At 43.0% G+C, this 72,089-nt stretch overlaps 2 protein-coding genes across 4 annotated transcripts; one reads left to right on the top strand and one right to left on the bottom strand.

Annotated features, from left to right (window-relative positions):
* Positions 1–18,263: 18,263 nt before the first annotated feature.
* On the top strand, positions 18,264–29,339 carry PRSS54 (serine protease 54). The gene is made up of 6 exons (XM_045806900.2): positions 18,264–18,408; positions 18,557–18,648; positions 21,011–21,182; positions 24,419–24,677; positions 25,261–25,392; positions 28,803–29,339. The coding sequence occupies exons 2-6, from the start codon at positions 18,591–18,593 to the stop codon at positions 29,337–29,339; spliced, it is 1,158 nt and encodes a 385-aa protein (XP_045662856.2). The 5' UTR covers positions 18,264–18,408; positions 18,557–18,590.
* CFAP263 (cilia and flagella associated protein 263) lies at positions 26,812–55,587 on the bottom strand. Of its 3 annotated transcripts, XM_045806897.2 has the most exons (9): positions 55,391–55,587; positions 54,156–54,282; positions 53,038–53,199; positions 49,562–49,717; positions 48,496–48,576; positions 45,936–46,091; positions 40,942–41,049; positions 30,844–30,999; positions 26,812–29,874 (listed from the first exon to the last, which is right to left on the bottom strand). In XM_045806897.2, the coding sequence occupies exons 1-9, from the start codon at positions 55,489–55,491 to the stop codon at positions 29,794–29,796; spliced, it is 1,128 nt and encodes a 375-aa protein (XP_045662853.2). In that variant the 5' UTR covers positions 55,492–55,587; the 3' UTR covers positions 26,812–29,793. The 3 variants fall into 3 exon arrangements, with proteins under 3 accessions (XP_045662853.2, XP_045662854.2, XP_087726594.1); XM_045806898.2 differs by lacking the exon at positions 45,936–46,091; XM_087870468.1 differs by lacking the exons at positions 45,936–46,091; positions 48,496–48,576.
* Between the last annotated feature and the right edge of the window lie 16,502 nt (positions 55,588–72,089).

Raw genomic sequence — 72,089 nt, 5'->3', positions numbered from 1 at the left:
TAAGTAAACAAAGTGACTCTGTATTACAAAATGCAACTTAAGACTTCATTATCAAATAGATCACTGTAAGAACTATGACCAGCATGTATAATAGAGGAGTGCTGGAGAATTAATGACAATCAAAAGGATTAAAATTTCAGGGACCCCTGGGTGGCTCAGTCAGTTGAGCGCCTGTCTTCGGCTCGGGTCATGAAGGGTCCTGGGATCGAGCCCCGCATCAGGCTCCCTGCTCAGTGGGGAGTCTGCTTCTCCCGCTGTCTCCTCCCACACCCTCCCTCCTACTCATGCTTTCTCTCTCTCTCAAATAAATAAATAAAATCTTAAAAAAAAACAGATTAAAATTTCAGAAAGGTTTGACTTTGAATGTCTGTGAGATTGCCGTTGAACAGCTAAATAACACATGTCACCCAGTCACAGATTTCCATGGGGAAATATCACTGCTTTTCGGTGAGTTGCTCTTATTGTTGAAGAGACCTTATTAGGCAATAGTCACTCATCAGACATGTGATGACAATTCTTAGACATAAAAGATAACTCCGAGCTGTCGTGCAATGCAGTGGTCAAGTTTTCCTTGGTCAGAAGCAACAGAAACTGCGCCTGACTCTTATGCAGTAGAGAGCTTTGCAGGTGGCAAATGACCGGGAAGAGCCTGGTCTCGGGGAGGACAGGACAGAAAGGAAGAGCCGGTAGGGCCTGCTGTCTGCCTGGCTCAGCGGCTCCAGCAGTTTCGGTTTCTCTGTCCTTTGGCTCAAGACTCAAATTCCAGGGGCGGGAGGGTCTGCAGGGCCTGGCTAAGGTCATAGGTGCACCCCTGGGCCTGCGGGAATAGCAGGCCTGTGTGGTGTTAACAGTTCAAACTCGCAAATGAGGGGATAGTAAAGAGGTTCCATGAAGTATAAAAATAGTGGTGAAAAATAGAAGCATAAATACTGTAAGTCAGAAAAAGAGTGGCTAGGACTCAAATACGATTCACTCATTCTGGGATAAGTGATTCTGAGCGTATGATTGGTTCAAGTAAGCAGCCAAAACTCCAAGTGAATAAAACCAAACAACAGCAACAAAAAAATTCAAAAGTGAAATGGAAAGTACAACAACGACTACCTGAAAATTATATTTTCCTCTACTGGGAATCTATTCATCCAATTTCTAATGTGTGGCTTGTTGTGAGCTTTGAGCATCGTGGCAGACTAGGTGGTCTGAAGAGCCTTCTCGTTGCAAAACAGTCAGAGGACACACCCTTTGAGTTATCTTTGCTCTTAACAAACTACAGGAGAAGATTCCAAGAAAAGCGGGCTGCGGCCAGAGCTCTCAGGGCTGCCCCCCTTAGGGCAGGGGCTTCAGCAGCACGGCTGTTTAAATTCTGAGCTAGTGCAGAGAGTGGGAAGCCAAGCCACAGTCCCTGATAGCGGTGCCCTCTGGTGACTAGACACAGAAGCAAACTCTGGAAGAAAATGCGTCCAATTTAGACCCATAGGATGCTCATCGATTAAGAACAAGAAACTGACAAGGCTCATGAAGGCTCGTGAGAAGGCACGCCACTCTGGGCAGCACTTAGCGGACAAAGCAAAGCTCGGGTTTAGAGTTCCCTAACCCCTGAAATAGCAGATCTTGAAACTGTCAGATATCCAATACAGAGCAGATATGTAGGAAATGGCTGAAGAAATAAAGGATGCAGTGACAAAGACAAGGACCAATGAGGTACAATCAGAAACAGGGAAACTTTGGGGCGTCTGGGTGGCTCAGTCAGTTAAGTGTCCAACTCTTGATTTTGGCTCAGGTCATGATCTCAGGGTCGTGAGATTGAGCCCTATGTTGGACTCTGTGATGAGTATGGATCCTGCTTCAATTCCTCTCTCCCTCTCTCTGCCCCTCATTCCCTATGTGTCCCTTGTGTGCTTGCACTCTCTCAAAAAAAAAAAAAAACACAAAGAAAGAAAAAAAACAGGGAAACTTTAAAAAATGGATCTTCTAGAAATAAAAATATTCCTTTGTTGAATTAAAGAAAACACCTCCAGAGGATAATTGAACAGCAGATTAGACACAGGTGAAAATGGAATTAGTCAACTGGAAGGTACATGCACAGTAATCACCAAGAACGCAGCACAGGGTGACAAGGAGAAAGCAATATGAAAGCGAGGAGCTTGGGAAGATGGCAGAGAGGAAGGATCCTGAGCTCACATCTTCCTATGGACACATCAAGGCTGTAACTACATTTGGACCATCACACTCAGAAAACAACCTAAAGACTAGCAGAATGGCTTTAGCAGGGCGCAGCTAAAAATATGAAGAAAAACCAACACTGAGAAGGGTAGGAAGGGCAGAGACACAGTCAGGAACCAAACCACTTGTGCTGTGACCCACAGTGGGAGGGATATCACGAGTGCCCCTGGAGGAGTTGGGGTTCAGGCTCCACACTGGGCACCCACCACCCTGGGGATCTGCACCAGGAAGGTGAACCTCCACAATATCTGGCTCTGAAAATCAGTGGGGCTTAACTCTGGGAGAGCTAGAGGGCTGTAGGAAATTAGGACTCTGCTCTTAAAATGCCAGTGCACTCTATCACTGGGTCTGAGACCCAGCACGGCATTTTGAAAAGGGCCTCGCTTATACATGAAGGAAATTTATTGATTACTTTTAGGGCACATGCCTGAGAGGCAGATATCTGCAGGAACTTTCTCCAGGAACAGAAGTGTTAGCAAGCACCATTTTACTTGCTCTCCTTCAGCCTAGCTTGCCTGACACTGGCAGGAGCCAGTTCTGACACTCTCAATCTATCTACATACACTTCTTATCCCATCCCAGCATTCCCCTAGTGACTTACCCCACCCAACCCACTCACCTTGGTAGGCACCCCTCCAAAGTGGCTCCTGTTCAGCCACACTTAGCAGAAAGCCTCAGCTGGGACCAGCACCCCTCCAAAGCAAGTCTTGCCCTGGGGAAGGGGATGGCAGGCCTGCCCACCAGCATGCCTGCAACAATTGTGTCTAGGCCTGTCACCCAGCTGTATGAGGGGCCAGCCTTGCCCACCAGTGCACCTGCAGCATTTGCAGCCCATGCACAATAGGAGGACACACACAGCCCACACAAGGGATACTCCTGGAGCACCTGGTTCTGGTGACCAGAGGTGACTGTGCTACTGGGCCCCATAGGATGCCATCTACACTATGCTACTACTCTTAAGACCAGGAGATGTAGCTGACTTACCTAACACAGAAACAAACACAGAGAGTCAGACAAAATGAAGTGACAGAGGAATATGTTCCGAATGAAAGAACAAGACAAAAATCTCAGAAAAAGAATTAAATGAAATGGAGTTAAGCAATCCATCTGATAAAGAGTTCAAAATAATGGTCATAAAAATGCTCACCAGATTTGAGAGAAGAGTGGATGAATTCCGTAAGAACTTCAACATAGAGGGGCGCCTGCATGGCTCAGTCAGTTAAGTGTCTGCCTTTGGCTCAGGTCATGATCCCAGGGTGCTGGGATTGAGATCTGCATCAGGTTTCCTGTTAAGCAGTGAGTCTGCTTCTCCCTTTGCTCCTTCCCCAGCTTGTGTTCTCTCTCCCTCCCTCTCTCTCCCTCCCTCTCTTTCTTTCTCTCAAATAAGTAAATAAAATCTTAAAAAAAAAAAAAAGAACTTCAACAAAGAGAAAATATGGAAAGGAACCAATTCAGAGCTGAAGAATACAATAACTGAAATGAAAAATACACTAGAGGGAATCAACAACAGATTAGAGGATGCAGAACAAATCAGTGATCTGGAAGGCAGGATAGTGGAAATCATCCAAGCTGAACAGCAAAAAGAAAATAGAATTAAAAAAAAATGAGGATAGGTTAAGAGACCTCTGGAACAACATCAAGTGTACCAGCATTCACATTATAGGAATCCTAGGAGGAGAAGAGAGAAAGAAAGGGGCAGAAACCCTCCTTGAAGAAAAAACAGCTGAACATTTCCCTAACCTGGGGAAGAAAACACACCCAAGTCCAGAAAGCACAGAGAGGTCCAAACAAGATGTACCCAAGGTTGCCCATACTAAGACACATAATTAAAATGTCAAAAATTAAAGATAAAGAGAGAATCTTAAAAGCACCAAGAAAGAGGTGCCTAAGTGGTGCAGTTGTTTGGGTGTCCAGCTCTTGGTTTCAGCTCAGGTCATGATCTCAGGATCATGAGAGTGAGCCCAGCATTGGGCTCTGCACTCAGTGTGGAGTCTGCTTAAGACTCTCTCTGCCCTACCCTCCTCCCAGTTTCTCTCTCTCTCAAATAAATAAATAAATCTTAAAATAAAAAAGCAGCAAGAAAAAAAAAAAAAAAAGAAATGCAACTAGTTACATATAGTGGAAACCCCATAATGCTATCAGCTGATTTTTCAGCAGAAACTTTGCAGACCAGAAAGGAGTGGCATGATACGTTCAAGGTGCTGAGATGAAAAAACCTACAACCAAGAATACTCCACCCAAAAAGGATATCACTTTTAATTGAAGAAGAGGTAGAGTTTCCCAGACAAACATAAATTAAAGGAGTTTATCACCACTAAACTGGCCTTACAAGAAATGTTAAAGGGACTTCTTTAAGCAAAAAGAAAAGACCATAACTAGAAGTAAGAAAATTATGAAAAGAAAAAAAATTCACTGATAAAAGCAAATATATAGTAAAGATGGTAGATCAGTCACTTAGAAAGCTAGTACGAAGTCTAAAAGACAAAAGTAGCACAATCAATTATATCTACAATAATTGGCTAAGGTATACAAAAAAAAGATATAAAATATGATACCACGTACATAAAATATGGAGGGGGGAGTAAAAATGCAGTGTTCTTAGAAAGTGTTCAAACTTATGTGACCATAAACCTAAAGTATATACATATAATGTTATTTATGAACCTCACGATAACCACAAACCAAAAACCTATAATAAGTGCATAAAAAATGAAGAGAAAGGAATCCAAGCATAAAACTAAAGAAGATCATTAAATCACAAGGGAAGAGAGCAAGAGAAGAAGAAAGGAACATAGAAGAACAACAAAAACAACTAGAAAACAATTAATAAAATGGCAATAAGTACACACCTATCAATGATTATTTTAACTGTGAAAAGACTAAACGCTCCAATCAAAAGACATAGACTGAATGGATTAAAAAAAACCAAGATTCAGCTGTATTCTGCCTACAAGAGACTCACTTCAGACCTAGACTGAAAGTGCAGGGATGAAAAAATATATTCCATGCAAATGGAAGCAGAAAGAAAGCTGGGGTAATAATACTTACACCAGACAAAACAGACTTTAAAACAAAGGTTAACAAGAAACAAAGTAGGGCATTACATAACGATAAAGGAATCGATCCAATAAGAGGACATAATAATTATAAATATATGTGCAACCCAATATAGGAGCATCTAAATATATAAGGCAAATATGAAAAGATAGAAAGGGGAAATTGACAATAATATGATAATAGAAGGAGACTTTACCACACCACTTACATCGATAAATAGATCATCCAGACAGAAAATCAATGAAAAAATGGTAGCTTTGCATGATACATTAGACCAGAGATACTTAACATACACACAACATTTCATCCAAAAATGGCAGGATACATATTCTTTTCAAGTGCACATGGAATATTATCCAGGATAAATTACATGTTAGGTCACAAAACAAGTCTCAGTAAATTTAAGAAGACTGAAATCATATCAAGCATCTTTTCTGACCCCAAGAGTGTGAAACTAAAAACTGATTATAAGAAAAAAAAAACTGGAAAAAAACCACAAACACATGGAGGCTAAACAATGTGCTCCTTAACAGTGAATGGGTCAACAAAGAAATCAAAGAGGAAATAGAAAAATATCTGGGACAAATGAAATTGGAAACACATGGTTCAAAATCTTTGGGATGAAGCAAAAGCAGTTCTAAGAGGGAAGCTTAGAGCAATACAGGTCAACCTCAAGAAATAAGAAAAAACTCAAATAAGCAATCCAACCTTACACCTAAAGAAACTAGAAAAAGAAGAACGAACAAAACCCAAAGTTAATAGAAGGAAGGAAATAATAAAGATTATAGTGGAAATAGGTGAAATAAAAACTAAAAAAGCAATAGAAAAGATCAATGAAACTAAGAGCTGGTTCTTTGAAAAGATAAACAAAATTGATAAATCTTTAGCCAAACTCATCAAGAAAAAAAGTAAGACAACTCAAATAAACAAAGTCAGAAATGAAGCAGAAGTTATAACTGACATCACAGAAATACAAAAGCTTATAAAAGACTACTATGAAAAATTATACACCACCAAATTGGACAACTTAGAAGAAAAAGATACATTCCTAGAAACATAAAATCTTCTAAGACTGAACTAGAAAGAAATAGAAAATGTGAACATATCAATTACTAATAATGAAATTGACACAGTAATCAAAAACTCCCAACAAACAAAAGTCAAGAACCAGATGGCTTCACAGGTTAATTCTGCCAAACATTTAAAGAAGAATTAATACCTGGGGTGCCTGGGTGGCTCAGTTGGTTAGGCATCTGACTCTTGGTTTCAGCTCAGGTCATGATCTCAGGGTCATGAGATCAAGCCTGGCTCCATGCTCAGTGCAAAGTCTGCTTGAGATTCTCTTTCTCCCTCTCCCTCCTACACTGCCCCTCCCCTTGCTCATGCTCTCTCTTTCTCTCTAAAATAAATAAATAAATAAATAAATAAATAAATAAATAAATAAATAAATAAATAAAATCTTTTTTAAAAAAAGAAAACCCTAAAGATTCCACCAAAAAACTATTAGAACTAATAAATGAATTAAGTTGCAGGATGCAAAATTAATATAAAGAAGTCTGTTGCATTTCTATAAATGAATAACAAACTACCAGAAAGAAATGAACAAAATAATCCCATTTAAAATTACATCTAAAAGAATAAAATACCTAGGAATAAGTTTAACCAAGAAGGTGAAAGATTTATACCCTGAAAACTATAAGACCTTGATAAAGGAAATTGAAGATTATACAAATAAATGGAAAGATATAACATAATCATGGATTGGAAGGATTAATATTGTAAATGTCCACACTACACAAAGCAATCTACAGATTCAATGCAATCCTTATCAATATACGAGAACTAGAACAAATAATCCTAAAATTTGTATGGAACCACAAAAGACCCCCAAAAGCCAAAGCAATCTTGAGAAATAAGAACAAAGCTGGAGGAATCACAATCCCAGATTTCAAACTACACTACAGAGCAATAGTAACCGAAACAGTATGGTATTCACACAAAAACAGACACATAGATCGATGGAACAGAATACAGAGTCCAGAAATAAAGCCATGCTTATACGGTCAATCAATCTATGACAAAGGAAGCAAAAGTATACAACGAGAGAAAGACAGTCTCTTTAATATATGGTGTTGGGAAAACTGGAAAGCTACATGCAAAAGCTACATTCTTACACCATATACAGGAATAAACTCAAAATGGGTTAAAGACCTAAATGTAAGATCTGAAATCATAAAACTTCTAGAAGAAAAGATAGGCAGCAAACTCTTGGGCATTGGTCTTAGCAATATCTTTTTTGGCTCCATCTCATCTAACAAGTGCAACAGAAGCAAAAAATGAACAACTGGGACTACATCAAACTAAAAAGCTTTTGCACAGCAAAGGAGATCATCAACAAAATGAAAAGGTAAATGAACAGGAGATGTTTGCAAATTATGTATCTGAAAAGGGTTAATATCCAAAACACATGAAGAACTGATACAACTCAATACCAAAAAACCCCAAACAATCCAATTTAAAAATGGGCAATGGACCTGATGGGCATTTTTCAAAAGAAAACATACAAATGGTCAAAAGACACATGAAAACATGCTCAACTAATGTATTTTGGATATTATCGGATATATAATTATTGGATATATAATTTGCAAACATCTCCTATTCATTTGCCTTTTCATTTTGCTGTTTACCTGAAGAAACTGAAAACACTAATTTAAAGATATATGCACCCGTATGTTCACTGTAGCATCATTTACAATAGCCAAAATATGGAAGCAACCCAAGTATCCACTGGTAGATGAGTGAATAAAGAAGATATGGTATACATATTGGAATTAATTAATTAATTTATTTATTTATTTATTTATTTATTTATTATGGAATATTACTCAGCCATAAAAAAAGAATGAAATCTTGCCATTTGTGACAACATGAATGGACTTAAAGGGTATTATGCTAAGGGAAATAAGTCAGACAAGACAAATACCATATGATTTCACTTATATGTAGAATCTAAAAAACAAAACACATGAACAAATAAAAAACTAGAAACAGACTCAGATGAAATAGGTGAAGGGGATTAAGAGTACACTTAGAGTGATGAGCTCTAGGTAATGCATAGAATTGTTGAATCACTATGTTGTACACTGAAACTAATATAATATTGTATGCCAACTGTGATTTAACTTACTTAAATAAAGTCTATGTTCAGGTGAAGAAAAAAATGAAAGTGATAATAAAAGATATGAAGGATAGAATGAGAAAGTCTAACATGTCTATTTGGAATCCCAAAAATAAAGAATAGAGAGCCTGAAGAAGCAGCAATACTTGAGAAGATAATGTCTGAGATAGTTCCAGAAACTATAAGAAAATAAAAATACACAAAACCGGAGCATAACCTATCCTAAACAGAATAAATAAAAATAAATTCATATACTTCAATTCACTTTAATGAAACCATAGTACACCAGAAACAAGATGATCTTAAGGGCCAGAGAGAAAGAATCTCTTTTACAAAGAAACACAGTTAGATTGAGGGTAGAGTTTTTCAAAACAATGGAATCCAGGACACAGGGATAGAACACCTTCAGAGAACTGAGAGGAAATAACTCTCAACCTAGAACTTTTGTGTACCATCAAAACAATTTTTCAAGAAAAATGGTGCAAAAAAGAAGATGTTTACAGGTTAGCAAAAATTGAGGACATTTGCCGTCAAGAAATCTGTACTAAAGACACTTCTAAAGGGTGTTCTTTAGGGAAGAGATATAAACCATAGATATACGTTTTAAGATACAAGAAGGAACAGAGAGCAAACAGCAGAGTAAATACTATTTAAAACAAAACTTTGAATAAAATAATAACAATAGTATAATGTATGGGGTTAAAAAAAGAGTGAAAATACAGAACGAGAATTGCATGTAATAGCATGACAGGGAGATTGGAGCTAAAGCATTCCAAAGTTGTAGTATTATCATGGGGGAGTTAAGACAGTAATCGATGTTAGGGGTGATTAAGTTACGTGCTCATGGTGAAATGTCAATGGTCCCCTCTACAAGAATAAGCAGAGAGTGTACAAATTCCAAACCTGTAGCAAGAAAATTTGGAAGAAGCAAAACAAAACAAAAACAAAAAAGGCAAGAAACAATGGAAGAGGGGTACAGAAAAAGCAGAACAAATCATTTTTTAAAGGAAGATGATAAAACAATTCCAAATATATCAATAATCCCTAAAATAGTATATTTGTCAATTAAAAAGATTGTCAAGTTAGCTTCCTCTTTAAAAATCCAGCTGTATATTGTTTACAAGAGATATATCTGAAGTATAAGGATACAGAAAGTTTGAAAGTAAAAAAGTAAAAGCATGGTAAAAGAAATATCAACAAATAGGGACGCCTGGGTGGCGCAGTCGTTAGGTGGCTGCCTTCGGCTCAGGGCGTGATCCTGGCGTTCCGGGATCGAGTCCCACATCGGGCTCCTCCGCTGGGAGCCTGCTTCTTCCTCTCCCACGCCCCCTGCTTGTGTTCCCTCTTTCGCTGGCTGTCTCTCTGTCACATAAATAAATAAAATCTTTAAAAAAAAAAAAAAGAAATATCAACAAATAAAAAGCAGGCATAGTTATTTTCATATCAGATTAACTTTAAGCCAAAAGGTATTATTAAGGATAGAAATCAGGGACACCTTGGGTGGCTCAGTCAGTTAAGCGTCTGCCTTTGGCTCAGGCCACGATCCCAGCGTTCTAGGATCAAGCCCCATATGGGGCTCCCTGCTCAGCGGGGAGCCTGCTTCTCCCTCTGCCTGCTGCTCCCCCTGCTTGTGCTTGTTCTCTCTCTCTGACAAATAAATAAATAAAATCTTTAAAAATAAATAAATCTTTAAAAAAGGATAGAAATAATAAATATAGTTGATCCATATTATTCATGGATTCCATATTGCAAATTTGCCTACTCATTAAAATTTATTTTAACTCCAAAAATCAATACTTGTAGAGCTTTGCAGTCATCTGTAGACAGGCACAGAGTGGCAAAAAAATTTGAGTCACTCAATGCACACATTCCCAGCTGAGGCTGAACAAGGTGACACTCTGCGTTCTTGTGGCAGCACATCCTGCAAACAAGTGTCCTTTTTGCATCTATATAGTGCCACATTTTTGGCATTTTTGTGGATTTTTGGGTGATTTTGCAGTTTAAAATGCCCCCCAAGCATACCGCGGAAGTGCCGTCTAGTGACCGTCTGCAAAAGAAGGCTATGATGTGCTTTATGGAGAAAACACATGTGTTATATAAGCTTCATTCACACATGAGTTACAGTGCTGTTGGCCATGGGTTCAATGTTTACGAATCAACAACACATATTAAATGGGATGCCTTGAGACAGAAGCACACATAAAACAAGATTATGTATTGATTGACTAATGAAAATGTTATGACCAGAGACTCATAGGAACCTAACTCCACATTTTCTCTAGGAACAATTAACAATTTGTTAATTTGGTGTTTGCCACACTCACACTCTACAGAACATAGTTACAGAGAAACTGAGAATCAACTGTAGTTCAACTCACAAAGGTACGGCAATTCTAAATTTGGATATCTAATAAAATGGCCTCAAAACACATAAAGCAAAAATTGCTAGAACTATAGAAAGACATTGTTAAATTCACCATCATAACAGGAGGCACCTTTCTTAATTATTGATAGCTAAAGAAGACCAAAAAATCAAGAAAGATACAGAAGATTGGAAAAGAACAATTAACAAACTTAAGGCTAATTGATGGGTATGGACACTATACATTTTCCAGAAGCAAACATGGAACAGCTAGAAAATTTCTTATCACATCCTAGGCCACAGATCAGTTCTCAGAGAGTCTGAAGAATCAGTATTACACAGATATTCTCCAACCAATTGCGCTAGAAGGGGATAGTAAAAGTTAAATAAAGCTAGTCATATATTTAGAAACTTAAAAACATACTTCTAAATAGTTCAAGAGTAAAACACATCATAATGTAAATGTAAAAGTACTTAGAACCGAATGATAAGGAAGGAGCAACGCATCAAAACTTAAAAGATGCCAAGAAAGTGTGACTTAGTAGGAATTAGATAGCTTTAAAGGTTTATTTTAGAAAAGGGAAAAAAATTAATGAGCTAAATGTCCAGCTTAAATTTTAGAAAAAGAACACAAGATAAACTCAAAGAAAGCTAGAAGGAACAGATAATAAATATAAAGGCAGAGGGGCACCTGAGTGGCTCAGTTATTAAGCGTCTGCCTTCAGCTCAGGGCGTGATCCCAATGTTCTGGGATCGAGCCCCGCATCAGGCTCCTCTGCTGGAAGCCTGCTTCTTCCTCTCCCACTCCCCCTGCTTGTGTTCCCTCTCTCTCGCTGGCTGTCTCTATCTCTGTCAAATAAATAAAAACTCTTCATAATTAAATAAATAGGCAGAGAATAACAAACTAGAAAACAACGACATGAAGTAATAAAGCAGTACTGGTACTGGCAATAAAAGAGATACTAGTAATAAGCTACAAGATAAAGTTACAGGATATAAAAACCAACCAAACAAACAAACAAAAAAACAAAACAAAGAGATGACCGACAAAGACAAAAGTTTTTCCTGAAAATGCAAATTAGAACTCTGGAGAAACTGATAAGGAATAGAGGCATGAGTGAACAATATTAGGAATGAAAAAAAGAATGTTAAATTTAAAAATGGAGATTTTCAAAGATAATACTATAATCCTTGTGCCAATACATCTGAAAACAAAATGGAAAAGTTCCTAGAAAAACAACTTACCAAATCTGCCTCAAGATAAACAGTGGATAGTCTTAAAGACTTAGCTAAAAATAAAAATCAATTAAGCAGCTGTTAGAAATTACTTCACAAAGTAAACACCAGGCCCAGAGAGTTTTCAGATGAATTCTGCAAACATTCAGATAACAGACAATTTCTATCTCCCCAACTAATTCCACAAGGCCAGTAAAACTGATAAGGAACATATAAGAAAGGAAATTAGCAAGCCAATCTAATTCACAAACACTGACGCCGAAAACTCTGTACAAAACATTGGTGAATAGTAGTATATAAGATGATAAAACATTAATCCCTGAAATTCAAGAGTAGCTTAATTTGAGAAAATCTTTAAGTTTCACCAATCATGTTAACAAAGTAAAGAAGAAAAACCATATGATTATCTTAATTAATGCCAAAAAAATTATTTGACAAAATTCAACCCCAGATTTTGATTAAAAAAAACCCTAGAGGGGCGCCTGGGTGGCACAGCGGTTAAGCGTCTGCCTTCGGCTCAGGGCGTGATCCCGGCGATCTGGGATCGAGCCCCACATCAGGCTCTTCTGCTATGAGCCTGCTTCTTCCTCTCCCACTCCCCCTGCTTGTGTTCCCTCTCTCGCTGGCTGTCTCTATCTCTGTCGAATAAATAAATAAAATCTTTAAAAAAAAAAAAAAAACCCTAGAAATAAAAGGGGAGTTCCTTAACCTAATTAAGGAAATCTGTTTAGCAATCTATACCATATATTATTCTAAATGAGGAAGTGTTGGAAGTCTTCCCTTGACCAAGACAAGGATGCCCATTTTTACTGATCCTATCCAATCTTATAGTGGAGGTCTTAGCCAGGGCTGTAAGACAAGAAAAGAAACGAAAGGCATAACAATGTGTAAAGGAAGAAACAAAACTGTCATTACTGGCAGATAATATGATTCTTTACATGGAAAACCCAAAAGAATCTAATGATAAATTATTACAAATAATAATAGTTTAGTAAGAAATGGTTAAAAAGCATAATAAAAGCTTAATTGCAACCAAAAAGTATAAGATACGTAGGAATAAATCCTTTCAAAAGATGTACAAGACCTTTATGGGACAAATCATAAAATTTTACTAAAAAATCTTAAATTGAGCTAATTAGTAACCTAAATTGAGTTAATTAGTCACCTAATTAAATTGAGAGATACATTGTGCTTATGGATAAGAAGATTCAATATTGTAAAATGTTAATGCAGACACAAATTGAACTGTTGAGGCAATGCAATTCTAATCCAAATCTTAGGAGGTTGTGTCGGTTAGTTGGTTGGTTGGTTGGTTGGTGGCAGTTGCCTAGTTGATTCTAAAATACATGAAAGTACAAGGCGCATGCGTGGCTCAGTTGTTAAGCGTCTGCCTTCAGCTCAGGGAGTGATCCCAGGACCCTGGGATCGAGCCCAGCATCAGGCTCCCTGCTCCTCTGGGAGCCTGCTTCTTCCTCTCCCACTTCCCCTGCCTGTGTTCCCTCTCTCGCTGGCTGTCATTCTCTCTCTGTCAAATAAAAAAATAAAATCTTTAAAAAAAATAAAATAAAATACATGAAAGTACAAATCAAAAAAAGTTAAGACATTCCTAAAGAAAAAGAATTACGTGGTAGCACTTGCCTTACTAAATAGTAAAACGTTGCAAAGCGGTACTTAAGATTGCGTGGACTTGGCGCAGGGCTATAGATAAAATGACCAGTGTAGCAGGACAGAGATCTCAGAAACAGTCCCAACATGAACATCTGAGGTCACACTGGAGACCTGTGGAGAAATTAATCGTGATCACTTGGTAACCATGTGGGAAAAAGTGGGTCCATACTATGCACACACAAAAAAATCCCAGACAGATTGAGGACTCATATGTGAAGAGCAAAACTTTAAATATTTGAGAAGATGATACAGTAGAATAGATTGCTGATGAGGATCTAGGGACAGGTTTCTTAAACAAGATACAAAGAACCCTAAATTATAATATTGATACTTTTCACTTCATTAAAACTAAAATTAAGACTTCTGCTTATTTGAAAACATCATAAAGAAATTAAAATAGAAAACACAGTCCAGAAATTGGTAGAAGATATTCACAATACATATAGTGAACAATATTCAGAATGTATTAAGAATTCCTACATCTTGGGTTGCCTGGGTGGTTAAGCTGTTAAGCATCTGCCTTCGGCTTGGGTCATGATCCCAGGGCCCTGAGATCAAGCCCCGCATTGGGCTCACTGTTCGGTGGGAAGCCTTCTTCTCCCTCTCACACTCCCCTTGCTTGTGTTCCCTCTCTTGCTGTCTCTGTCAAATAAATGAATAAAATCTTAAAAAAAAAAAAAGAATTCCTACATCTCAATTAAAAAAAAAAAAAGGGGAAGCAACCCAACAGGAAAAAAGGACAAAAGGCATAAGCATTAACTCGTACAGGCAATAAACACAGGGGAAGATATCCTCAACCTTACTAGTAATTAGGGAAATTCAACTTAGCAATGAGATATCACTTTATATCCATTGGATTGGCCAATGGATAGTGTTAAGTGTGGGAGGGGACATACATGAGTCAGCAGGGTCACCTTACATTGCTGGTATGAGTGTAAATTGGTTCAACCATCTTGGAAAACAATTTAGCATTATCTTCTAGAGCGAGGCATATCCTAACACATTCTCTGACATAGCAATCCTATTCCTAAGTATATACACTCTAGAGAGCCTCTAGCAGATAGCTTAGGCATACATACCTATGGATAAACTTGTTAAAGAGCAAGAGAATGAGAGAGAGGGTGGAACATGTAGTTTGGTACAAGATAATGGTAACGTTTTAGCTCTAGTGCTGTAAGTTAGATGACATCACGAAATAAATTTCCTAAATGTTTCTTTTAAACTGAATAACTTAAAAGGGAAATTTTTCATTGGGAAAATTTATATTAACAGATATATTAGCTACATGTGGTAGAAATGCTGTCAGCCAATCTCAAAGCTTATAGATTGGGTAATCTGACTTGCGGGGCAGGGCAGTGGTTAATGAAATGCATTTCGTTTAGATAAAAATGGAAAAACTCTTGCACACACGCTCTTTCCTTAGGGGTTAAGAATATGATAAGCATGACATTCCGTTTTAAAAACTTTTAGGAAAATAAAAACATGCCATGGATGATCTATTTAATGAAAACCTGCAAATCCAACACAAATACCTGAAAATAAAACTGCCAAATAATGGCATGAAATTATTAAAACTTTTTTGTCATTTTCAATCAAGCACAATGACCTCTTTGGTAAATAAATTATAGGTACATTTTTTTCCAGAATGAGAGCATTATAATGCTTTTCAAGAAATTCTTGAACTTTTTTGCTCAGTGGAGAAGATATTTAAGTGGCAAAAACCTAATTCAAACTTATACTCTTCAGCGCAGATGTCATACTGCTGCTGTGCAGCTTTCAGTGACGTCCATAATAATGAAAAATAATTCAAAGAGAACGTAGCACGAACTATTGACAAAATTCCTGTTCAAAAGACTTTGTCAGGTGTTGCATCCTTATCAAGTCATACTATGCAGTGCCCAGTAACTTGATATGTTTGGGCTGGCAGACATCCTGTTTAACAGTTCAACAAACCAGGGGTCAGTAGCAGGCCACACTTGGAAACTGTGTGATATGTAAATGAAATAGTACTTGATTTTTTTTTTTTGTTATTGTTCTGTTCATTTCACAAGAGAAGAGGTTTTGAAATGTAGTAAAGCTTAGTGGCATGTTTTAAACATCCTTTTCCAAAACTGCACCAGAACATCAAGACGTATTTTCCAGAGGGAAAAGTAACCGAGTGATTTAGAAATCCAGCCATCACTATCCCCTAGGATGAAACTTCCAACTACTCAGAAGAAATTTTCAACACCCCAGTTTTTGAGCACGATGGACAGGCCCGTGAATAATTGAGGGCAATCATCAGAGAGTGAAAAAAATCTTTCCACAATTTTGGAGTCCACAGTCAATCCGAATATCCAGAACTATCTGCCAGAGTTTCCAGAACTTGCTGCAACTTCAGATGTCCTTTAATTGAGACTTAGGATTTTCTAACCTCATAAAAATGAAGAGTAAAAATATAAAGTGACCCATTGAGAAACTCCATATGTTTCATGCTGTCATGATCCTGGATATGCAGCCCGTGGTGTAAGATGGCAAATGATAAAAAAGATTAAAAAACTGTTATTACCATCATTATTATTAACCTTAAAGAATTAAATAGTTATTTACAAAATGGTGATGGATCCTTTAAAAGTTTACTTAAAGGTGATGCGTCTGCATTAAGTGACCCGGAGAGGCTGAAGATTCGAGGCCCTCCGTTCATCCAGTCTGCTGGGCCCCTGCAGGATTCTGAGCCTTTATCATTATCAAGTTATGCTAGATAATGCCTGTTAAGAGTGAGTGTTGCTGGTGGCCTCACGTGGCTTCTTTTCAGGCAGGAATTAGAGAGGAATTGGAGAGAGCTGGGGTCTTGTACACTACCCTCAGCATCCCCACTCTCAAAGAGCAGTCCCTGGCTTTGCCCTCATCACTCCTCCTGCTTCAGTCCCCTATCAGGCAGCACGAGGTCCAGCTGAGAAATGCAGACGTGGACATAGCTCACCATCCTGGAGTCAGAGGGATCTGGGTTGGAGTCCTGCCCCGGCCACTTTCCAGATGTGTGGCTGTAAGGAAGACTTTCCCACTCTGAGCCACCATGTTCCCATGGGGAAAGCTCACATAATTCCTTCATCCTGGCGAGGTGATTGTGCACCGTGAATCAGAAAATACATGTGAGAGTATTTTGACACCCGAGATGTGGAACAGACTGAAGGGTCAACTCCCCCTGGCCCAAATCTTTCCCATTCTGTTCTCCAGCAGAAGACAACCATTGCTCAGTATTAAAGGTGACAGATTATTGTGAGGCACGAAGAACGTCAGGGGAATCTTGAGGGGAAGGAGATAGCGACTCCTTTCTGACTCAGACTTCACTTCTTTCCAGTCATCTTTCCTTCATCAGTCATTCACCTACCCGTCCAAAAAATATCATTGACGCAACTGAGCCAGCAGCCTGTGAGCCCTGTGATTCCACGGAGTCACATCTTACCACAATGTTGTCAATACTTCTCTTGAATCCTGGCATTTGTGCTGAAACCAAAGCTACTAATGGTGGCCGGAGTGCAGGCCCCATCTGGCCCCGTGGTTTGGCAGAGCCAGTCTGGTGGCTTAGCTTGGACCAGCAAGCTGAAAGGCTAAGGGAAACTGAGCCCCACAAAACCACACTGGGAGTGTCAGAATGCTCACGGGGATCGGAAAAACCAAACCCAGCTTAGTCGTGGGCTTCCTCCATCCAGTCTGACAAAATCATGTAGACACAGGGCGGGTGCTGAGGAGCTAGACATACCACGGCCACATGCACAGGGCTTTGGGATCTAGCAAAAGGGATGTCTTCTCGGCCAGGACTGGGAAAAGCCAGGCTTCCAGAAGAGCCCTGCCAAGTTTAGGAAACAGGCAGGCTTTTCATCCTGGCTCCTCCTAGGTCTCCATGTCTAGACGTTTGCTTGGTGACACCATGGTAACTATGATGCCACAATGGAACATTCTTCCCAAGGTGGTAGAAGGAATCCCTCTGTTGAGCTCTGCTGTGTAAGGTCAGAGTGAGTTCATTTCTCCTTTGGCAGTAGCAGTTCACAGAAGACTCTGAGAGCCATCCAGACAACAAGAAACATCAGTGTCATGAGTGGAACATGGTGACTGAGAACGGCTATTGTGCATTGTTGAGGCAAGGGTGGGCCTGGTGGTATGGTGGGTGAGGAGACACGCGTGGGCTTTGAACTCAGACCCCAGCTGAAATTCCAGCTCCGCCACATGGCAGTTGTGTGACCTTGGGCAGGCTTCTCAGTGTCTAAATGTCAGTTTCTGGATCTGTAAAATGGAGACCTCACAGGGTTATCGTGCAAATTAACTGAGCTAAATGTTGGGCGGTTACTATGTAAAAGTACAAGCTGTCAGTAGTTAAAAGAAATCCCAGCATGATTTAAGCCCTCCATCTGTAGTAGGATGGGCAAAACTGGGGGTGGGCTTGCACTAAACCCTGCCTTTTCTTTCAGCAGCATTTTATGGCTACAGAGTTAAGAAAAGGGTCAAATTCCATGAGTCAAAAAACAACCCTTTTCTGAGCCCCAACTGTCTGAGAAGCCCGGGGACCCTGGCTGGATCGAGAAAACTGACAAGCGCGGGCTGCCTCCTCTCCGTGGGCCACCTTACCAATCCTAAGAATATCAGCGCTGGGCAGCTTGTCCCAGAGCTCTTCACTGCACGGAACCAAGCAATTGGGACGTGACAGGTCTGTTTCCCATGTCTTGGAAGCTTTGTCAGTGGAAAGGAAAGAGAGAGGGCATCCGACGCCGGGGTGGGGGTGGGGTGTGGAGGGGAAATCGCCACTTCGGGGGGGAGAGGAAAAGCCTGTGCCTTCGGATGTTGTGTCTTTACAGCTGCCCATGGTGTCCGCTGCAGTTCGCTTTGGGGATGGCAGAGATGCGAGGGCTGCTCTTAGTACTGCTCTGTGTCTCTCACGCTTCTGCCAGTGAGTGTGCTGCTTTCTTCCATAAGCACTTCAGCTGCTTGCGTCACATGGTGGGGGCAATTGTCCAGGAAAAGGCCCTTGATGTCCAGAGAGGGACCCAGGGGGAAGATGACTCACAGTGCTCTGCATGGACAGCAGGCGTGGGTGGTGGGAGTCAGGCAAAGAAGGGAAAAAGGGGCGTGGATGTAGGCAACTGGCTTCAACAGTCTGATGTCAGAGCTGATCCTCCGCGAGAGTATCTTTAGGAAAGTACGCTTTAGGCTATGGAAAGTCCCGGTTAAAAGCCCACCCTGCTCTTCCTGGGGCTCATCCCCCAGGCGCCATCAGGTGGGGGATGTCCTCCCCATGCCTGGCTGGGGGCCTTTGGTGTACCTGGTACGCTTGGGAGCCATGCCCTCCCCGTGTTTCTACTTCAGCATTGCTGTTCCAATGAAACCTTTTCTCTTGAAACCAAAAGAGTGTACTGCCAAACTGACCCTCAGTTGCAGGGCTGGACCCAGGAGCAAGGAGATACCTTGGAGCCTGCTGGGGCCTCAGTCCTTCCCTGACCTCCAGGTTGTCCAGGACTAAGATTTCGGCCTAGAAAGGGGCAGGCGGAAAGGGGGCACCTGACTCAAGCAAGCTCTGTCGCATCTGGCTGCCGCCCCAGCTGGCTCTGTCCTATCTTCCCGGAGTTAGATGGGAGACATCACAGAGCATCCACTCCCCTCCCCCCCACCCCACCCCCACACACATCAAGGGGAGAACCCCCTACCTTCCAAGCCTACTCCATCTCCTTGCAGCCCCAAAGAGACCACGGGATGTGCACAAAACAGAAAAAGCCTCTCCTCCCTCTTAGAAAGCCTCAGGCAAGTGACCCAGGGCAAACATTTCATCTCTGGGTCAGATTTCCTCATTATAGCCAAGGGTTTTATAATGCCAAATAAACTAGCCCACTAGAGTTTGCTTTGAGAAAGCAAAAGTCATCACCCACCTGTAGGCTCTTGTCGGGTTGGGTAAGATTCATACCTTGTTCACTAGAGATTGCCAATGTCCCATGAACTGAATAAATGGCTGAAAAACATAGGCACCAATGATCTGACCCATAGCTGGCTGGTGGTGCCCACCATGTCACACCCATCACCCAGGGCCACCGATTTAGAAACAAGTACTGAGTACTTGTGGTTTGGGATTTATAAACAGCAACCAGAGTAGTGCTTTACATTTAAAAAGAAAAAAAGGCCCCCCTTGGAGGCAACTCACTTGAGGGCTTGGGAAGGCAAAGGCCAAGCAGGCCTGAATGGACGAGATACAGCCTCCATCTGGCGGGACCTTTTAGTCCCTTGATGACAAGACTTCAGGAAGTGCTTGATATGGCAAAATGCTTTTGTTCATTCATCAGATGATTTATTGAGTGCTTACTGAGGGCCAGGCACTGTACTAGCCTCTAGGGATACACTGGCAAGCAAAACAGACATGGGGGAGCCACGCATGCCAACTGCTCAGGCAGGGAACGGCAAGGGCAAATCTGTGGCAAAATGTGGCTGGAACAGAGACTGTGAGGGGTTGAAGGTGTATGGAGTTGGAATGCTGGCCCTGTATCCTACCAGCTATGTAACGTGGACAGTGCTTACCAGCTCTAGAACAAGATTTTCTCATCCACAAGTGGAGAATGACAGTGTCCACCTTCGGTTCTGTTGGAGAAATGATATGAAGTGGTATATGTCAGCAGTGTTCAAACTTTTTGGTCTCGGGACCCCTTTGTACTCTTAAAAATTATTGAGGACACCCCACAAAGAATTTTTGTATGAGGCTATATCTTCCTATCTTTATCATATTAGAAATTAAAAACTGGGGAAATTGTAAAGCACAAGAATACACAGGTTCACACGTGCTATTAGCCATCAGAGTGATGACATCATGTAGGCTCTGGAAAATTCCACTGCACACTAGTGAGAGAATAAGGGTGAGCAAAACAAATACTGTCTTAGTGTTCTTAGGAAAACAGTTTAAATCTTGCAGACCCTGGAAAGGGTCTTGACTCCCAGAGGTCCCAGACCATGTTGAGAACCACTGATGTACGTAAAAGTTTTCAGATACTGCCTCAAGTGTGCTGCTAAGTGCCCAACAGATGAGAGAGATGATGGTAGCCTGAGGTTATTTTTAGACTCAAGGATGCCATCAAGCGTCTTTCATGGAGAAGAAGACCCACTAGGAAAAGAAATGAGGGGGTGGTGGCAGAGTTAGTGGCGACCAAGATGGAGAGCCAGAAGGAGTAGGGAACCAGCAGGAGAGGGGGTCCTGAGGTCTGATACAGCGGTGGTGGCCATAGGCCACCAACTCCTTGCCCCAATGGTGAGGGCCCCACACACCTTTCCTGCAGGTTGTGGCATCCAGAAAAGCAACGTTATGGAAACTTCCGAGGAGGGTTTGGTCAACGACAAGGAATTCCCGTGGGTGGTGTCACTGCAGGATTCCCAGTACACCCACCTGGCTTTTGGCAGCATCCTTAGTGAGTTCTGGATCATCAGCATCGCATCCGTCTTTCAGAACAGGCCAGTACCCCCACCTCTGGGACTTACCCAGCCCCCTGGGGGTGGGGGTGGAGGGACCTTTTCCTGCTCAGCTTGGGGAGGCCTGAAAAATGGATTCCTGGTAACGGCACCAGGGCTTTTTACTGGCTTGGCGCTTGCTCTGCTGGGACTCTTGGGGTCCTAAAATCACCAGTTGCCAAAGTCATCCTGTCCAGTGTGTTCTCTGCCGTGGGGACTGCAAGGTGAAATGATTGTTCCTCCATCCTCCGCAGGAAGGATATCCATTCCCATGGCACTGACTCCTGATACTACAGGTCCTTACTTTAGTCTCGTTAAGTGAATTGATAGGAGCCTGTACCTTAAAACACTTAACCTCAAGCCTTAACAACACGTCTGCCACAAATATATGTACACAGAGAAAAGACTTGAAGGAAACACGCAAACACTTTAAGAGCACTTATCTCTGGATGCTCAGAAGGCACATGATTTCTAATTTCATCTTTGAACTTCTCTATTCCTCAAATTCTATACAGTAAATGTGCATTCTTGTAAACCAGGGAAAAAACCCTCAAATATTATTAAGGAAATAATTCTTTTGTAAAACATCTTACTTTTTGACCCAATGATTTCACTTTTGAGAATCAACATTAAGGAAATAACTTCAACCACTGGAAAAGTTTTACGCACAAAGTTCATAGGATCGTTTGTTACACACAAAACACTTGAAATGTAATATCCAATTATCATAGATAAATTATAATTACTCTTATAATACATAGTATTTAAATAATTTGTATGATTATATATATATCTATATATATACTATTTACATGCCCATGTGTATTTATATACACATAAATGTATATACACATACAAAGTATGGGGCGAGAGATAATTACTATAATTGGCTAAATAGGTAACAGTATAAACCCTTGATGGAATATTGTACAGCTGCTGAATTTTTCACACCTATGATTTATATTATTTGAAAATACATGTATTTAAATGAAAATATTTTTTTAAAAAATAAATCCATGTAAATAAAAATACATATACATAGTATAATGTTCAGGAGGAACCAAAGGGTATACAAGGAAAAGCAGGTCCTTCTTTCCCCTGGCCTTCAGAGACTAACTCCCTCCCTTAAGCCATAGTCTGTCATCAGTTTCTTGAATATTTTTCCTTAGTTACTGCATTTATGGATATCTATATACCTATAGGTCTATCTATATTGATTCTTACATCTATTGACAGAGAAAGAATTTCCCTTACCCCTGTATTAATCTGCTAGAACTGCCATAACAAAATGCCACAGACAGGGTGGCTTAGACAAGAGAAATTTATTTCTCACCATTTTGGAGGCTGGAAGTCCAAGATCAAGTCCAAGATCATCAGGTCTGGTTTCTCCTGAAGGACTCTCTCTTTGACTTGCAGACCACTGCCTTCTCGCTGTGTCCTCACATGGCCCTTCCTCAGTGTGAGTACTCCTGGTGCCTCTGCTCCCTCTCCTAAGGACACCAGTCCTATTGGATTAGGGCCCCACATTTAGGAGCTCATTTAATATTAATTACCTCTTTAAAGGCCCTCTGTCCCAATACAGCCACATTTGGGGCTAGGACTTCACCTACAAATTGGGCAGGACACAGTTGAGCCTATAGCAAGCCCAGTACAGCTGGTAGCACAGCAACAGTGTACACTCATAGGCTTTTTCACTCTAGCAGGAACGTGGAGCCATCTTTTCTTCCCGCTACATAGAGAGCTCCCACATTTATCAGCTGTGCAGTATCCCAAGATGAATCTACTATAATTGCACAGTCCTCTATTAATGGAAATTTGGGTTGCTTCCGATCTTTTATTAGTACCAAAAAATGCTGCAGTAGATACACTTGTATATATGTTATTTCACACACGTGCAATATACTGTAGCATGAATAACCCAGGAGTGGAAAGAATGGGCCAAGTAGTGGTAGCTGTTGCCAACTAGCCTTCCCGAAATGTTCTGCTTTCCATGGAGTGTTTCCATTATTGCTATTTTCTATCTGGTCTGTTTTGGTTTTGATTTTCCCTTTGCCTCAGGGTTTTATTAAAGACAGAGCTTTTAAATACCCAGGTAGTGGGGTGTTTTGTCTGTTTTGTTTTCTGGCATTATCGAATTTTGAGTTATACTACATGGTGATCTGATCTATTTAGGAATTTGTTGGGGTTGTCCTCTGTGGTCTACTATACGTGACCCATGTGAATATTTTCTACAGTTAAAATTCACATTTCATTCTCTGTCTTTGGTGTACAATTTAATATATAAAATTGGGGGAGGTAATCTCCTTGATCTGTCCTAGGCTGCCAAAGGTAAGTGAAAATCTATCATGAGCAAGCTTCTGGCTTTTTCTATTTCCTGGAGTGTTCCCTTTGTGAACGTTACGTCGTGTGCTGCAGGTGTTTATTACTATGACGTCTTCACCATAGACTGAGTTCTTTCTCATCATTAAGAGCCTCTTTGTCTTACTTCGTGCTCTTCTGCTCTGAATTGATGGTCAGAATGAAACTCCTGCTTCTTGTTTTTATTTTAGGTTATGTTTTCTGCTTTTGTTGTTTTTCTTCTCACTCTATCGCCTTTTTTTTTGTTTTGTATGTCTCTTCTGACAAATTTGGGGAGTTTGAGTTTTTGTTCTAGTGTTCACCTTAGAGTCACAATTTCATGGAAGATGATTACTCAGTTTCTTTCTGGACTGTCCTCTTAGACTCTGCTGTTGTTCCTTGAATGAGTCCCAAGAGGAGAAAGGGAAAACACCCAAAATGAACTCCATCATTAAAATCGGAATTTCTCTGAAGAGTATGTACAGAGTATATAATATGAAAAGATGTTTATGTTAAAATGTTAAGTGCTAAAATCAGGAGCCAAGATTACATCTTGGGCATTAACAATTACTATGTAAAAAAAACCAAAAAAATAAAACCATGGAAAAAGCATGAAAAAAAGATAATCAGTCATAACCTAACAGATTATCTTTGGATGGAGGGACAAATGATGCCCAGATAGAGGATTCCCTTTGATGCTATGGGCTCACAAAGGAGAACACAAGCCTAGCGGTTCAGAAAAGATTTCCTAGGGACTGGGTCCAAAGGGGTCAGTAAAAATTAGCCCAGGAAAAATGAGTTGGATGAGTATTCCAAGAAAAAAAAAAGTAAATACGAAAACAGGGAAATGTGACTCTTCCATTGTGCCTTGACTTCTCAAGATTCCCCTGCTCTCTCTCTAGGAAGGACGTCATCGTTATAGTTGGTATAGCTAAGATGGATGCCAAAGTGATTGCTCATGAAGAGTATCCAGTCAATACCATCATCATCCATGAGGATTTTGATAACGAAACCATGACCAATAACATAGCCCTCCTGAAGACAGACACGGCGATAGAGTTCAACAACCTGATCCGGCCCATCTGCTTCCTTGGCAGAAAGCTGAATATGCCCCCAGCCTTGCGGAATTGCTGGGTGGCAGGATGGAATCCCACATCTGCAGTTAATGCCTTCCTTCTCCTAGAGGAGGCTGTGTGTGTGCTAGCAGTGGGGGTGACTTGGATGAACCATTTTAGGGCTGATTTTAATAATCCAGGTTGTTCAAGATTCTGGAGTTGGGCTGGAACCCTCATGTAATCAGTCAAGATTTACAATGCTTGCCTTTTCTGTGGCCATTCTTACATTTGGTCCTTTTTCTTCTAGTCCTACACCAAAATTAGAAGTGTGTAGGCAGTGAACAGCCTGGAGTGCAAAGTTATGGAGAGGCCAGGGGATATTATTCCCTGAACTGGAGCTTATTATCCTCTTGGCTAAGCCATCCTTTTCTTTTATTCTTGGGAAATGAACAAGGAAATGTATCCTCTGTAGATGTGGAAGAAGGGTGGAATATGTTCTTGATTTTCACATTCAAGTACAAAGCAAAGGTTTTCAGAAAAACTCACACACAGGTTATGATCTCTATAAGGAAAGGGGGTTTATCAGAACATTTTCTACTCATTCCCATCTGGATATATGAATTGTAGTTGAGTTGATATAGGCAATGTCTTCTTGTTAATAATTCTTGGCTCTCTGTTGCATGGTCCAGACAGGAAATCACATGACGATGAGTATCCTGAGGAAAATCTCCGTGAAAGACATTGACATGTGTCCCTTACATAAAATCAAGAAAACAGGATGTGGCAATCACATAGAGCAGGAAACTGATGCTGTCTGCTTGGTAAGAACATGATGGAGTAAAAGCTAAAGGCTGAGAGAAAGCAGTGGTCACTTCCAGGGAGCCTTGGGACTCTCCTTCATTGCATGGTGAACCCCATGAGGGACTGGCAGGGACTGGCACCTGGGATTCATGGCTGTCTCCAGCACTTGGCAGATAGCAAATGCACAATAAAAATCTACTGAATGGACTAAACAGTCACCATTTTCAATGTGACGTGATTAAGCATGTCTAAGTCATAGATGTTTTCTCACTGGCTAAAAGTTAGAAAGTATGAGTCCAAACCGTGCATGCAGATATACTTGGAGCATGTCCACAGGGTGGGGTCATTGTATTCAGCTTCTCTGGAACCTAGACTCTGATGCTATTGCTCATCAGTTATTGGTTTTTTTCTATATGAAGCCCTGCCCTCCGTCTGCATGAGGGCTGTAGAGATATGGTTGTTCTACTGCCTTAGCAAGCCGGGGGGAAACTCACAAACCCCTGGCCCCGGCTCCCTCACACCCACACCCAGAGAAGCTGTGGTTTACAGAGGTCCCACAGTTAATAATTGCGACAGTAAGGATGAGAACAGAGGCCCCCAGATTTCCAGGCAGCTTCTCTCCTCTACGCCAAAATTTTGAAGGTACTGATCATCCACTCTCCTTCGGGTAACTTGCAGGGTTCTCTGGTGGGGAAATTTTTTTTCTCAGATGATCTAGGGAAAGTATTTTAGAGAAAGGGGGAAAAATACATGTATGCAGATAATTCTTTCTAAAAGTAATTTTATTACAAATGTGTGAAGGACTTCCTTTCATTAGGCAGTAAATTTGCCCTTCCAAAGTTGGCTCAACATTTATTGACTGCCTACTTTGTGTTTTTTAAAGATTTTATTTATTTATTTATTTATTTATTTATTTATTTATTTATTTATTTATTTAATTTGAGAGAGAGCGAGAGAGAGCACAAGCCAGATGGAGAGGCAGAGGGAAAGGGAGAAGCAGACTCCCCGCTAAGCAGGGAGCCTGACTCGGGGCTCGATCCCAAGACCCTGGGTTAAGTGTTAAGTGTTAAGAAACACTTAACCAACTGAGCCACCCAGGAGGAGGCCCTGAATGCCTACTTTGTACTGGACTCTACCAGGTGGAAGACTAACAACTTTTTAAAGTAGACAATGTGTTAAAATACAGTAGAAAATATAGCTATTTATCAAAATCCTGCTATCAGCCATTCCATTGATCCAGCACCTTATTCCATCAAATCTAAGATGCTGTCAGTTGTAGAATGCACCATTATTTTACGGAATATCAAGAGAGAGAAAATGCTGCCAGTTGAACTCTGACATCAACTAACAAGACACATCTCATTCCAAAGATGTTAATTTTCCAAGAGCATCTTAGATTCAATGGAATATGGTAAGCTGCTCATATTCTAAATGAGTACTTCTTTTTTTTTTTAAAGATTTTATTTATTTATTCGACAGAGATAGAGACAGCCAGTGAGAGAGGGAACACAAGCAGGGGGAGTGGGAGAGGAAGAAGCAGGCTCATAGCGGAAGAGCCTGATGTGGGGCTCGATCCCAGATCGCCAGGATCACGCCCTGAGCCGAAGGCAGACGCTTAACTGCTGTGCCACCCAGGCGCCCCCTTAAATGAGTACTACTTTAAATCTATCCACAAAGTTCAGATTTGTTTTTACCTATGGGTTTTTAACTGGAGCACACCTGCAGTCAGTCCTTTGTTTTTGAACTGTGCTTGCAAACTGGCTCAGACAAACAGTGACTTGTCTACCTAGGATCCTTTCCTCTCTCAGAAATGTGTTCTGGTGTCCAGAGATCCTCAAGGTCATTCAAATATGTAGATGGTGGTAGAATAAACCACGCAAGCATAGTATCTGCCTAACGGGTCCCCAGAAACCCAACCCAAAGCAGAATCACTCTGAAGTCACCTCTCCCCTTTTCCCCACAACTGGTAGGGCTTTTGTTCCATGTCAAGGTTAAGGATCACACAATGAAAAAGCCCCTCTAAGCTGGGGCTGCTCCCCTGGGAGATGAGGTGGGTATGCTCCAGAGGAGCCCCTGGTACTACAACTCTCTGCTGCTTGGGCTTCAGGAGTCCGGTCCCTTGGGTTATGAGGAAGAGAAAAACCAGTGTATTCGACCCCTGGGTAGAATGGCAACTTGCAAAACCATGCCACAGCTGGGAAGGTCTACTACACCATCATTCATCAAACCATTTGTCCTAAATTGCATTGTTTTTCTTCTTTAAGCTATGAAACCACAGTTAAAGTAAACTGGGGGTGGGACTGGTGACAGGAGGGGAGACTACCGAGAGCCTCTCTGCCCCAGGTAGACATGATGAGGTGCAGATGGGAGCCGGTCCAACAGTCCTACCACCACGAGCCAGAACTTGGGATGAAATCTCTATCCGCCGCTCCACGGCAGCACGGGGCAGCAGGAGCAATGTGTGCTTGCCCTGTCCTTCTACGGAGGCAGGCCACGCAGATCAAAGGGGCTGGCTAGCCTTTGAATGACAACCCCTCTTGGGGCAAGATGGACCACGGGGCTGGAGTGGGAGTCAGGTCTTCCCTTAAGGGGAGGGCTAGGGTGGGGCAGCTAAGGTAAATTATACCTAGCAGGTGTCTTGTTGCTATTCCCATATTTCTTAGCTTTTCACATAAAAAATGATGGCCTTTTCTAGACACCAGGATCATGGTAGCTAATTCTTTACTGAGTGCAGACTACATGCCAGGCACTGTGTTAGGAGCTCTGCATGTGGTACAGGCACTTTAACTCAGAGACCAGTAGGTGACTCACCGGGGTCACGAATTAAGTGTGCCAAGCTTCCACACACTCCGCTGAAGGGAGATAAGGGCTGTGTGGCAGAATCTCCCAGTGGCAGAGGACTTCCTGTGGGAGCACAGGCAGGGCTGATGAGCAGGGGCCCGGACAGGCAGCTGCCAGGGTGGACAGGCTGTGAACCTGCCTGGCCAGTGTTCCTGGGGAAGTGACTCTGACCTAAGCAGAAGGGTAGGATGGAGGGAGCAGCTTAAATGAAGGATGGAACCACAGCAGAGAGGAGAAGGAAAAATGTGAACCTTCCAGGCTGGAAAGGGGGGGGGGGAGTCAACATTTGAAAAATGAGAAACCAAGAGAGAGTGAGGATTTAGTCAGAGGGGCATGAAAACGAAATGGGAACCAGGAAGCTAGAGCCAAACTGCAGAAGCCTAAAATTAATTTGCATAATAAAAGAAAAAGTCATCTTGTTGGAATTTGTGGTAGTGGCCGCCTAGTTTGGAATTAGTATCCTATAATTTACCCCATCTCCAGTGAGAACTAGTGTAAAACATTTCTAGAACAAATAGTAAATTGTACAAGGATATAGTTTAAAAAACAATTTTTTCTAAGACCTGAAGCCTTCTGTCTTTTGCCACAGGGGGACCCAGGAAACCCAATGATGTGCCAGCTACAGCAAGTGAATATGTGGGTGCTGAGAGGAATCTTGTCCCATGGTGGTGAGAAATGCCCTGGCCTATTTCTGTACATCAAGGTGGAAGACTATAGCGACTGGATTATGTCCAAGACTAAGAAAACCAGCCGTCCTCTATCTTCCTTCCACCACTGGGAGGAATCGTTTCCTTTCTCCAGCTACTCATCACATATCATCGTGACACCAAGAAAACATTCCGGGCTGGGCCAGGGTGAATGGTCCCAAGCATACGTGCAAGAACAAAAAAAGATCACCTTACATACATGGCCATACAGCTCTAGAGAGAGTCCAGACCTTGGGGAGAAAGGGTTAACGGAATTAGGCAAGTCTTCTGTTGTGGCCGTACAACCCATGTACTATGACTATTATGGTGGGGAGGCTGGGGATGGTGGTGGGCCTATTTCAGGTCAGAACAGGTTACATCAGCCCCAAGAAATTACCTTGTTTTTCTTTATGCTTCTTTTCTTTTGCAATGATATCTAGTCTAGGAGCTAACCCTCCCAACTGAAGAGTAAGCTCAGAATGCTGAGTGCCAAGCAGTCACCACGCTGTTCTGGTGTCTGCTTTTTTGATAGTTGGCACACCTGGGCTGCCACGGACAGGCCCACGGTGCATACTGGGCTGGCTCTCCCTCGTCCGTCCCACTCCCACATGCGGGAAGGTCACTTTCCTTTGTGCTTGTGAACTAAATGTGGGCTAACAAGTGTCAAACCATTAGAGTGCCCTGTGATTCTTTCAGTGTTAACGGTCCCAGGGGCCAGGCTGTGCAACACTCCCCGCGGGCAAATGTGGCCTGGGGAGTGCCCGGCAGCCCGACCGGAGAGTCGGGGACACCAAGCAGCACAGGGAACAGTGAGAGGACCCCTTGACAGGAAAGGAGCTGATTACTTTAATGGATCACTCTGGTCTGCAGCCGTGGCCTCCCTCCGGCTATTTCTCAGGGGGGGCAAATTGCCTGCAACTGCTCATTGGTGGTTTTCATTTTATTCCACGCCTTGCGGTAGCCTTTTAAGGACATCTGCAAAAAGGAAAAAGGGGGTAGGGGGTGGGGAGAAGGTCATTCGGGGAAAAAGCAATTGTGATTTTTCAGAATGCAACCCGCGTCTAGCCCTGCGAGGGTGCAGAGGGGTCTGTGTGCAGCAGGGCCAGGCAGGAAGACTTCCCAAGAGCGTGTTTCTGTTCAGTGAAGCGAGAGCTTGCAGGTTCCTGCAGTGCTACTTCTCAGCTCCAGATCTGATGGGCCTAAGTTTGGATCCTAATTCACTCCCTGCCACCAAGCAGCCACAAGAAGGGCAGGAGAAAGTACTGTGGGAAAAGGAGTCTGGATCTGGATGGGAAACCGCCGGGCTTCCAAAGTGACCTGCCTGGGTTTCTGAGCTACTCTGATGTGTCCAGTGTCCTCAGTATGCAACCCAGCCTGTGGCAGACCTGGTGCTTTCCTTCCCTTTTTTCTGACCCTTTGCATGCTTCCCATTTCTCTTCCGCGCTCACAAGGGGCTAGGGTGCTCTGAGCACACTGTATCATATGGAAAGGCTATGCGGTCCTCAAAAATGAAAGACCCACGGCAACTATGTAAATGCATGGAATCAGGCTCTGAGTGATATTAAAAATCCATTATTATCTCATTTTTTTAAAAAACTGGCTTCTCCATATATAAAGTAGCAATCACTAAATCACCAGTGGTGGGGGAAGGGATTCAGAAACTTCCAGAATTCATTAAGAAAACAAGCAACTAAAAACACATGATTACTACTGAGTCTCTTCTTGATCACCTGCAAAGACCCTGTACCTAACACTGAAAAGGGAACTTAAAAAAAAAAAAAGAAAAGGCATCTTTCGTTTTCCTATAAGACTTGAAGGGACTGCTGAGATTTTTCACAGCCATTACATGTCCGAACATTGGTATTCTTGGCTTGGAAAGCAAACCCTAGCCAAGAAGGTGAAGGACATAAAAGACTGCCTGTGTTGGGGTTCTCTGAGACTTACCTCTGCAATCTCCACTTTCCTTTCCCACGTCTTGATGGTCTTCTCCAGGTCCGCATTTAAGATCTTCTCCCGCACGTACACCATCACCTGCGGCGAGCGGAACTCCGCCAGCTGTTTGCGGAGCTTCCTGTTCACAGCCTCAGCCTTGGCCCGGTCCTGGGTTGGGAAGGACCAATTAAACCAGGAATCCTGGTGGTTCTGCTTACTGGACTTAATGGCCCTGACATCTCTCCCCAGCTTCCGTGTATTTCTCAAAATAATGTTGAAATTTTCAATGAAGTGGGAAGAATCGCAAGATTCTGATGATGATTTTTTTTTTTTTTTAAACAAATGGTGATGTTTTCATCCAGCTCAGAAACACTAAGTGCGGTCTAACAGAGACTTTTTTCCCTTTCGTCCTTCCTTTATTAAGAAATTTGTTTTCCGTATTGCGATTTCTTAGGTTGGGTGGGTTTTCTGGGGGAAAGCTATGTACTTCAGTACACTTTGATTTGATCAGTCTCAACTCACTTTCCTATCTTTTTGTAAAATATACATGACATAAAACCTCCCATTTTGACCATTTTTAACTGTGCGGTTCTGTGGCATTCAGTACGTTCACAGTGCTGTCCGAGCTTCATCACCATCCATCTCTACAACTTTCTTCATCGTGCAAAACTAAACCCCTGTACCCATGAACCACGGACTCTCCAGGACCCCTGCCCCTAAGCCCTGGCAACCCCCCACCTACTTTCCATCTCTATCAATTTCACTCCTCAAGTACCTCGTATAAGTGGAATCATACACTACTCGTCCTTTGGTGACTGGCTTATTTCACTCGGTGTAATGTCTTCAGTGCTTATCCATGTTGCAGCATATGCAGAATTTCCTTCCTATTTAAGGCTGAATTATATCCCATTGTATGTATATACTACATTTTGCTTCTCCATTCATCTGCCAATGGACACGGGCTGCTTCTACCCCTTGGCTATCACGAATAATACTGCTGTGAACATGGGTGTACAAACATCTCTTCGAGTTCACGCTTTCAATTACACTGGGTACGTACCTAGAAGTAGAATTGCTGGATCAATAGTTATTCAATTTTTTGAGGAATCTCTGTCTTTTTAAGTTTTATTTTTTAAATGATCATACAGTAAAATTAACTAGTCTTTTTCTTTTAATTGAGTGATTTTTTGAATTAGCAATGTCCTTGTTTTTTAATTTTATTTTAAAGACATTTATTTTAGAGAGAGAGAGAGTACACAGGCAGGAGGGGCAGAGGGGGAGAGAGAGAGAGAATCTCAAGCAGATTCCCCACTGAGCGCAGAGCCTGTCACCAGGCACCATCTCACAACCCTGAGATCATGACCTGAGCTAAAACCGAGAAGTGGGACGCTTAACTGACTGAGCCACACAGGCGCCCTGTTTTTTAACAATTGTTTTGAACAGGCAATACATGCAATTTAAATGGTATAAAAGTATACAGTGACAATCTCCCATCCCACCCTGTCCCCAGCCACAGAGTTCTTCCCAGAAGCATACACTATTTTTAGGTTTTGCATATTCTTCTAGAGATCTACACTCTTACAAACATATATATTTATCTTTTTTGCCCAAAGAGTAGCTAATGCTATTCAATTTGACTCCTTCAACTTTTTACTCAATAAATATTGAAGATCTTTCTATATCAGCGCATAAAAAAACTACTCATTCTTTTTAACAGCTGCATCATTTTCCATTGTGGAGAGGTACCCTAATTAGCAAGTCCTCACAAACAGTCACTCAGCTGCTCAATCTCCAGCAAGTACAACAAACAATGCTGGGATTACTAACCTTCTGGGTGGAGGTCATACTGTAAATATGCAAGTACATCAGTAGGATGAACTAACTGAAAGTGAAAATGCCTGTTCTAAGACAGTGGTTCTCAACTGGGGGTGGGGGGATGGGGGGGAGGCAATCTTGCTCCCAGGAGACATTTGGCAATGTCTGGAGACATTCTTGGTTGTCACAACTAGGGAGTGCCACTGGCACCTAGTAGGGGGAGGCTAGGGATGCCACTAAACACCCTACAGGGCACAGGACAGTCCCCCACAACAAGGAATTAGCTGACCCAAAATGTCAGTGGTGTCCAGGTCAAGAAGCCCTGCCACAACCATACATGTGTGTTTGGTACAGAGTGCTAAACTGCCTTCTCTAACGATCAAGCCAATTCTGCTCTGCAGCAATGCCTGGGACTGCCTGTGTTTTTGCCCAGTCTCTCAACAGCCTTACCAAATTTTCTACCATTGCTAATCTAGGAGAGGGGGGACATGGTCTCTCACTACAGTTTTATTCTGCGTTCCTTATGAGTGAGGTAGAATATTTTTCATAAGTTTGAGACTTTCTAAAAGTCTTTTCTATAAACTATATAGCTTTTCTATAAACTGTATAGCTTTTCTATAAACTGCATTAATCTTTTGCCCATTTTGTCTATTTTTTGTGAGATTTTTCTTATTAATTTATAAAAGGTATTTGTGTTTTAAGAAAATTAACTCCCTGTGATATTAGTCAACACATATTTTCAGTTATTTATTTTTTGGCTTTGCATATGATGGTTTTTGCTATGTAGAAAAACTTCGCTTTTATATAACTGAGTTTATTGATTTCATGGTTTCTAGGTTTTATACTGTAAAAGTCCCCCCTATTTGAAGATTATAAGAAAAATGTTCCCACTATTAAGTTTAGGACTTTAATGGTTTTATCATTTACATTTAAATCTCTGATACATCTGGATTAATTTCACCATAACATATATATAGCTCCAACTTTGTTTTTTCCTAAATGACTACCTAGTCATCCTAAATTACTTAATGAATAATCTGGTTGTGCCCCACTGCAATACCTTTACCATAAACTAAATGTCAATATCAAAAATTTATCAGATACTTGATCATATACCTGACATATACATGATCTGTATTGGGCTTATCACAGGACTTCTCTTTTTTCTTTAATCTTCCAGTCTATTCATGAGCTTGTTTTAAATACTGTAACTTCAGGGGTGCCTGGGTGGCACAGCGGTTAAGCGTCTGCCTTCGGCTCAGGGCGTCATCCCGGCGTTATGGGATCGAGCCCCACATCAGGCTCCTCCGCTATGAGCCTGCTTCTTCCTCTCCCACTCCCCCTGCTTGTGTTCCCTCTCTCGCTGGCTGTCTCTATCTCTGTCAAATAAATAAACAAAATCTTTTTAAAAAAAATAAATAAATAAATACTGTAACTTCATATCATATTTCAGTATCTGGTAGGGCTAGTCCACTCATCTACTTAAGAATTTGAGGGATATTCTTATTTATTTTTCCAAAAGAATTTTTGAGCCAATTTAAGTCTTCTTAAAAAAAAAATCTCCAGGGCGCCTGGGTGGCTCAGTCCTTAAGCGTCTGCCTTCGGCTCGGGTCATGATCTCAGGGTCCTGGGATCAAGCCCCACCTCAGGCTCCTTGCTCAGCGGGGAGCCTGCTTCTCCCTCTCCCACTCCCCTTGCTATGTACCCTCTCTTGCTGTCTCTCTCTCTGTCAAATAAACAAAATATTTTTTAAAATTCTCCTTGTTATCTTAGTTGGAATACCATGATTTTACAACTCAACTTAAACAGAGCTAACATTTTTATGATGTTGAATCTTCCTAGCCTAGCACTGTCTTTTCATTCCTTGCTTCACAAAGTACAGTCTATGGCACAGGCATCACCTGGGAACTGGTAAAAATGAAGACTCTCGTACCTATCCAATCAGAATCTGGATTTTAACAAGATCCCCAGATGTCTAGTTTGCACCTTTCAGTTTGAGAAGCACTGCTTTAATTCACTTTGGAGCAAACCAATAAAATTATTTTTAATTAAGTTGTCAGAATGCAATAAAAACTTGTCAAGAAGCATTCAGTGAATATCTGCTATGTCTAGCATAGACATATTCCTGTAGGGAGATCTAAACATGGACCTGGAACCATCAGTGGACGCTCTTGTGAGGAAAATGATTAAAGAATACCTAAGATAAAATATAATGAAGGAGCATGAGCCAAGGCATTAAAAATAAGTTCTACTGGGGCACCTGGGTGGCTCAGTAGGCTAAGTATCTGCCTTCAGCTCAGGTCATGATCCCAGGGTCCCAGGATTGAGCCCCACATAGGGCTCCCTGCTCAGTAGAGAGTCTGCTTCTCCCTCTCTCGTACCCCCACCGCCGCTCGTGCTCTCTCTCAAATAAAATCTTAAAAAAAAAAAAAAGTTCTACAGCTATGAGGGATATGCTGAGAAGACCAGGAACTGTAATCCCTACCTGGCACCCCACTTGTAGAATGGGGCTGTTATCACAAGACAGGCGGGCCACTGTTCCCATCTCCAGATCCAGTGCAGCAGTACACAAGTTTTGCTCAAGAGGAGAGGCTATAAAATAGAGAGCTCTAGAATGCTGCCTGGAAGGACTGACTTTATTTGGAACAAAGTGTGGGGAGTTCATGCCTAAGTACTTTGTGGAAAACTATGGAGATCTTTGGGGTGAGCAATTAAGAGGCAGCTGGAAGTTCCACGATATTAGTAGCAACAAGCAAAACAGTAGACCAGCTAGACGTTTAACAGAACCAGAGAAAGAGGCCATTAAGAGAATGAGACCATTAAAAGACCAAAACAGCAGACCAGCTAGACGTTTAACAGAACCAGAGAAAGAACCATTAAGAGACCATAATTCCACAATTTTAGTAGCAATAAGCAAAACAGAGGACCAGCTAGATGTTTAACAGAACCAGAGAAAGAGACCACTGGGGTTGAAGCAAACCTCAAAGACTGCCAAAAAGGTCCCTGAAAAGAGGCCTGACTTTGATTAAATCAGAACCCAGGGTGTTGCTGAATGCAACAGAACAATCAGCTAGTAACTAATGAAGCCTAACAGCTGGGTATGATACCAACAGAACCAGACCAGCCAGAAGCTTAGTGGGAAGATAAAGAGTCAAAGAGAACTGAGCGGAAACACCAATCATTCCTGGTTGTCAGGGACACTATCCATGATTAAGGCTGCCCCCTCTAAGGAGCAACACCAGAGGCTACCAACAGCAGGAGAAATAGACTTTACTACATTAGTCCAGCCAAATAACTAAATAAGCAAGTGGGGGGTGGAATTAGTATCCAGCCTTGCTATAATATTATCTAAAATGTCCAGTTTTCAACAAAAATTACAAGATAGGCAAAGCAACGGAAAGTGTAACCCACATAGGAAAAAAAGCAGGCAACAAAAACTACCTTTGAGGGAGTCCAGATGGTGGACTTAGCAAAGTCTTCAAAGCAGTTATTATAAACATGTTCAAAGAACCAAGGTGACAATTTTTAAAGAATTAAAGGAACATATGATGATAATGTTTCATCAAAGAGAAATATCTACAAAGAGATAGAAATTATTTTTTAAAAACAAATGGAAAATTTGGAATATTTTCAATACAATAACTGAAATGAAAAATTCATGGGAGGAGATCACAGATTTAAGCCAGCAGAATAAAGTATTAGTAAACTTGAAGGAAGATTGATAGAGATCATGCAATATGGAAAACACAAAGGAAAAAGAAGAAAAAGTCAGTCTCAGAGAAATGTGTGGAACACTACTAAGTGTACCAACATTCATGTAATGGAAGTAACAGAGGAGAGGAGAAAGAGAAAGGGGGAAATACTCAAGAAAATAATGGCTGAAAACTTCCAAAATTTGATGAAAAATATTATCTTGATGAAAAATATTAAGCCACACATCCAAGAAGCTCAACAAATTCTAAGTAGGAAACTGGAAAGAAATTCACACCCAGACACATCATACGCAAAATGCTGAATGACAGGCAAAGAGGAAATATTGAAAGCAGTGAGAAAACACAATTCATCACATTCAAGGGAAACCAAATAAGAGCAATAGCTGACTTCTCATCAGAAACAATGGGAGGCCAGAAGGCAGTGGGATGACATATTCTAAGGGTTGAATGGGGGGAAAAAACCTGTCAAACAAGAATCTTATATCCAGCAAAACTATCTTTCAAAAATGAAAGCAAACAATGAGCATACTCAGATCTTGGTTTCTAATGTTATTCTCAAATAAAAGGAACTAGGACTCCTTGGAGAAATGGCTATTTCTAGGGCTGGAGCAGGAACTATAGAAGAGTCTCAAGCATTTTCTAGTACCAGAAAAGAAAAAATGTTAACACATACACATGCACACACACACATACACAAATGGGGATATGTCAAAGGGACACAGAAGCCAACTGAAAGAGCTCCCAAAGCCCAAGGCGAAACAATGTGAGTGCTCGCTTCGACAGCACATATACGAAAATTAATATCCATGAATTGACACTAATATAAATGATTAAAAAATAAATAGATGGAGGAGAATAGACAAATGTCCCAGACAGAAGAATTCCAAATAGTTTATAACTCCCCACTTAAGTGTGAGCTGCACACAATAACATCCTTCCAAAGAGCTGAGTCTGAAAATTGGAGGAAAGAATAACTGTACAGTAGAGAAACCCTAATAATATTACATCAGGGATGTGATCAAGGTTATCATCTGCAGTGGTTAAGTCATGTTGACAGTATGCTCCCTTGATATGATGTGATGAAAGTGGCACTTGACTTCTGCCATTTTCCTCCCCAAAAACCATTTAACCTCAGTCTAATAACAGGAAAGATAGCAGACAAATCCTAAAAGAGGAACATTCTACAAAATACTTGACCACTTCACAAAATCGTCAAGGTCATCAACAACAAGGAAAGCCTGAGAAACTGTCACAGCCAAGAGAAACCTAAGGAGATGTGGCACTGAATGTAATGTGTTATCCTAGATGGGATTCTGGTACAGAAAAGGACATCAGGTAAAAACCAAGGCTACATGAATAATATTAATTATAAATATTAATCAATATTGGTTTGTCAATTTTAATAAATATTCCACTGTAAGCTGTTAATAATGGGGGAAATTGGGTGTGAGATTTCTAGGAACTCTGTACTCTCCACAATTTTCTCAATTATAAAATAAACTTTATTTTTTTTAATGAAGGATAAAGACATTCCCAGATAAACACACACTGAGATGGGCGCCTGGGTGGCACAGCGGTTAAGCGTCTGCCTTCGGCTCAGGGCGTGATCCCAGCGTTGTGGGATCGAGCCCCATATCAGGCTCCTCCGCTATGAGCCTGCTTCTTCCTCTCCCACTCCCCCTGCTTGTGTTCCCTCTCTCGCTGGCTGTCTCTATCTCTGTCGAATAAATAAATAAAATCTTAAAACACACACACACACACACACACACACACACACACTGAGAGAATTCGTTGCTAGCAGACCTGCCTTATAAAATATACTAAAGGAAGTTCTTCAGGCTGAAAACAAGTGACACCAGAAAGAAACTTAAACCCATGTGAAGAATACAAATAGCACAGGTAAAGGTGATTAGGTAAGTAACTATAAAGGACAAAAGAAAATTGCCTATTCTCCTTCTATTAACTGGTTTAAAAAGCAATTCATAAAGCAATATGTATATAATTCTTTTGTGGACCTGGGACATATAAAAACATAATATATTTGACAATAACAGCAAAAAGAAGGCAGGGTGAAACAAAGCTATATTTGAATAAGGAAATAACACCAGATGGTAACTCGAGTCCAGAGGAAGAAATGGAGAGAACCACACAATGGTAAAGAGGAAGGCTAATACAACAAACTCTGTGAACATATTTCATCTCTGGGGCACACGGGCGGCTCAGTCAGTTGAGCATCCAACTCTTGATCTCTTGATCTCAGCTCAGGTCTTGATCTCAGGGTCATGAGTTCAAGCCCTGCACTGGGATCCACACTGAGCGTGGAGCCTACTTAAACAAAACAAACAAAAAAAAACCCCACACTTTATCTCCTTTCTTCTCTCGGGTTTTGGACCCCTTCCTCACAACATTTACAATATTAACTCAAAATGGATCATAAACTGAAATGTAAGATCTATAAAATTTGTAACAGAAGACATAGGACTGAATCTTCATGATATTAGGTCATGGTTTCTTAGATACAATACCAAAAGCTCAAGTGCAAAAGTAAAAATAAACTGCGGCTCACCGAAATTAAAAACTATAAATAGCATCTTCAAGAAAGTGAGAAGGAAACCCACAGAATGGGAGAAAATATTTGCAAATCATATATCCGACAAGGTATTTGAATCCAGAATACATAAAGAGTTCTTACAACTCAATTACAAAAAGACAAATAACTCAATTAAAAACTTATTCAGGGGCTAAGGGTTTGAACAGACAATTCTCAAAAAAACACACGTGGCCAATAAGCAAATGAAAGACTGCTCAATGTCATTAGTCATTAGGGAAATTCAAATCAAAACCACAGTGAGGTATATCACTTCATGCCCACGAGGACAGCCATTAAAAACAAACAAATTTAAAAACTCCCAAAATAACAAGTGTTGGTGAAGATGTGCAGAAATCAGAACCCACACACCTTGGTGGGAATGTAAAATGTACAGCCACTTTCAAAAACAGTGCCACAGTTTCTCTAAATGTTAACCACAGCATCACCATATATGACACAATTCCACTTTTAGCTGTATGTCCAAGAGAAAAGAAAACATACATGTACACCAAAACTTGTACGTGAAGGTTCATAGCAGCATTATTCATACGAGCCAAACACAACCCATGGGAAACAACCCCCCCCCACTAATGAATGGATAGAATGAGGTCTATCCATACAAGCAACTATGATTCAGCCATGAAAAGAAGCAAAGTCCTGAACATACTACAGCAGGAATTTTGAAAATATTGTTAAATAAGCCAGTCATGAAAGACTACATACTGTATGATCCCTTTCAAATGAAATGTCCAGAACAGGCAAATTCACAGGGACAGAGAGTGGGTTAGTGGTCACTGGGCTGGAGAGTGGGAGTGACCTGAGGTGGGGAACGGACAAGGATTTCTTGCAGGTACAGGGTTTCTTTCTAGAGTGACAAAAATGTTCCAAAATATTGTGCTGATGATTACACCACCCTGGGAATATACTATAAACCACCAAAATGTGTACTTTAAATAGGTGAATAATATGGTATGTGAATTATAACCCAACAGAGTTGTTAAAAAAAAAAGTTCACAAGAAAACTAAAATATACTAAGCAGTGACTGTCAGGCTTTTAAAAACTGATGTTATGTTTTACTTGTAATCTAATAAATGTCCACCCAAACAAATACCACAGAAATCCTGCATGGGGAGAGCACAGACTTTTGCTCTAACTTTGTTACTGGCAATTTTGTACTGAGACCTGCTTTTGTGCAGGTGTCGGTTCTCCTGGTCCTAACGGATCACAAGGCCTGTGACACCTACTTCACAGATGCGGAAACTGAGGCCTCTCTCAATAAAAGGCTTGTTCAAAGCTAAAACCTGGCAACACCAAAGCTTATGCTCTTTCCCCCATCTTTCGAAAAAGTCCTTTGAGTCACATCCTTGGTGTATTTAGCTCGCTGAATTCAACTGTACGTGCTCAGCAAAATGGTGAGAGCACTAAATCACAATGGAGATGGAAGGAGCTCATATCACGCCACATGTCTGTTCCCACAGTGACCGCAGGCCCGGCAGTGGGCTCAGGACAGAAGTCCCAGGCCTGTCATCCCAGCATCCACCACACCGAGTGAAAATTACACACTTAAAGAACTCTCCTTTACAAAAGACACTATATTTTGGCATGTGTACTTCTCATACCAATTAGATGATTACGAGCATTATAGGCTTTTTTGTGATGTTGTATACAAGACACTTTGAGTATGGTACTTTATGGGTCACTTAAGGAATTCTCGAGGGTTATTTGGACACTACATGATTTCTAGATGATTTCGTCTTTTCTACACAATTTTTCTGACTCTAGACCCTAACCCAGAAGTAAAATACTACTGGACTATGAGTCTCCAGGTACCCCCATTTCCTCTTTCAATGGCCCAGAGTTATTTTGACTTTTATGGTCTAGGCTTTTCTAGACAAAAACCAAGATGGCTTGAGTTTTGGTGTACATTGGCTCACGCCTTTGTAGGCAGAAGGAAACAAACATCAGAAACAGCATATTTTACCCTCTCCTACCTCTTCTACTTGTAGGGTTTCTTTTTCAATTTTTTCAAGTAACTCATTTCTCAGCAAGATCTCCTTGTCCAGATTGATGGACATTTCCATTGCTTGGCGTAGCTTGCTCTGAAATATAACAACACAGCAAGTCTTGAGCAAAAATGATCACTCAGAACTACAGGAAGGACAGACAGCTCTTTATTAAGCAGGATGACAGCCAAGACCATCCAGGAACTTGAGCCTGCCTTTCTCAGAATCTTGATACCTACCTACTTGGTAGGGGAAGTAAAGACCCGCAGAGTGGCCGGACACACCAGGACCCAAATCCTGCCCCACCATTTACTAAAAGAAACTTTGGGCAAGTCCCAGAACCTCTCTAAACTTGGGCTGGTCACCTCATAGGGCTGTGGAGAGGCTTCAGGGAGATAATGGTGGTAAAGTGCTGAGCACAGCCCTGGACACGTGGAGAACACTCATACAAATGGCTGCCATTGCCAGACAAAGAGAGAGACACTCCCTGTGAACTAGGTGCTACGGGCATCCCACTTCACAGGTGGAAGAACTGACTCTTCGAATGGGCAAATGAAGAATTTGCCCAGGGTCATAGAGATAAGAGGTTAAGCAGGGTTTGAACCCAGACAGTCTGACTCCAGGGCCCAGCTCCACCGCCACTGGCCCTGGAGGGCTCCTGCACCAGCTGCCCTGCAGCATACCCTTGTATCAATTGCTGCTGCCCGTCACCAGCCTCCCCAGGCCCCTGCTTCTCAGATTCGCCCCCTTTGCTGCACTATTGTCTCCCAGCAGGGAAGGGTCAGCCTGGAGGAGTTGGGACATGCTCTGCTGGGCTGAAGAGTGAGCCAAGTGACAGAAGCCAGTGACTCCAGGGGGATCACTCCACGGACTCTGAGAACGACTCACCCTGCACCAGGCACTGACCAGCACGACAACCTAGGTCCTACCAGACAAGATACCGGCTCACAGTCTGTAAAGCCGCAACCGTGCCTGGCACTGAGAATATGAGGACTGTGGTCAAGGTTTCCCTGGGGGAAAGGATACTGGAAAGGGAGCTGAAAGGCTGTCGAGCATGTCTAGGGAAAAGGGGAGGGGAGAACATGCCAAGCTGAAGAAAAGCCTGGGAGGGGGGCTGCTGGTGCAATATGCTCAGGGTATCAAATCTTAGACCTGGCAGAAAAGCCTGGAGCCACCTGCCTGGGGACGTCAGGGCACTGGGGGCCAGCCCCGCCATTCCTCTTCTCATCAATCCTCCCTTCTTTAAGGCTCATGTCCTGCTCCACATCCTGCACGACATCGCTCTGTTTAGGAAAGCGCCGTGGGTAAGAGACCAGACCGAGGGGGTGGGCTGAGGGGAAGGGGAGGCAGTGCAGGCCTCCACTGCAAACCAGAAAGTCAGGTGGGAGCAAACGAGAGCAGAGGGAAGGCAGTAAGCCCACAATGCAGAGAATCAGGGCAGGAAAGAATGGACCTGCGAAGGCTACTGCAAGGCAGTCCCTGGCTCCGCTGGGGCAGGGCCCTCAAGAAGGAGAGCTATTTGTGATTCTGAGCAGGACAGCAGCCACTTGAGGTGGCCACTTCTGAAGAGGCACTTTAGCCTTCCCTCGCTGTGTAACAAATTACCACAAATTTTGTGGCATAAAGCAACACCCATTTATTATCTCCATTTCTACAGGTCGGAAGTCCAGGCACTGTGTGGCTGGATTCTCTGCTAGGTAGGCTCCCCTGAGGATGAAATCAGGATGCTGGCTAGAGCTGGCTCTCCTCTGGAGCTGGGGTACTCTTCCAAGCTCACAGACTGTTGGCAGAACCCATTTCCTTGAAGGTGTAAAACCAATGTCTCCGTTTCTTTCTAGCTGTGAGCAGGAGGTGGCCCTCAGCTCTTCACGGTCCCTCTACCTTCAAGCCAGCAGCGGAGAACTTCTCACCTAGAGAATTCCCTCCATATTTCAAATCCTGACTTCCTCTTCCAGACAAAACTCTCTGCCTTCAAAGGGTTCATGTGATTAGGTCAGGCCCATCCAATAATCTCCCTATCTTAATGTCAACTATGGCATATCATATTACATAATCATAGAACAGAACAGAACCCATGGGATGCCTGGGTGGCTCAGTCGTTAAGTATCTGCCTTCAGCTCAGCGCATGATCCCAGTGTTCCGGGATCGAGCCCCACATCAGGCTCCTCTGCTGGAAGCCTGCTTCTTCGTCTCCCCCCCCACCCTGGCTTGTGTTCCCTCTCTCGCTGGCTGTCTCTATCTCTGTCAAATAAATAAACAAAATCTTAAAAAAAAAAAAAGAAAGAAAGAAAGAAACAACAGAACCTAATAGTAGAACCCATCATACCCACCGCCTTGGAGCCTGTACTGGGTATATACACCAGGGGGTGGGGAGTCTTGGGGAATATCCTGGAATTCTACCTACCACAAGGCACTAGTTTACATGGGGATCACTAGTTTACAGTCAGTTAGGAATGACACACCATGGCTGTCATCACACACTTATATTCTACCAGATTCCACCAGGCAGGCCTTGACAGCATAAAGTTGGAGAAAAAGGTGCCCCTTTGGCTGAAGCTCACGCACCAAACTGACAGAAGAGACCACATCTGTCTCCTTCATACCTATACCCTCGGCACTTAGCCTGGTGTCTGGCACGCCACAGGTCCTTGTATATTTGGTAACAGTTATTCTGTACATGTGCTGTCAAAGCGAACACACTGGTAATAGTTATTCTGCATGCTGTCAAAAGGTCTTACATGTGGGAGTTGGATATTTACATGCAAGTGGTACCTCCTGCCACCCTCCCATCCCCTAACATACACCTCAATTGCTAGCAGCTCATTTGACCATACTGGCTGAGGACTTGCTTTGGCTAGGCACTGTCCTCAGTGCTAGGAACATAGCACAGACCAGCCAGAGCTCTGTTCTGGTGGCGAGTCACAAAAACCTTCCTCTGACCCATGGTCCCTAGTGGAATCTCCATGCAAATCCAGCTGAGGCCTGACTCCAAAACTCAACAGTTGTTCCACCTCCATTTCTCCCAGAAGACCAAAGAACTGACACACGGAAGAAATGAGCCTGTTTCTCTCTCAACCCATCGCTGTGTCCACCGGAAGACTCCTGTGGGCATCTCCTTCCAAGCTCCACCATCTGCTTACTATTCTTTGAAACAGGTCTACAGGCATGACGATCCCTGGGATTCTGACTGGAGAAGCTCCCATTCCACCCACTGTGGCCTGTGTTGCTGCTGCATGTGTGTCGCAAACAATCTGTCCTCTGCGTTTAGACCTGTCCTAAAGAGCTCAGGCCCTGGACCTGGCAGTTTCATTTTATAAACCAGTAGCTCCACTCCAAACCTCTGGCTCTTCTACACAAGACCTGACAGGCCCTGTGCTACTTAAATTGATTCCACAGGATATGATCAAGATCATACGTAACCACGTACTACCCAGCTCTCCAGCCAACAAGGGCTCAGGAGTCACGGGTATTGGCTTCATCTTGAAACAACAGTGATCAGATAAGCTAACCACTGATAAGATCAAAGTGGATGATCTGTTGCAGACGGATGACACATAAATTTCAAAATGCCAGCACAATGTTGTCTACAGGCTTTATGCCGAGGGGAGGCAGTTGGGTTAGGTGGGACACGTGCTGGACTAGGAGCCTCAGCCCTGTCACAGACTTGTTGCTTGAAGCTGGAAATTCCTCTCTCTTTGGACTTCAGGTTTTTCATTTCTAAAAGGAAAGTGTTGGACAAACATAATGGTCTAGGGGCGCCTGGGTGGCACAGTCGTTAAGCGTCTGCCTTTGGCTCAGGGCGTGATCCCAGCGTTCTGGGATCAAGCCCCACATCAGGCTCCTCCGCTAGGAGCCTGCTTCTTCCTCTCCCACTCCCCCTCTCGTGTTCTCTCTCTCGCTGGCTGTCTCTATCTCTGTCAAATAAATATATAAAATCTTAAAAAAAAAAAAAACCATAATGGTCTAATCTAAACACTTCCAAATTTACATTTTAAAATGACACTGTGTGGGCCGAATGAAGACCACCTGAGAGTTACCTAAGCCTGGAGCCACCAGCATCCTGTGGGCACTAGGCCAGGGGTCAGCCACCTTGCTCTGTAAAAGGCCAGATAGCAAATATTTAGGCTTTGCAGGCCAATAGGCAAAATTGAGGATATTATGTAATTACTTATATTAACAAAAGAAAAAAACAAATTTCCACACGTTTTATTGATGAAATTCAAAATATAATCATTACGTACATTCTGGAATACAGGTCTACTAATGAGAAGAATGGAATTTCTGGGGGAGAAATCAATTTTGCTTAATTGGGTTTCAAAGGTAGCATTCTCTATCGAATTGGTTACAAATATCCTTCTGTAAAAACCATTCTTAGCTCACAGGCCAGTGGGCAGGATACTCTGGCCCACAGTTAGCTGACTATTGCATTATACAGTTGCTGGCAGGGTGGCTGGGTATTCATGGCTATAGTCCCTGCTTAATTATTACTAGTACCTCTTTTTCTCCCACAAGGGTTCTGTGTGGATGAGGAATTATATATTCGTTTTCTGATCTTTAGCTAGGAGAGTTTTCTTCTGAAGGGTTTTAAGCAGGGAAGTGCCTCTTACAGGCCTAAATTAAATAGGGCCCTAAATGTGGTTAGTTCTCAAAACTCACTATGCATAAAAATCATGGGGGGGGTTTAAAAAAAATAGATGCATGGCCCTCATCCCCTAATTCAACTGGTCACGGTTGGACTAGGGTGTTTGTAAACTTAAAAAAAAAACAAAAGTTCTCTGGGTGGTTGCAATGCACAGCTAGGGTTGTGGGAACATTCAGAGTATTTGAGAAGAATGGCTTTGTCAAAAGAAATCAGGGAGCAACAGTAGACGGAAGAACCCCAAGCCTTTGTGTAGCACCGCAGGGGTGCACAGGAACCTCACTGTGGCTGGAAAGGGGGATGTGGGAGGCCTCGGGGGCCTGGGCATCAGGGCGGACCTTACTTTGTATGCGCTGAGGACCTGCAGGGTGTTTCCAGACACCAGCTTTAGCTGGATCAGTTCTTGATTCTTTGCTTCGATTGTCTCTAAAAACTGAGCATTCTCAATCTTCAGCTGCTGAAAATCAACATCATGGAGGGCCTCGCCCACCTCTTCCTTCTATAGCTCAGAAAGAAGAAAGAAATGATGTGAGGTTGTGACTTTGGAATCTGACTCACACCTTGCAGTTCTGGATGAGATTCTGAAAGTCAGTCATCATTCAGTCATTCAACAAACATGGACTGGGGATCTGCTTGGTGCCAGGCATGGTGCAGGGCTCTGGGGTGGAGATCTGAACAAATACAATACTCCCTGGCCTCAAGGAACACATATTCAACCAGGGTTCACAGAGGTCACAGTGTGGTATAGTGGGAGGGGCAGAGGGCACACGGAAGCCCCTCAGCCAGGCCAGAGAAGAATGGAAGACTGGGTCAGGGAAGGTTTCCCACAAGAGGTAGTGTCTAGACAGGGCTATGAAAGAAGAATAAGAAGGAGACCATATAAAAGTTATTTTTACCCTGGAAAACCAGGACCAGCAGCCTGTAAATTCCCTTCCTGTGATCACATGACATTCCTGACCTGTGGTTGTATCAGGGTACTGGGTTCCCTCCCCGACCTGGCCCGTCTTACCTGCCCCACCAGGTCTAGGCCATCTTACATTGGTGGTAGGCAAGAGCCAAACCCGGGAACTGTTCCTCAGCCCCACGCTCTACCCACGCAATACTACCTCTGAGGAGGCTTTTTCCCTTTCCCCTAAACCAACACAACAATTTCCTTAAGCCCCAGTAATGACGTATCCTCCAGCTCAAACACTCCTAAACCATCTTCCACATGAGGCAAATCCCCCGCTGTGGCTCTGTGGTCCCCGCTGCTGTAGCCTCTGGATTAGCAGTTATACATCCTGCATTTCCCTACCATCCCCACTCCCTGCAAGTCCATGAGCGCCTCGGAACAGGACCACCTCAGTCTCAGCTTTGTGCAGCAATGGCTTTTAGGCTAAAAGTCACCCGTCTCCTCCCTCTCTTCCACTTAAATCCCGTCCTCAGGATGCGTGAGCTTGCACAAAGCCTGGAGTGGCAGGAACTCTCTATCCGGAGACAACTCCTCTCTACTTCTTTCTTACACTCATCTCATAATCTCAAATCTCCTTTGTTGACACAGCCACTCTGGCCTTCTCTTCGCTGGGGACCTCCAGGGCAGTGCGTTCTGTCCTCCCCACAGCATGTGCACTGGGAGCCCGCAGCAGGCCCTCCTGAGTCTGTTTGGGCCCATCAGCCCCAGGCTGTCTGACGGGCTCTGTTCCCCGTGCTCTTCAGCTCCCTCTCCTGTGTGAGCCCTACAGTACCAATTCTTTCAAGAGTGCAGCTCTCACAGAGACGCGGTGCTCCAGGTAGAGCTGCTCAGAACAAGAGGAGCAAGCCCACCCCTTTCTTGGGGGGGCCCTGTGATTCTCTGGGTGTAGCCCAGGCCACAACGTCACCTCCGGCTGAGCTGATTTTATCAGATACGCTACGGTTAAGCCACCTGGTACCTGTGCAGACATCTTGGGGGATCAAAACGGAGGAGCTTACATTTGTCCTCAGTCACTTCGTGTTGTTGAAGCTGTCCCAGCTTGCTGTCTTTCAGGATCCCAAGTCAATCAGGCAACAGTTCCGGATGCGTTAATTCTCCTGCACAACTCTGTGTGGTTGTCAGTGGCCACCTCTAATGCACAAGCTGTCAGTGCCCACATTCGAGTTAATTAAAAAAATATTGAGCTAGGAGGGATGGAGCCATGTAATCACATTCGAGAGGCCCTGGGCCAGGTCTGCTTATGGCCTTCAATCAGGAGACTTTAGGCGCTGCACAGGCAACCAAAGCACCCTCAAACTGTGCCACCCAGGCCACACTCACCAAAAAAGGTCAACAAGTACATCACGAGGGTCTTTTAAATTCAAGCCAACTCCATCTACAGATGTGCCGGCACTGTGACTGTAGGAGCTTCCTATCGCTGCTGTGACAAATCACCGCAAACTCAGTGCCTTAAAACAAAAACCTATTACATTACAGCTCATGAGGTCAGAAGTCCAAAATGGTTCTTGGTGCTGGCAGAGCTGCATTCCTCCTGGAGGCCCTAGAGGAGAATCTATTTCCTTGCCATTCCCAGCTTCTAGAGGCTGCCTGCTCTCTTTCGTTCACGATTCCTTCCTCTGCCTTAAAAGTTCATCACTCTGATCTCTGCTTGCAGCATTCCATCTCTCTCTCCTGCCTCCCTCTTACAAGGACCTTTGGGATTATATTGGGGCCACTCACATAATCCAAGATAATCTCTCTTTGAGTCAAGGGGAGATTATTTTAAGATTATCTCAAGATCCTTGACTTAATCACCTCTGCAAAATCCTTTTGCCATGTGAGGTAACAGATTCACAGACTCCAGGAATTAGGACATGGACATCTTTGGGAACGCACTGTTCTACCTTCCACGGTAACCTTAGGAAGAAAGAAAGAGAGAGAGAAAGAAAGGAAGAAAGAGCGAGTCACATACCTGCCTCAACTGTAAAAGCATCTTTTTCCTCTGCACTTTGAGAGAAACATTTTTCAAACGTAATTTATCCTTCATATTATCCTAAAAAATACAAGTAAACTTTAATCCACTTCTCTTCATCTTCCCTGTTGGTTTGAAAAGTTGGTAGGTCTGGGGATGAAAACCAAACCTTGAGCCCTAACATTCAGCATTTACTTTTAGGTCTTTTACATTTACCCAAGCTGGTATTGCTGTAACACTTCACTTATGATAGGGGCACCAGAGTGGCTCAGTTGGTTAAGTGTCAGCCTTGGGGTCAGGTCATGATCTCAGGGTCCTAGGATGGAGTTCTGCATCGGGCTCCCTGCTGAACAGAGAGTCTGCTTCTCCCTCTCCCTCTGTCCCTCCCCCCACTTGCGTGTGCTCTCTCTCTCAAATAAATAAAATCTTTAAAAAGAAAAACAAAACACTTCACTCATGACCAAGAAGCAGAGGTAACTTGGTCTCCTCTACGCAAATTTTCTACTGCTTTTCAATTCAAGATAATTTGGGCACATTCCTGACAAAACAAACTTATGATTCTTTGGTCTTTTATTCTCTTGGTAGTTTATATAATTTTCATCACTTATAACATGTTAGATTTAGTAACCCTTACTATGTTCAGGATCCAAAGCTTGACATGCTACAAAATCTTTGAAAGTGAAGGAACGTTTTATGTCTCATGGTTATAATAACGGAACTTAAAGAGCTTGAGATTTACCTGCCCCCCTCCACGCAGTCACCTGACTAGATGGACTCGCACCACTTTTCTCTAGAAAACATATCAGATCTTGAAACAAACAGCAACAATAAAAAAGAAAAAAAAATCAGTCTGAGATACTATTAATATTCAGCTGGACTGATTGACTCTAGCCTTGATAAATGTGCATTTTAAGACACGCACTTGGGGGGATGCAATAACTCCGCAAGTGTAGACAGCATTTATGGTGGACCAAATGGAGCGGGGCTGCTTCACATGGGTCATTTTTATGTCTGCATCCTATGAATCTACTCTCCCTTTCTGAGCCCCAGCCTCCTTCCAACTCACCCTCCGGCGGTTCATGTCCTCAATGTACTTCATCACTTTCTGAGTGGCCAAAATACTCCCTTTCTTCTTGGATATGGTTTTTAGAATATCTTTTTTAAACTCATGCACTGCTCTCTGAACTTCAGCCCATCGAATTTCAGCTTCCTCAATGATAGCCTGGAGGAGTCAGCACAGAGAAAGAACAGTTTCCAAAAATCCTCAGGGACATCTCCCTCTAAGGAAACCTAAGTTCTCAGGCCTCTTTGTGTCCTAATACATAATGTTTCTTCTTAGCCTTAGAAATATATCTGTAAGATACAAATTTGACTATATGAATGTTATTATTAAAAAGCAGGTCCCGGGGCTCCTGGGTGGTTCAGTCCGTTGAGCATCTGCTTTTGGCTCAGTTCATGATCTCCAGGTCCTGGGACCAAGCCCCACTTCATCAGGCTTCCTGCTTAGCAGGGAGTCTGCTTCTCTCTCTCCCTTTGCCCCTTCCCCCCCGCTCGTGCATGCTCTCTCTCTCAAAAAAATTAATAAAATTTTTTTTAAAAAGCAGGCCTCAGGGGCTCCTGGGTGGCTCAGTCGTTAAGCGTCTGCCTTCAGCTTAGGACGTGATCCCGGTGTTCTGGGATCGAGCCCCACGTCAGGCTCCTCCCCTGGGAGCCTGCTTCTTCCTCTCCCACTCCCTCTGCCTTGTGTTCCCTCTCTCGCTGTCTCTCTCTCAAATAAATAAATAAAATTAAAAAAAAAAAAAAGCAGGCCTCAAAAAAAGGGGGGTATCCATAAGAAGGGAGTGAAAAACAAAACCAGGGCCTCAGGTATCTCTACACATATATATTTCCATATCTGAAGTATTACTTATCCACTAAAAATTATAACATTAATATAATGTGATAGGATATAAAAAATATCTGGATAAAAGATATATACCAAAACATTACACCACAGTCACATCTGGAGAGACGGATTACTAGGGAGACCAATGCTCTTACTATATATACACTTCAGTAATTTGAAAAAAGATGCTATAAATGAATATATGTATTGACATGGAAAGACAGTAAGTGCAAAATACAATTTACAAAATAATATAATACTTTTTATAAAGAAAATTCAAATATGCCTAGAAAATAATCTAAACGCTAGGAGATACACACAAGAGTCAACACTAATTATCTCTGGGTGGACTGTGGATGTTTACAAATGTTCCTTTATCTTACCTGTACATTCAAAATTTTGCTACAACATAGAGATTGTCTTTAAATAAGAAAACACAAACACGTGCACACATTATTTGAAAGAATAAAATGAAAAGATATCCATAGCTACAGAGCAAATCATCTTTGTCCCGGCTTTGTCCCTGGGCACCAAGAAGCAAAAGCATCTCACTTCTCTGGCCAGTCCCTGCCCTCCCCATGGTCTTCCCGTGCCGGAACATCAATCCACTGTAACTGCCACTTTCAACGTATCACTCACTCTCCTACTCAGCCAACCTTATCAGGGTCCTGCTTTCTAAGGCATCAAAGATAAACTCCCCTGCCTGGCTCTCAAGGCCTCATAGCCCTACTCAAATGGATTTCCTCATACAGCCCCCCAATCACACCGGTCCCCTCGATGTCTTGGACTTGCCCATTCATTCCCACCTCCACTTCCTTGCTCCTGTCATTCACCTGACCTAGGGGGCCCTTCTTTTCCTAGTCCTCTACTTTATTCCTCATCGTTCTTCAAGATCATGTCAAGCCCTATGTATAGCCCCACCTCTTCAAAAACATCTTCTTTGGCCACACTAGCCCACATTAACATGCTATAATTCAACAATGCATGTTTAGGGGTGCCTGGGTGGCTCAGTCATTAAGTGTCTGCCTTCAGCTCATGTCATGATCCCAGGGTCCTGGGATCGAGCCCCACGTCAGGCTCCCTGCTCAGTGGGAAGCCTGCTTCTCCCTCTCCCTCTGCTTGTGTTCCCTCTCTCACTGTGTATCTCTCTGTCAAATAAATAAAATCTTAAAACAAAAACAAAAAAACAACGCATGTTTAGCAAGGGGGGAGGGCACAAATGGGGGGAAGGTTAGGTTTATGTGGTATAGATGATTCCATCAATAAAGACATGAGTCTACCGATCTGTCCCTCTGGAGACAATGAGTGTGAGTCTGCGTGCCCAGGTTTAGAAACAGAAACATTTAGGGGCGCCTGGGTGACACAGCGGTCAAGCGTCTGCCTTCAGCTCAGGGCGTGATCCCGGCGTTATGGGATCGAGCTCCACATCGGGCTCCTCCGCTATGAGTCTGCTTCTTCCTCTCCCACTCCCCCTGCTTGTGTTCCCTCTCTCGCTGGCTGTCTCTCTCTAATAAATAAATAAATCTTAAAAAAAAAAAAAGAAACAGAAACATTTAGAAACAGAACAGAAATATCTGTCCTTCATACAATAGTGCTCTCTAATATAAGCCAACAACTACATTCCATGGGCAACTGAATTAACAGTGATGTTTCTTCTCTGGAGGAAAACTGACCATTATTGGTCTCCAACAAAACATGGACCATGGTCATGCGTGCTGCACACAGAAGACGATTTAAAGGATTTTTCATCTAACTCAGTGACTTAAACCCCAGACTCCTTATATTATTAAGGAATTACCATGCATTTTTAAGGGCATTTACGGTTATTGTGGGTTTTTTTTTTTAAGAATCTATATCTTAGGGGCACCTGGATGGCTCAGTTAGGCATCTGCCTTCAGCTTGGGTCATGATCCCAGGGTCCGAGGACTGAGCCCTGCATCAGGCTCCCAATTCAGTGGAGAGCCTGCTTCTCCCTCTGCCCCTCACTCAGCTCGTGCTCTCATTCTCGCTCTCTCAAGTAAATAAATAAAATCTTAAAAAAAAAAACAAGAATCCATATCTTAGCGCCATATACTGAAATATTTATAGATAAATGATATATTGAGGTGTCACTTCATAATAGCCCAGTGGCCTATCATGAGAGAGAAATTGGAATATGGAGGAAACAAGGGTGGCCATATGTTCATGACTGCTGCATGTGGCTGTTGAGTACAGAGGGGTCCACTGTGCTAGCCTCTGAACATGTGTGCACTTTTGAAATTTTCCACTTAAGAAGTTTAGGGGTGCCTGCGTGGCACAATTAAGCGTCTGACTCTTGGTTTCAGCTCAGGTCATGATCTCAGGCTTGTGAGATCAAGCCCGTGTCAGGCTCCACGCTTGGTGTAGAGTCTGCTTGAGCTTCCCTCTCCCTCTCCCCCCGCTCTTCCTCCCTCTCTCTGTGTCTCTCAAATAAATAAAATAAAATAAATCTTAAAAAAAAATTTTTAAATGTGTTGTCTCCTCAAGCAGGCGGGAAGCTCCTTAAAAGAAGGCCTTCAATTTGTCTTCTCCTACTTATGTTTCTTTCAAAATAAGAAAAATTATATGAACACACATACTTCTTGATGAGGTGGAAGTGGGGAGCCCAGGTAGGATGGGCTACAGAGAAAATGGTATACCTCATGATGCTGCAGGTCTCGTTCGGCATTTGCTCTCATGTGCCTTATTTCATCCTTCATGTCTTCCAGCTCCTTTTGGACAAGCTCACATTTTTGGTCGCAACTGAGGCCTATGACACGGTCCGTACCTACGCGGGATTTGGATCTACGCCTGCCTCGTAACTACAATACAAGAAAAACAAAGCCTGGTAGGAATTGATCAAGTTGGAATTGATGCTGAAGTTGGGCATCAAAATGACAACTCAAGTGACAGAGAGAACAAAGTCAACACGAAAGGATTCAGGATATTGGGCCCAAAATGATATGTATTTCACAAGTCAGCCTAAGGCCCCGTGCTAAAGAATTCAAAGGCCTATGGTGGATAATGAACTGAAATAAATAAGGGAAAATGTCTTGAGGGTGTGGAAGGACTGTGAACCTGCTATAAACTAGCATTCAAGTCAGTGTCAGGGGAAGCCCAGATCTCAATGCTTCCTAAACTGAACACAGAAGAGAAATGGCATCTGGGGGCACAGTGTTCAGCTAAAAAACCAGACAAAAATATTTTGGTTCTCTACACATTTAAGCCAAAGGTCACCAGAAGATGGCCCCAGGGAACATGTGGGCCTGAAGAGACATGAGACTGGCCTTCAAAATGTGTAAATATATTTACATCCAGTTTAAAATTTTCAAAAATTAAGTACCCACATTTGAAAATCAGGAGGTTCCACCAGAATAATCTAGATTTCCAGCTTCTCTTGTAAAATCAGCTGCTCTGGCAATAGCAGGCCACCTGGTTGGACTTTTAGATGGGCAAGGAACTCTCCCGTGGCCACAGCAGACCCACTTCGCTCCTATCTGTGGCTAGCTGGGCTTTGTAAACATTTGAGTCCCCCAATTTAAGGGAATTATTTCAAACAAAGATATTCTGGGTCAGTCAATCCACTATTAATTGAAATTGATTCCCTTCACATTCACTTGAAAGAGAAACTAGGGAGGGAAGGAAGAATCACAAGTAGCACAGGGAGAAAATCACATGCCACTTGGCCAAAGAGGGCACACCAAAGGCAAAGACCAAATACCCCTCGCATCTAAAGGGACAGACAGAATAAAAGAATTCTTAGGTCTCCACAGTGTACCTGTGCAAATTCTGCTCCTGACATTTTAATTTCCGATAATCGTGGATGTCGCTGATCCCTGGGCTCCAGTTTATTATAATATTTCTCAAACATCTCTGTCTCAGCTTTCAGAGCAGAGTTTCCATAGCTGCAAGACAGGGTACCTGAGTAAGTTTAAACCCCAAATAACTAGTATTTAACACTTAATAGCTATTACATATGACCTTCTGCAATACACTTAACCTCTTGGCGCCTCAATTTCCTCATCTGTAAAATGGGAATAACAGTACCCATTATCCGGGGTTGCAATAACGAATGCAAACAGAGCCTTTACAACAGTGCCTGGCACACACTAAGTGCTGTTTAAGTATTTGATTTTTTTTAATGTCTAATGAGCCACAAAGTTGAAAGACCTGGGATCATTTTGAAAATTGTTGCTGAGATGAAGCTACAAGTTCCACCTTCCAGTATCCTCTAACCCATTTGTGAAATTCCTTCTGAATTACTACATGCTTGAAAGTTATTACATAGCCACAATCTTTGGATGTTTCCTTTGGTTTATGTTTCTCAGCTGTTCTCTCCAGCACCGGAGAGATGAAGTATCCACAAGAAGTGTATTATAAATGGTGGAAAAGCTTTGAACAGATGGTTTTTAAACAACTAGAGATGACAACTAGAGTTTATCCTGTATATGCCTGCCAAGATTTTGACCTTTTTAGCATTTTCATATATATAACACACAGGTTATGCATATATATATATATATATATATATATATATATATATATATATATATATCTCAACAGCTTGGATATTTTCATATACTACTGAGTGAATTCCTGTAGGCTGAATTTTAGGATTAATGGAAAAGACTCAATGGAAAGCCCGAGAAATCAAAGCGCCTTTTTTTTTTTTTTTTCCAGCATGTCATGTTCCCAGCGTCGGCTGTGGAGTCGCACCTGAGTCTGAATCCCGGCACCACCACTGACTAGGAAAGTGAATTAACCTCTGTGTCTTGGTTCCTCACTCACTTTCTAGGGCTACTGTGCCATTATAGAAGGTCCTCCGTGCAAAATAATGGGCACATAACAGGCATTCAAAAAATTGTAGCTATTAATAATATTACCTCAGTTCTGACCTCAACTATGTATAGACATATAGAAGGTACATCTGTACAACTGCTAGAGCGGGATATGCCGTGAGACCAATAAGTTGTACAATTGACCTCCGAACCTCCGGAAGCGTGCCGGCCGTACCTGAGCTCTTCCACCAGCCCACAAAGCTGGATAACAGGCAGGTCGTTCTCCTCCCCACCTTGCAACTCGCTGACAGGGGTGTCAGAGTCCTCGTCAGTCATCACGCACCCCAAAAGTGGCCCTTGCCAATGCTCTGTGAGGCCAAGAGCGCTGTGCGCTAGCGGCCGAGCGTCACGCGGGCTGCGACCTAGCCGTGCGTTGCCTGAGCGACCGGACGCGTGCGTGAGGGGCGGGACTTCCAGAAGCTCCGCCCGGCGCCGCTCCGCCCTCCTCCGTGCTCACCGGAGCGCAGACATCTCCGCTTCAACGATCATTCTTAACATAATAATACTAGCAGCTACTGTTTGCGCCGCACTTACTATGCCCTTGGCACCGTGTTAAGCATAGTTTATGAAAATCCTTGCGACAACCTTGTAATGTTATCTATCATTCTGTTTATTCTCCAAATAGAGGAAACAGACGCAGAAAGTTAATTCGATTTGTCGGAGTGTCTTCCTTCCCCTATCTCACTCTGAGGCCTCTCTACTCCATTCACCCTGTAGTGCTTCATACATTCTAACGGCAGTTTCTCTCAGATACTGATGTGCTGCATTCCTAGAAGGAAAAAATTTGGTTGATTATTAAATGGTATAAATTCAAAAGACAAACCTAAATAGAGATTACATCCTGGGGGAATGGATGGAACAGACAATTCCGGCTCTCGCTTCCAGTTAAATTAGGAAGAGTCCCTAAACCCGCTGTTGCAAGTGGAGTGAGGATAGCAACACTGTCCCGCCTCGCACTTTTTCATAGTCATCGTCTCATTTAATCTTCAAAACGGTCTTATGAAATTGGTATTACTGTCTTCATTTTACAGATCAGGAACTGAGCAATAGAGTAGCTTAGTTGAGTTGTCCGTGGTCACACAGGAATGGAATCAAGCTCTGGCAGAACCCAAAATCCATGCTGTTAACATCTACCCTGATGTGTGTCATGGCAAGGATAGGCAAGGCAGCAGGGCAGCTTTCTATCCACTCCCACTGGGATGGAAGAGGGCAAAGAACAGAATGGGCAATCTCCTCTGAGGTGGAGGTGGGCACTGGATGTGGTTAGTTAGCAAGCTATGATAAACTGCTTGGAGTGAAGGTCAGCCACCTTCTCCCACCAAGGGACATGCCTTAGCATTAACATATAGTCACTAAACTCCAAAGAAAGGCTTTTGTTTTTTTGCATAGGGTACACAAATTGGGGGCCAGAGTGGAATTACTAGAGATGACAGCAAAGAGGCCAAGTCCTGCCATCACCTTCTCTCTACTGGCAGGCCTCTCTAGGAGCAATGCAGACCACATTTAGAAATACTTAATATGCTTGTATACCAGGTGTTACAAATAGATGCCAGCCCCAATAGGGCCTGGGGCAAGAAAGGACTCTGCCGCAGATCCAGGCTCTGGTGCAAACAGCCCTGTCAATTGCACTATATGATAGAGCAGACCCTGTGGTGGTGGAGGTATCCGTGGTGGGAAAAGATGCAGTGTGAAGCTTAAAGCAAGATCCAGTAGAGGGACAACAATGCACGACTTGGGGTTTGGGAAAAAGACCACGCCGTCCACAAGAAGAAAGTTCACGCCTTTTGAAAAACAGCTCCTGGCCAGTTACTAGACGCTGGTAGAGATGGGATGCTTAAGCATGCATCCAGCCCCACTCATCGTGACCTGGATTCTGTTGGACCGACCAAGACATAAAGTTGCGCAGGCCCAGCTTCAGACCATTATAAAATGGAAATGTTCTGTCCAGGATTGGGTTCCAGCAGGACCAGAGAGCATGAGTATGCTGCATGAGCAGGAAGCCCAGACCAGCTTGCCATCCACCACGCTCGCACCAGCTTACACTCATGACCATATTAAGGGAGGGGACGGGGTCTCGACCAGCTAAAAAGGAGGGAAAAGCCTGAGCTTGCTTTAGACATGGCCTGCCTTAGAATGTGGGTACAAGCCAGACATGGAGGGTGGCTGCATCACAACCACATTCGTGGGAGGCCCTGAAAGACAGTAGAGCAGGAGAATCTTTTCCAGGGGCAGAGCTGTGAGTGGTGCATCTGGTCATCTATTTTATATGGAAGGAGTAGTGATCTCAGGTGAGAAGTGGTTACAGAGACTCATCTAATGGGCAACTGTGGTGTAGGGACTCCCCATCGGCCTGGCAAAAATGCTGTTAGATGCTATCATCTGAGACGTTTCCTCTCCAATCCTCCCTCTTTTCTTTCCTAAGTGTGTGACCTGTATCGTGGTCTGAACTCTCTCACTGGCTACTCCGGCTTCATCTCCTTTGTCCACCACAGGCATTTCCCATTAAATAAATCTCTTCACGTCTAATTCCATCTTGGCTTCGAGGCCCTGAACTAACACAAATAACAAATTTCCACCATAAAGATATTCTTTGAATTGGGCTAACGACATAGTACATGCAAACAAAAATACCTTGTCATTCACACTCTGTTTCACTGCATTGCACTTTTTAAATTGTGGTAAAAAAAACACATAACATAAAACTTAACATCTTAACCACTTCTAAGTGTACAGTTCAGCAGTGTTTAGTATATTCACATTGTTGTGCAATGATCGCCAGAGCTTTTTTTATGTTGCAAAGCTGAAACTCTATACCCATTAAACAATAGCTCTCCATTCCCCCCTCCCCCCAGCCTCTGCCAACCACCATTCTACTTTCTCTAAGCCCTTTGTGACTGCTTTAAATTCCTCGTATAAACTCAGTCAGAAAGTATTTGTCTTTTTGTGACTGGCTTTTTCACTTAGCATGATGTTCTCAAGGTTCATTCATACGTAGCACATGTCAGTTTCCTTCCTATTAAAGGCTGGGTAATATTCCATTGTATGTACATACCACATTTTGCTTCTCCCTTCATCTGTCAATGGACACTTGGGTTGTACTCGTCCGTGCTTTACATTTTAAACACAAAATTTCAAAACTTATTGAGTAGTACTCTGTTCAATATTTAAATATGTGCAGTGTACTGTATGTCAATTATACCTTAGTAAAGCTGTAAAGCAAGAAAGCACGCACGCTCTCTTCTCCAGCCCAGCCCTATAAACAAAGCACCTGCTTAGCAGCTGCACTCAGATGTGTAGTATGTCCAACTTGACATATGGCCACCAAACTCATCATTTTTCTCCTCCCTCCAAATCTGCTTTTCACCCATTCTTCTCCAGCTCAGTAACTGGCAACTCCATCCTCCCAGGGACTCAGGCCAGAAAACGGGGAGTAATCCCTGACTAACCCTTGACTCCCCTCTTTTTCTCACCCCTACATTAGATCTGTGAGCAGATCCCACTGGCTATGCATTCAGAATAAATCTAGAACTCTGCTCATTGCTATGACCACCGTGGTCCTACCTACCACCGTCTTGTGCCTGAATTATTGTAGTCGACCCCTCACTGTGCAGTTTGTTACACGTCAGTTATACTCCCAATAAAACCTAGGGTGAGGAGGGGAAAACACTGCCTATTTGCCAAATTTTTACCCCTTTTGTACTTCCCCTCCTTCGGGTCTTTGTTTAAATTAGTATCTTTACAATGAGCCTTTCTTCATTTCTCTAGGGAAAATTAAGACCCCCTTCTTACTCCCCTTCCCACCCCATTGTTGGTATTCTTTACCCTTTATTTTTCTCATAATGCTTATCATAAATAAATTACCCTATATTTTACTTATTCATTTTTAAAAAAGATTTTATTTATTATTTTGAGAGAGAGAGAAAGAGAGGGAGAGAGTGCAAGTGGGGGGAGGGGCAGAGGGAGAGAGAGAATCTGAAGCAGACTCCCTATTGAGCACGGAGCATGACTCGGAGCTCAAGCCCACAGCCCTGCGATCATGACCCGAGCCGAAATCAAGAGTTGGACGCTTCACCAACTGACCCAGGCACCCCTTACCTATTGATGTTTTTAAAGATTTTATTTATTTATTTATTTGAGAGAGAGAGAGAGAGCATGAGCATGAGCAGGGGGGAGGGAGAGGAAGAGGGAAAGAACCCCAAGCAGACTCCATGCTGAGTGCGGAACCCAACTCGGGCTCCATCTCACGACCTGAGATCATGACCTGAGCCAAAACCAAGAGTCAGATCGCTAAAAAGACTGAACCACGCAGGTGCCCCACTTATTGATTTGTTTATCTGTCTTTCCTCCCCAGTCCCACCCTACACCTAGCAACTAAAATATAAGCTCCACGAGGGCAGGGAATTTTGTTTTGCACACAGCTTTATCCCCAGTACCTAAAACAGCCTCTGGGATATAGTAGATGCCCCACAGATATTTGTTAAATAAATGCAAGAATGTGAAGGCAGGACTATGATGGGGTTTAAAAAAGAGCTCAAGTTCTGGGATCAAACAGATTCAGGTTGGAATCTGGGCACAGTTGCACTTCTGTTGTATGAGCGACTCTGGGCAAGTCCCACACCCCCTGTCCCAAGGTTTCTTCCTTCAGAGAAAGGTGAATAAATGGGATAAATTCCCATCTCATGGGCAGCCAGGAAGATTTACTAAGGCAAGGGGGAGGTATAGAAGAGAGGTGACAGGAGATGTCATTCTTGATCTAATTCTGCCACTACATTGCCACTGTCTTCACTCCCACCTGGGAGGGAACAGTAAACCTTGGGGACCAGCAGGGAGGCCATTGAGCTAGCACCAAATTGAGACTTTCCAGACACTAGTAAGGAAAGCTAAGTCAACTGGACATGCTTCACTCTTCTGGGCTTAAACCAGACGTTGAACCCTCCCCGGAGGTGGGCTGGTAAGGAAGGAAAGGTGGAGACTGCTCCCCAAGACAACCTCCCATGCACTGCCCCCTTTACCTCCTTCCATTTGTAATCCAGAATCCAGCCTTGCCAGGCAGATGACAATAGGATCCTCTCCCCAGGATGGGTGGGTGTAGCTGGTCTCAGAAAGCATTTGCTTCGGGGTGCCTGGGTGGCTCAGTCATTAAGCGTCTGCCTTCGGCTAAGGGCGTGATCCCGGCATTCTGGGATTGAGCCCCGCATCGGGCTCCTCTGCTTGAAGCCTGCTTCTTCCTCTCCCACTCCCCCTGCTTGTGTTCCCTCTCTCGCTGGCTGTCTCTCTGTCAAATAAATAAATAAAATCTTTAAAAAAAAAAGAAAGAAAGAAAGAAAGCATTTGCTTCTTCCCAAGAGCACAGCCAGACTTAGCCATCTGACTGCCAGCTTCACTGGTTCTCCCTGCACACACACATCCCCACCCCACCCCCACCCCCAACATCTATGCCCTTCAAAAAGCCAATTAAACACATAATCTCTGCTCTCATCACACCCCTTGTGAGCACCAGTTAACTAGACAGCTTGTTTTCAGAGGACATAAATTACTAGGTTCAATTATCTTTCAAGGATATCTCCTTCTTCTTGTCCACTATTGAGTCCTGGCGACTTAGCAAGCAAAATTGGTTGGTTTTGAAATAAGCAGTTAGGATACAAAAGGCACAATCAATATGTTTGGGCTTCCTGTGCATGGCCGAAGAGTTCACAGGAATATTGCCCACCATCACATCAACTCCTCGCCTGTGCTGCTTGCTGATTCTGCCTCTGTCCCCTTCACATCACCACCCTTCCATCTTTGTGCTGGTGTATCTTGCACTCCTGCAACCCTATCCCTCCATCCTCTATGCCCTGGGAGATTACTTCCTGTGGACTCCATTTCCCAGCCTCCCTTGCTGGATGACTTCCTGCTGGCTTCAGCCAATGAGAGGCACCCACAGAAGACAGGAGGGTGGGAAGAGAGAGCATCCAGGGGATTTCTTCCCTGCTGCTTCCCTGCTTGGGCACCACAGTCCTGGTGGGGCATAACCCCTCTGTGACCACACCTTCTGTCTGGCATCCCCTAACTCACAGTACCAGCCATCGATAGACAACTGGTTTCACCATCCCTCCCCTTCCCTTCATACCTAGAATGCTGCTGGTCCCTGGATGCCTCACCATCCTTGCTGGTTCCTTAGCTCTGCCCACTTGAGTGTAAATACTCCCTTCACTAAGGTCTATTCAATTGAACTGAGTGGAATTCTCTTTCCCACAGGACCCTGACTAATAAATACAACTGGACTCCACCTGACTGAAGAGTTCATCTCAGCTCCAAAAACTATCTGCCTGGTAGCCACAGACATTTGCTGTTCAGATACCCTTGGGAGAGACAACTGTTAAATAAGAAGATACTCAAAACTGTAGGCCATCGGTTCCCTGTCTAAGAGTCCAGTCTTGATAGGGAGGTAGTATCAGATATCTAAAAGAAATGGGAAAGGTAGTAACTTAGAGGTGGGGGAGTCAGGAGCAGAGTGGTTTAGTGGTCTAGGATTCCAGGCTGGCTTGGCTGCTGGCCACTAAACTTGGATAAATCACTCAGTGTTTTTGTCCCTCAATTTCCACCTCTATAAAATGAGGATGATATATTTTAAGTGACTACCCTATGCATCTTGCAAGTTTATTTTCAGGCTGAAATGAGCTGGAGGAAGAAAAAGCAGTAGTTTGGAAAGTATGACACCAAGATGGGGACCCAGCACCTCCTCCACCTGGAAGGAGCCATGACCCCAGTTTGACAACCATCTGTAGTAGATTACTAAGTGAAAAACTGACTCACCTTGCAGTCCTGAAATAATAGTGATGATAATTGCCATTATTATTTCTTAATATATTTATTACCAATTAGGTAATATTATTATTGCTCAATGAAAACACTTATAACAATTATTGTTTAAGTTACTATTTATTGACTGCTAGCTATGTGCCGGACGTCGGGCTAAGCACGTTCCACACATTCTCTCATTGCATCAGTTTGATGGTTCTGAGAGATACGGGTTCCTTCTTCACTCCCATTTTACTTGTGAGGAAACTGATGTTCAGAGAAATTAAGCAACTTTCCCCAAATTACGTGGTTGTCCTGGGGCTGAAATTCAAACGTGAGTTCATCCTACTCTGCTCTGTTCTCTCATCATATCCACCTGTTAGAGTGGTGGATCTCAGTTGGGGGGGGGGGGAATAGCACCCCCAGGGGACATTTGGTAATGCCCGGGGATACTTTTGTTTCCCTGAGGGGGGTTGCTATTGGCATCTAGAGGACAGAAGACAGTGGTGGTGCTTGGATTTGTTCCCCAGCACTGCTGTAACAAATTACCATGCACACGTAGCTGGAAAGAGCAAAAATTTATTATCTCGTGGTTCTGGAGGCTAGAAGTCCAAAATCAAGGTGTTAGCAAGGTCAGACTCCTTCTGAAGGCTCGAGGGAAGAATCCTTCCTAGGTTCTGGTGTCTCCCAGCAATCCTTGGCCTTCCTTGGCCTGTATCTCTATCCCTCCACTCTCTGCCTCCATCTTCACACTTCTTCCTTGTGTCTTTGTGTATTCTCCCCTTTTCTTATGAGAACAACAGTTGTTAGATTCATGGCCAACCCTAAATCCAAGATGATTTCATCTCACCGTCCTTAACTAATTACATCTGCAAAAACCCTTACTTCAAACAAGGTCACAGTATGAAATTCTATGTGGCCATGAATCTGGGGGAACACTATTCAATGCAATAACCCTTCAAAGCACAGGACAGCCCCCCACAACAAAAAATTATCTGGTTCAAAATGTCAATAGTGCTGAGGTTGAGAAACTGCTTTAGAGGGAGGCATTTCTTCTCTGGGAAGCAAGGAGAATGTGCCTCTGTCAATCCACACAGCTCCAAACAGAAAGGTTCTCAGTGTGCCTTAAAGTTCGGAGGTCACCCTCTCCTTCCACTTTTCTGGGATGACTCCTTTTTTTGATAGCCTCCAGTCTCTCCATGTGGATGCTGCCCCTTGCCTAGCATTTTTACGGGACTTTGCATTTTGACTTAAGAATGATATGGTCAGGGGCGCCTGGGCAGCTCAGTTGGTTAAGCGACCACCTTCGGCTCAGGTCATGATCCTGGAGTCCCAGGATTGAGTCCCGCATTGGGCTCCCTCCTCAGCTGGGAGTCTGCTTCTCCCTCTGATGCTCTCTCTCTCTCTCATTTTCTCTCTCTCAAATAAATAAAATCTTAAAAAAAAAAAAAAGAATGATATGGTCAGATCCACCCAAAGTATTAAGCTTCAATCACAGATAAGAATGCCTGGCTTCTAGGGGGCGCCTGGGTGGCACAGCGGTTAAGCGCCTGCCTTCGGCTCAGGGCATGATCCCGGCGTTCTGGGATCGAGCCCCACATCAGGCTCCTCCGCTATGAGCCTGCTTCTTCCTCTCCCACTCCCCTTGCTTGTGTTCCCTCTCTCGCTGGCTGTCTCTATCTCTGTCGAATAAATAAATAAAATCTTTAAAAAAAAAAAAAAAAAGAATGCCTGGCTTCTTCTTTCCCAAAAGGGAAGATACTCAAAAACCAGAGAAAGGAAATCGTCACTTGTGGACAAGTGACAATTTGCAAGTTATGGGAAAGGGACCAGCCCTGCGAGGTGGACCATCATCTGATGGCTGCCAGGGCACTTTCCTCCATTCTTTCAACAAATATATGTTGAGCACCTACTATGTGCTTAGCGCTGGGGATGCAGTAGTGAGCAGCAAGGCTGGTGTGCCTGCTCACATGAAACCTTCCAGTCTGATATAAACACTTACAGTCCACTGTGGTAAGTGCTGCAGGAGGGAAATTCAAGGTGCTCAGATTTCAAGGGGTCATAAAGGGTTTTCTGGAGCAAGTGAGGTCTAAGCTGAGATTTGAAGACTGAGTAAGATTCAGATGCAGGTGGGTCAGGGTCATTAGTCCAAAGTCAACCACAACCTTAGTCCTGAAGCAAAGACCAAGGGAAGAGCAGGATTGGGAGAGGAGAGCTTGTGCAAAGACCCAGAAGGGAAAGCAAGCACGTTTGGGGAATTGAAGGAAGGTCAGTCTAGGCTTCTCTCCTGCAGAAGAACAAAGCAAAAAAGGTCATTGCTAAGGTCCACCTTCTGGTTTTCCTCTTTGTCCTCCAAGGACTCCCTTTGACCTCCCTTTCTAACGTGAGCTGCTATTGGATGCTTTCTCCTGGTGTCCATGGTGAACTCAATTCCCTTCTCAGTTTCAGGGACCCCCATCTAGGTCTGATCCTCTGGTCAGGATGAAGGCTTTTGATCTCATCCAGAAGCAGAAGGGAACATCAGGCATGACCATATATCTTTGGTGTCTTATACAATGTATAGAAATTGCTCTGTCCCAGCCAGGGTGAGGCAGAGGCAGACAGTCCTGGGTAAGCATCAGAGTTGGGGCTAGTTCACTCACAAGGTAGCCTCCACTTTGAAAATCAGAATCAGAGGCACGTAGCTAAGGACCAGGACCCACAGTCAATATCACTGTGTCTCCTGCTCTCTCTAGATCATGGAGGAGCAAAGAAGTTAAAAGCCTGGGCTCTGGAGCCAATGACCTGAGTTCAAATTCAGCCCCAGACCATTCCTAGTTGTGACCTGAAGCAAGTCACCTCCTTTCTCATTATCATAGTGCTGCCCCCTAGAGGAGTGTGTGTGTGTGTGTGTGTGTGTGTGTGTGTGTGTGTGCAATTGAGGGGCTCATAAGACCACTCCCTCCAGTAAGAGATCAGCACAGGACTTGGCACCCAAAAAGTGCCCAGGCCTTTGGCTTTGTTTCTTTCTCATCTTTGACCATGAACCCAGGCCCACCCTCCTCCTTCATCTAGTTTCCAGGAAAGCTCCCTGGTCTGAGATGGAGGAAGCAGGAAAAAGAAAACAGTCCTTCCATTAGGGTATTAACTTTAAAAAAAATTCTAGTATAATTAACACGCAGTGTTATATTAGTTTCGGGAGTACAATATAGTGATTCAACAATTCTATACATTATTCAGTGTTCATCATGATAAGTGTACTCTTTTTTTTTTTTTTAAGATTTTATTCATCTATTTGACAGAGAGAGAGGCAGCCAGCGAGAGAAGGAACACAAGCAGGGCGAGCGGGAGAGGAAGAAGCAGGCTCCCAGCGGAGGAGCCTGACGTGGGACTCGATCCCAGGACTCAGGGATCACGCCCTGGGCCGAAGGCAGACGCTCAACGACTGAGCCACCCAGGCATCCCGATAAATGTACTCTTTTTTTTTTTTTAAAGATTTTATTTATTTATTTGAAAGAGATAGAGACAGCCAGCGAGAGAGGGAACACAAGCAGGGGGAGTGGGAGAGGAAGAAGCAGGCTCATAGCGGAGGAGCCTGATGTGGGGCTCGATCCCATAACGCCGGGATCACGCCCTGAGCCGAAGGCAGACGCTTAACCGCTGTGCCACCCAGGCGCCCCCCGATAAATGTACTCTTATTCCCCTTCAACTATTTCACCCATCCCTCCACTCACCTCCCCTCTGGTAACCATCAGTTTGTTCTCTATAGTTAAGGGTCTATTCTTTATTTGTCTTTTTTTTCTTTGTTCATTTGTTTTGTTTCTTAAATTTTTTTTTCAAAGATTTTATTTATTTATGTGACAGAGAGACAGCCAGCGAGAGAGGGAACACAAGCAGGGGGAGTGGGAGAGGAAGAAGCAGGCTCATAGCAGAGGAGCCTGATGTGGGGCTCGATCCCATAATGCCGGGATCACGCCCTGAGCCGAAGGCAGACGCCTAACCGCTGTGCCACCCAGGCGCCCCCCTGTTTCTTAAATTCCATATATGAGAGAAATCATACAGTATTTTTCTTTCTCTGACTGACTTATTTCATTTAGCATTATATTCTCTAGCTCCAGCCATGTTGCTGCAAATGGCAAGATTTCATTCTTTTTTATGGCCGAGTAATATTAATATATATATGTATTTATTTATATATATTTATATATATATTTATACATACACACACACACATATATACACATCTTTATCCATTCAGTTATCAATGGTTATCAATGGACACTTGGGCTGCTTCCATAGTTTGGCTATTATAAGTAATGCCGCAATAAACATCAGATGCATATATCTTTTCAAATCAGTGTTTGTTCACTGGATCACTTTTTTAAAGTAGGCTTTTTATTAAAGACCATTGTACAGGAAACTGTGCACAAATCATAAATGCACAGCTTGACAAAATTTCAAAAACTGAACCCACTTGTGTAACCAGCACATGGTTGAAGAAACAGCATTACCAGGACCCCAAGGGCCCTCCAGATACTCCTTAACTCTCACCACCACCTCCCAGGGTAACCATGACCCTGACTTCTGAAGCAGATCTTAGTATTGCCTCTTTTTCTATTTATACAAATGGAATCATGCAGCTCATACTCTTTCGCGTCTGGCTTCCTACACTCACCATCATTTTGACGAGTCATTTACATTGACGTGGGTAATCATAGGTCGTTCGTTCTCATGGCTGTACAGTATTCCACTGTGTTTATCCATTCCACTGTTGATGAGCTTTTGGGGAGTTACCAGTATGAGGCTATTGTAATAAGGATAACTATGAACATTCTAGTAAACGTCTTCTGGCAAACATAGGTACACATTTCTGTTACGTACGCCCTTAGGAGTGCAATTGCTAGGTCGTGGTATTTCAACTTTAGGAGATACTGCCAAATGGTTTTCCAGAGAGATTACACCAGGTGTTCACTTTTTAAAACAGTCTGTGACATGGGGCACTGTGCCCTCCTTCCCCACAATCAATCATTTCTTCACACACATGTATGAAACCTGGATCTGTGTGCCAGGCACTGAATGAGCTCTCGGAAGGCCACAGGGAAGTGTCATGGGCTAGTCTGGCCCTGCGTGCCCTGAGATCTATCTCCTCCCCCTCCCCCTCTCTTTTCTTCTTCCCCTTGAATGTGTATGTGAGGGCAGGGGAGGGGTAGCCTAGGGAGCCCTTCAAGCTGCATTTCCCTGGCTCCTGGGTCAGCTGGTGGGCACTTGCTGGAGCTCAGCAGACAGGAGAAAGGAAAAAGCTGGGGGTAAGGGGGTTCCTCCCTCTTTCTGCTGGGGGCGGTGTTTCTGGTAGGGGCTGCACGTCTTCCATGGCTCCAGGTCCCAAAGACAGGCCTGTTGTGGTTCCAGCTTCCTCAGGCGACCCTGGCCCTTGAGGTCCAGTGACACCACCTGCTCCCTTGACCCTCAGCTGATGGGGAGCAGTGGCTTTTTACACTTGGTGGCTCTTAGGCTTCTCCCCTCTTCCACCACCTGTACATCCAATTAATTCCCTATCATTATACCCTCTTTAGTTGCTTCAGAATGATTTCCCTTTTCCAGGTTGGACCCTGACTGTCCTGGCAGAAACCTCCAGGGCCAGTGGGGAGATCTTTAGAGAAAAGGAGAAGTCTCATTTACCAAGCCCCTTGCACTGATGGTAGCAGACGAGACACGTAGGTGGGGGGTGGCCAGTTGCACCTGCTCTAGATTGCCTGGGTAGGGGTCACCAGGAGCACCTCCATCAAATAGGGGCATTTGCTCCTCCCAGACCAAGAAGCAGTGTTGACATGCCCACCTCAGTGCCCTACTGGCCGAGGCTGCTCCTTCCAAGGCATTCTCCTGTCTGGTTCTATGGACCAGAGAGCTGCACACTGATCCTCAGCATGAGTTGCCTGTATGACTGCCTACCTTCGTGGGGAGCGGTCCCTGGAGTGGAGAATGACATCTTAGATTTCATGGGGTTCCCAGTGCCTTATGCGCAGTAAATACTAATAATTCCCACATGAGCATTGACTATGTGCAGGCATGGGTCTGCGCACTGGACAGGTCTTAACTCAGTAAGCATGTGGTATTGTGATCCCATTTTACAGATAGGAATTGAAGCATAGGAAGGAACTAAAGTAACCGATACTCAATCGCTGTTTGTTGACAACAACAGTATCACTAATTAGTGTAGCAGAGTGCTTAAAAATGCTGGCCTTGGAATTCCAAAGACAATGGTTTGGGGGAGCCTGGGTGTTTCAGTCAGTTAAGTGTCTGACTCTTGGTTTCAGCTCAGGTCATGATCTCAGGGTCATGAGATCAAGCCCCCATGTCAGGCTCTGCGCTCAACAGGGAGTCTGCTTCAGATTTTCTGCCTCTCCCTCTAGCTCTGCTCCTTTCCCTTCTCCTGCATGTGCTCGCGCGCGCACTCTCTTTCTCTCTCAAATAAATAAATAACAACTTTTTAAAAAAATAAAATAAAATGAATTCAAAAGAAGATGGTTTGAATCTGGATCCTGTCCCTTGCTTGTGTGTGACTTTCCTCAGTTTCTTTTCTGTAAAATAAGGCTAATGACGCCCACCTCCCCTGATTCCTGAGCAGATTAGGTAATGGGTGAGCATCAATGGTAGCAGAGCTTTCAAAATTAAACATGTATGCTTATATATACATATGATATATAATGCAAAATTACGCCTTACTGCGTATATGTTACAATTCAGGATTTTGCAGTCATATACTCATTTATGATTAGTAATGGCCTGTAAATAAGTTATGACCTTCAGGTTTAACAAACGAATAATTAACTTACTTTATCTGATAAAATAATATATATAATGAATTTGCCTATGTTACCCCAGACACTAGCCTCAGATCATAAATTACCCCTTTTGGGGTCACATTAATAATTCCAATCCAAGAGGTGTATTTTTAATACTGTCTTACCTTAAATTTTTTATTTTGAAATAATTTCAGTTGCAAAATATAATAAAGAATTGTCATACACCCTTCACACAGATTTTCCACATTACCTTTAGGTTAACATTTTACTACCTTTGTTTAATCATTCTCTCTCTTATATATATTTATATTTATACATATTTGTATATACTTACATATACAAATATACCATTATATTTATTTTATATATTATCTATTTATATATAAATAGATAATATATAAAATACTTATAATATAACATTATATTATATATTATTATTATATTTGTTATTAAATATGTACATTATATATACAAATATATAAATATAATACTATATTTGTATATGTATTTATGTATCTATACACCTATATATCTAATATATTTGTATATATATCTATATATACAATTATATATTTTATAGATATAGATATTAACTAGATATTGGTCTACATCCTATACCCAAATGGTTCCTTTTTTCTGAAACATTCGAGACTAGTTGCAGATCTGATATGTCCCCTTTATCCCTAAATATCTCAGTGTGTATTTCCTAAAAGCAAGAATGTTTTCTTACAAGATTATAAAAATCAAGATAGAAACATCGATTTAATATTGTTATCTAACATAGAGATCTTACCTAAGTTTTCTCAATTGTGCCCCTACTGCCTTTTATAGCAAAGTAACAACATGAGTTTTTCTGGTCCAGAATTGCGTCTTTAGTTTCCTTTGATCTGGAACAGTTCCTTAGTCTTTGTCTTTCATGACCTCGACATTTGTGAAGAATAAAGGCTGGTTATTTTGAACAGTGCTCCGCAGTTTGGACTTGCCCTGTGTTACCTCGTGACAGTCTATGTTATCTCGTGATTACATTCAGCTTCTGCATCTCGGGCAGGAATATCGCAGCAGTGATGTGTCATTCTCAGGGCAGCGTGTCAGGAGGCATTTAACTTTGATCACTTGGTTAAGGTGGTGTCTGCCAGATTTCTCTGCTGTAAAGTTACTGTTTTTCTCTTAGTTGATTTTAAGTATCTTGTAGGGAGATACTTTAAGTCTGTGTAAATATCCCGTTTCCCACCATACCTTCAACCACCAGTTTTAGTATTCATTGTTGACTCTTGCCTGAGTAAATTATTACTATGACAGCTGCCAAATGGTGATTTTTCTAATTCCACCATGCCTTTTATGTTTAAGTTGGGATTCTACTTGATTTACTTATATCAATATGGACTCATGGATTCTTATTGTATTCTATGAGTTGTAATCCTTTACTATCATTATTTAATTTGACATTCAGTTTATAACAAATTTAGCCTACAGGAACTCCTTAAAGCTGGTTCCTTTGTCCTTTTGACATGTTTCCACCATTTTCTATGTGTTTGCTTACTTTCTGGCAAACTAGATGTTCATCTATATTTCCCTTACACAAATCTGGAGTCAGTCATTTCTCCAAACAGCCCTAGTTTCTTTTAATGGAGAATTTATACCTCAACTTTAACAAACAATGAAGGAGAAGAAGGAAAAGGAGGAAGAGGAGGAGAAATACCCAAAAGGGGGGCAGTGAGGTTTACAAATATTATAGTATGTGTTTAAATAAATCAATTTTTTAAAAGTTTTTATTTATTTGAGAGAGAAAGTATGTGCACATGTGCAAGCAGGGGGAGGGGCAGACAGAGAGGGAGAGAGATAATCCCAAGCCAACTCCCCATTCAGCAGGGAGCCTGACTCGGGGTTCCATCTCACAACCCTGAGATCATGACCTGAACTGAAATCAAGAGTGAGATGCCCAACTCACTGAGCCACCCAGGTGCCCCAACAGATCAATGGTTTTAAAACAAAACGTATGATGCAAATATAATGGTGCTCTTCATAAGATAGTTACACCAAGTCTACATTTGAGGTTTTTCCTGAATATGGGTCCAAATCACCTCCCTGCCTCCCCAGCACACCCCATAATGGCCCTATGCCAGCAGTGCTTAAATGGGGAGGGGGAGGGAAACCCACAGTGCGATGGCGACTCTCAGGGAGCTCAGGTCTTTCTTCTCTGAACCCTGACCTTGACCCTCTCACCCCCAGAACAGATGTGCTAATATTTGTTTTATATATTGATAGATTGAGATTTTACTCAGTTTTATTTGGGAACGTTTTAGAGCAGTGGGGTAAGGAAGGTGGTTAAGAAGAGCCAGGCTACTTGATTCCAAACCCTGGCTCTGGTGGCGCCTAGGTGGCTCAGTCAGTTGAGCGTCCAACTCTCGGTTTTCGGCTCAGGGTGTGGTCCCAGGATCGTGCGATCCACCCCACGTCCGGCTCTACGCTCAGTGTGGGGTCTGTTTGAGATTCTCTCCCTCTCCCTCCTCCTCTGCTCCACCCCCAAAATAAATGGTTAAAATCTTTTTAAAACCCTGGCTCTGGCAAGTGACTTAACATCTCTATGCCTCAGTTTCCTGATCTGCAAAATGGGGATGTATTGCCCCCAGAGGATTTTGAAGAGGGTGACACTGTCGGGGGTACATGAAGCACAAGCAGCAGCCTCTGGCACGAGAGAGTTTTATGTTGGCGTCATGACTTCGCATGAAGGCTGCTGCCTTTAGAAACATCTTCCCATTCTAGATTTGTCACTTCTTTTTTTTTTTTAAGATTTTATTTATTTATTTGACAGAGACAGCCATCGAGAGAGGGAACACAATCAGGGGGAGTGGGAGAGGAAGAAGTAGCCTCCTAGCGGAGGAGCCTGATGTGGGGCTCCATCCCAGAACACCGGGATCACGCCCTGAGCCAAAGGCAGACGCTTAACAACTGCGCCACCCAGGCGCCCCTAGATTTGTCACTTCAGTTGGGCCCCAGGACTCCCCCTCCCCTCAGGGACTGGAGCTCAAAAACCAGAAGTCATGGCCCACTCCAGCCTGTCTTCAGTCCTGGCCGCCTGCAGGCCCTGTGCTGCAGACGCCTGCATCGGTCAGGAACCTGTCCAGGGCGAGTGACAGAATCCCAGCTCCTACTAGGTGACACAAAGTAAGGACCCCATTGGCTCCAAGGGTGCTTTCTCCACCTTCAGGCATGGATGGATCCAGGGACAGATTATACCACCAACCCCCTCTATCTTTTCTGGACTCAGCTTTCCTCTGTTTTGGCTTCACTCTGAAGTTTCACTTTCAT

Source organism: Ursus americanus, chromosome 21, assembly GCF_024610735.1.
Source record: "Ursus americanus isolate L20-20 chromosome 21, mUrsAme1.1.p, whole genome shotgun sequence".
Classification (NCBI taxonomy): domain Eukaryota; kingdom Metazoa; phylum Chordata; class Mammalia; order Carnivora; family Ursidae; genus Ursus; species Ursus americanus.
Note: the sequence above shows the minus strand (reverse complement) of the source record. Positions and strands in the feature narration are given on the sequence as shown.

Bases quoted from the DNA above. Each gene is read 5' to 3' on its own strand.
- PRSS54 (XM_045806900.2), top strand. From the start codon at position 18,591: ATGGCAGAGATGCGAGGGCTGCTCTTAGTACTGCTCTGTGTCTCTCAC. The intron at 18,649-21,010 runs GTGAGTGTGCTG...CCTTTCCTGCAG, and splicing joins TGTCTCTCACGCTTCTGCCA to GTTGTGGCATCCAGAAAAGC. The intron at 24,678-25,260 runs GTTAATGCCTTC...TGCATGGTCCAG, and splicing joins GATGGAATCCCACATCTGCA to ACAGGAAATCACATGACGAT.
- CFAP263 (XM_045806897.2), bottom strand. From the start codon at position 55,491: ATGACTGACGAGGACTCTGACACCCCTGTCAGCGAGTTGCAAGGTGGG. The intron at 46,092-48,495 runs GTATGTGACTCG...TCTGAGCTATAG, and splicing joins TGCTTTTACAGTTGAGGCAG to AAGGAAGAGGTGGGCGAGGC. The intron at 29,875-30,843 runs GTAAGTCTCAGA...TCCTTTTTGCAG, and splicing joins GGAAAGTGGAGATTGCAGAG to ATGTCCTTAAAAGGCTACCG.